Consider the following 60948-nt stretch of genomic DNA (forward strand, 5'->3'; position numbering starts at 1 on the left):
AGCCTAGCACAGATTTCTAAATCACTGTTTTAGTTTTATAATTGAAATCTAAGGTTGCCTTTTGTCTTTTTGCATAATAATTCATCCAGAGGTGCGAAAAATGTGAAACCACATTGAGTAAATTAGTGGTGAAGCCTAGTTCATAAGAAAATTTAAGGTTCTTGGAACCCACCTACTTTTTTAAGGAAGATAAGTGAGAAGAAGTTATGGTATATGGTTGCCCTTCATTAAAAATTTTGAAAAAATCACCAAAGGCTATGTTGCTTCTTTGTAACACTTTGTTAAAATTTCATCAACAAACCCTATGAATAACTCAAGTTAAAAATGATTAAGTACCTATCACCTTGGGATGATCAAATATTTTTAATTATGTTTGTACTGATCCAATGCACCCCAAATTTTTACAGTAACCTAATGATGTTATGTCTAATCTACTGTTAAATTACCAAGGTTATACCTCCCTACTTGAAGACTGAAATAAAATTTGTACGATGGACCTAATTAAATGGACGAAAGAAATCATAAGTAAGGGTAATGGTCTTTTTCGGAAGAGGTACCAAAAACATTCAGAAATAGGATAACTTTCTTATCTAAAGTTTAATAAAGTTAAGTCGTATATATGTACACAATCACCATCAAATCAACCTCAGGTTTTATACCACAACACACTTTACCTTATGCAGATAAAGAAGGTTTAAGAACCTTGTTTAGGTGAATGTGGTCATAATGTAAATTACACTTCAGTGCTAATTCATGTTTTGCATCCTGTGTGAGAAAGCATGGAAGTTTGAACTTGATGCAATTGCATTTTGTGTAGAGCTGAAGCTTGCTGACAGAACGTACGAGCTTCACCCGATGCCAGAAGAACGAGCCGTAGCTGATCTGCATCAAGTCGGAGTCGAGCCCGTGCAAGAGCAAGCCGAGGACCAGCTAACTAACTCCCAATGTGAAGGCAAGCCCCGGAGCATGAATTCCTCTTTTTAAATACATGTAATATGATTGATTACTTTGGTTGCGCATTTACGTCTCTAGGAATTGATTGAAACCGTAGATGCATGACTTAGTACCCTTTGATCTGAACACTAGTATGATAAGCTAAGTAGTTGCAATGCTTAATAGGACTCGGTAAAAGTCGAGTGATTGCCTGTCACACGCGAGTTATAGGAGTTGATTGCTTTCCTTTTGTTACAACTATAAGGATGATGGACGGGGCAGGGCTCTGTGAACTATTTTTGGTGGTCGGTGGATTGCCCCGTTTGTCTACATGAAATTGGACTAAGGTCGAGATGTGATAGTGTTCGTGATCAAGTGTTTGAAAGTACTAATCTCATACCTAGTATGGGATGGGAAAGCTTAGTACCTGATTGAACCGGGACGTGAGCAGATCGCCCCACTGTCTCTGGAATGAAGTTTCCTTACGGCCCCATGTGGTGACAAGTGCGGTCATAGAACGGTAGAGGTCTGGTCTATGGAGCCTTGTACCGAGGGAAGTGGGCCCGACACGGGTCTGGGAATTGATGGGGACGACTGACAAATGAAGCGACCCTTCGCGGTGCGCGGATGTCATGGGATTAGGTTTGCCATGCATGGTTAAGAAATTTTGAATCGATTCGTCTGCCTCTCATAGTTTGGGACTACTTGATCGCTATGCTACACTGAGTAAGAATGAAATATGATGATGATCTAATATTGTTACTTGCATTAATTGCTTGGAAACTATGCTTGATGTTGATACCCCTGAGCTCGCTGCAAGTGGCACTTGGCCTACCCAACTTCCTCCAAGTTGGACGGTTGAGTGGGATCCCTCCTCAGACGGTGAGGACAGGGATCATTGATGTCATGATCGGCTTCTTCATGATATCATATAACGATGTCTAGCTTCCATTTATTTGTTTCTATTATTTGAAAACTCTGCAAACCTTGTTTGAATTTCGAACTTGATGATGTAATAATTTGATACACTTGTTTAATTGAGATGGACTGTTGTAATCTCTGTAACCACTCACCTTCGTGCGAGTCTTGCTTTCTCGATCCTGAGTTAAGTGGTTTACCGGATGAAATCCGACGGACGACCAAGTTGACTTGTTTAAAGTACATGATTGTGTGTTAAGCGACTTATGTGTGCCTTAGCTATGTTAGTTTCGGCAGTTCCGCCACAATTTGGTTGAAGAATTTCTAGCCATGGACATTTGGCCCCTTTCCCATGGGTGGACGCCGAAGGAAATCAGGATGGAGACTGTAACGTAGTACCACAAGCTGGTTCCTTTTCCTCTCTTTGGTTTGAGCTTGCCAGAAGGGGTGAATGCTAGTCTTTTTGTTGATGAGGTTGAGAGACATACTGTTGATATCCTTGGGCCTTATCATGAGAATGAACATCTGTAGGCTCGCAAGATTGTTACACACGGTGTCCGAGTGAACCGTGTATTTTCTGAGATGGGAATAGAAGTAGAGCCTCGAGTCAAGCCTCGTAAACCCTCGAAGCAGCTACGTGAGGCTGGTGCTACTGGTCCTCTGGAAATTGGCAGCAATGTAGGGAAAGGGAAAACGAAAAAGAAAGCTGAAGACTCATCTGCCATGGCCGTTGTTGAAGTTGGGAAGAAATCCAAGACCATTAGTTCTGAGGCCCTTAAAAGGAAAAGTCTTCTTAGTCAAAGTGCTTTTGATGATCAAGCGTTAGGTTCATCCAGCAAAAGGCTCGAGGCAACACAGGATTCGAAACCCTTGACTCGAAAGCTCGAGTTTAAAGCTATTGATTCCAACATTGAGTTCGCAGCTGTGGGGGCTTTGGCAGGTTTGAAACTTAAGAAGGCTGCCATGAAGTTTGGATTGTGAATTTTGAGTGCCTTAGATGATGATGACGATGATGGTGGTTTTGTGGATGAGGATTCATCTTTGATTTCCCTTTGCGAGGTTTGCTTGATGACAAAACTTTTGATTCTTCTACTCAAAAAGAGTTCACCCCAAGGCTGCCATTCCTGCCAACAAGGCTATTCCTGACTCTTCAGTTATGCCTGGTGCTATGGAGGCCGCGGAGTAGCCGTTGCCTACTCAATCAGGTAAAAATGTCATCGAATTACCACCTGAATTAAGCTTCGTGAATGTTAGCGGCGTTTCCACTAAATTTTTTATGGAATTGCAAAATATTGTTGGCGCAACTGGAGAGCCATATACTGAACCCTTGTTGCTTCTGAGGGTGGACCCTCTGCCCGAGGGTTCTGCCCTGCCTCAGTCTGTGCTGGACTACGATAAGGCTTTCAGAACAGATCTTAAGGAGAAATTACTAGCTGTCTATGTGCCCGAGTCAGGTGTGGATGACGATCCTTTCAATCCTCCACTACTATGGGGATCGAGGGACTCACTTCGGGTTGTATGTGTCTTGGCGGAAGCAGCTTTGAAGGAGACGTCTAAGATCAATGTTTCTTGCGAGGTTCATGAGGAGGGTGAACTTGCTAAAGATGAAGGGAAAATCCTCAAGCTCCTACGAGGGTTAAGGCTTCTGTTCAAACTGACACCCGGGGCAGTTATTTCGATCCCGAGGGTTAGTATTTTGTGGGATTTCTCTCTCCCTCTCTTTTTCATGAGACCTTTGCTTAGGATTTTTGCTTTTATTTTGCAGAATATGAAAAGTTTTTGCGCTATTATGACCCTGATCATTTGGCAAGGATCACAAGTACCATCGGCTATAAGGTGTGACTTTTGTTGTTGTTCTTAGCGTTTTTCCTTGAGCCTTTGAAATTTTTTCCTTGATATACTTTTTGCTTTTTTTGCTTTTTCTAAGCTGTATTTGCTGGCAAGGTTGCTATTGACAAGCTTCAAGATAAAGAGAAAGTTATGCTTGAGCGGAGTGCTAGAATTCTTGAGCTCGAGACTGAAATGTCGTGGTTGAGGAAAGAGAATTCCGCGTTGGATAGTCTTTGTACCTCACTTAAGGAAGAAAATGCTGAGCTTAATAAGAATAAAAACCTTCTTGTGAAGACATGCAGTGATCTTGCTCAAAAGGTGGAAACCTTGGAAAAGAACTCACAAGACAACCTTGAGGTTCTTGAGAAGCTGTGCAGTACCATTGAGAGAGATGCGGACGACCATTAGTTGTCTAAGGAAAAACAACAAGAAGCTTGCAAAGTCTTGTACTGAAAAGGATTCAATGATTCACAAATTGGGGAAGAACAACGAGGATCAAAAAGGTTTTATTGATAGGGCGGAACAAGTGTTGAAGGCCTGTTTTTCACATATTTATGATGGGTACAAGCTTGCTGTGGCGGAACCGCCCAAATTAACCTGGCTAAAATGCATTGAAGTCGCCTGACATGTGATTATGCACTTTAAGCAAGCCAACTTGGTCGACCGTCGGATTTCCTCCGATAAACCACGTAAACAGGATCGAGAAGCATCGCTCACACGAAGGTGAGTAGCACAGAGATTACAACATTCCATCATGACAACATAGTTCAACAATTTATTACATCAGAGTTTTTGGAAATTCAAACCAAAATTTTGCATGGTTCGAGGTCAAATTAAAACTAGCGGAAGCTAAACGTCAATACAAGACATCATGACGGAGCCGATCATGACATCAAAAATTCCTTCCTTCGCCATCCGAGGAAGGATCCCACTCGACGGTCCAGCCTGGAGGAAGCTGGGTCGGCCAAGTGGTACCAACACCCAAGCTACTGACATTAGCTGAAAAAGATTAGCCACAACAAGGCTGAGCAACTAATACTCAGCAAGACTGATCCATCGGAAAGACACGACCGAGACCTAGACATGCAAGGCTTTCTGGCTCTGGGGTTTTCTTGCCAAAAGCGTCTAAAGTCAGACCTTACTTCCAACATTTTAGCTCATGTTCTATGTTCTTTATCCATTCTAGATTAGCAACTTATACTAAATAAACATGGTTTCCAAGCAATTACTGAACAAGCATCAAGATTTAAAAAATTATCATCATGTTCCATCTTTACTCAGTGCAGAATAGCGATCAAGTAGTCCCAATCTGTGAGAGGCAGACGAATCGATTCGAATTTGTTAACCATGCATGGCAAACCTAATCTCACGACATCCGCGCACCACGAAGGGTCGCTTCATTTGTCAGCCGTCCCCATCGATCCCTTAGGCACGTGTCAGGGCCAACTTCCTTTGGCATGCAATGCTCCACAGTCCTGGACTATTGCTGCACTGTGACCGCACTTGCACCCACATGATGCACCATGGGAACGACGTTCCAAGGACAGCCGGAAGGTATGCCACGCCCCAGTTCAATCAGGTACTAGGCTTCCCCATCCCATACTATGTATGAGATTAGTACTTTCAATCACTTGATCACGAACGCCGACACGTTTCGACCTTAGTTCATTTTCATTTAGACAGACGGGGCAATCCACCAAGTATCAAACACAAGCCTGACCCCGTCCGTCGTCCTTATAGTTGCGACAAATCTGAAACATTCAACTCCTATAACTCGCGAGTAACAGGAGATCACTCAACTTTTACCGAAACCTATTAAGCAAGGCAACTACTCGGCCTTAGCAACTAGTATCCAAAAACAAGGTACTAAGTTATGCATCTAAGGTTCCATTACAACTCCTCGAAACGTAAATGCGCAATCAAGTAATCAATAAGTGGCAGGAAAGTAAAACAGGGAGTTCATGCACCGGGGCTTGCCTTCAGAAAAAGCTTGCGGGTCCTCGGGGTCTTGCGCTGGTTTGGGCTCTCCTTCGAAGGGATGCAGCTGTTCCTCGGCGGGGTCTTCTTCCGGTGCTGGATGAAGCTCGTACGTACCGTCGGCGAGATTTAACTCTACACGGAAATGCAATGCAGGGGTTAAACATTTTAAAAGGTTATTTCAACACACTCATGTTTTAACACGGACACTTAAAGCAAGCTACGGAGAAGAAACCGTACCGAGGTCCTCAGACTCAACACAGAGGAATCCCCGAAAATATTTCACCGATACCCTCGGGTCAAAGAAAAAGAATTACAACCGAGCCCTCGAGCGAGGTGGAGAAAGGGTCGATGAAACTTGGCGGGGTCGAGCGAGACGGAAAGGACAGGGGTCGGGCGAGACGGAGAAAGACAGGGGTCGGGCGAAACGAAAAAAAGACAGGGGTCGGGCGAGACGGAAAAAGACAGGGGTCGGGCGAAACGAAAAAAAGACAGGGGTCGGGTGAACTGAACGGAGAGGGGTCGGACGAATCGAAAAGGGCAGGGGTCGGACGAACCGAACGGAGAGGGGTCGGACGAACCGAAAAAGGGTAGGGGTCGGGCGAGACAGAAAGATAGGGAGGTTAAGTAGCTTACCTCCAGGTCTACCGGCGAAGCCTTGGGGCCGAGCAGGAGCAGGCTGGAGCGGGAAGGTTGTACGCACGAAGGCTTGGGCGGCGGCGAGACTTCGACGGTGGTCCAGCGGCGGCGGTGCTACTGGTGGACACAAGCAAGCTCTAGTACCGCGCGGAGGAGCGGGCGGCTGGTGTGTTGGAAGAAACGGCTTGCGGGTAGCGGCGAAGTCGCCGGAGTGTGGGGGTGGCGCAAGGGGGTGAGCTCCACGGAAGCTCAGCGGCGGCGCGGGGAGAAAGCGGTGGCTCAGAGGAGAAAGCAGGGCGCAGAGGAGAAAGCGGTGGCAAAGGGGTGGCATTGCCGGTGAGGGGGTTCCCTTTTATAGGGCTGGGGTGGCGCGGAGCGTCGAGGCGGGGCTCCGGTGGGGAAAGGATAAGGCCAGGAGCGGCGAGTGCTCAGGCGAGGTGGCCATTGGCCGACGACGCCATTGGGCAGAGGAGGCGGAGCTCCGGGTGGTCTTCGGCGACGATTAGCCTTGGGCGGCGCGCGTCTGGGGCTTCCGGTCTGTCGGGCGGGCGAGGCGGAAAGGCTACCGTGGGGGTTGGGCGAGCGGGCGGAGGCGCGGGACGTTGGGGGCATCTCAGCTTTCTTGGCGAACGGGCAGAACCGGGTTGGCGGAGCAGAGCCGTGGCAGGCGGAAGGCGACCTGCGCGCGGCCGGCGATTGGCTAGCCCTGCGCTCGCTTCGTCCTATCGCGGGCGCGGGTTGGCGCCGTGGCTCTCGTCCTGTCGCTGTCGCGCTGGGGATAGGGCGCCGACGAGCTGCCGGTGGCCGGCGGCCACGCGGCGCGCAAGCGAACATGCTCGGGCGCGCGGGCATCGAGGTTCCTTTCAGGCAGCAAGCCCGACCAGCTTTGGAGCGATCCTTCTCCGAATCTTTCAACACAACTCCCGAAACTCCCTTAAACAAACTTGTTCAACTCTGATCGTTCTTCAAACTTTGTTTAAGGTGTCGGTTTAGATTGTGAAAGGATTCAAAGATATTTCACGCCAAAGTTAGCCAAAAATCTGGAATTCCAGACTTCGGATTTTCAAGGCACCAGGGGTGAGTTGACTTGTTTACCTCACTTTGACCGGGATTTTGAACAAGCTCGGGTCCAATTTGGATCTGGGTCGGTGTAACAAAGTTGGAACACTCTTGAGGTACTACAACTCCTATTAAGGCTCTGACTCGAGTTTAGATAGGAAAACGGGAGATGAAAGCTTGCAAAGATGGAGGAAAACTCGAATTCCAGGACTTAAGAGATTTTCAAGGTCCTGTAGGAGAGCCGGCTTGGGTTGTTGTTTTTGACTCCCTTCCACTCCGAATTAGTCAAGGTGCCTTTAACAAAAGTTGTTGGAATTAAAAAGTTTTACAACTCTTATTTGGGCAAAAACTTAAGTTTGTATGAAGAATTTCAAGCTTTAAAACAAACTCCAAAAGAGCTGCTTAGGTTTATAAAGGTCATTTCACTTCTTAACTTAGGGATTTGATTTGTCACTGGTTTAGAGTTAAAAGCACTTAATTTAGGTAGAGTTGTTACACTTGCACCAGCAGAGTTTGAGGCGGAGCCTCTTCCTTTCCCTGCTGATAAGGGTGCCAAGGAAATATTTGATTGGATTGATCAAGAATTTGAGTCCTTGCCCTTAGTTATTGCTGGAGCTAGCGACTATGCCCGTGAATATCTTGTGTAGGTTCATACTTTTCTTTTTTGCTTTATTTTATGTCTTGCTTGGTTAATTTCTTATTGTATTGTTTTGAGCAAACCAAGGAAGAGGAGTTAAGGGAGAAGGACGAGGCTAGAGGTTCGGAGCAACAAGAGGTGGAGGCTCAAGCTAAATTTAATTGAAGACTAGTCTTTTGATGTATAGTTTAGTGTCAGGAACTAAAATATTTGTTGGTTGTAACTTAACCTGCGCAGGTCCTAGGTGATGGGCCTGCGCAGGACATATTTCCTCTTCGATTTCATCGTGGAAACGTTGTTGCCAATGGTCATGCTTGGTGCCTCTCTCGTTCTTTCCATCCCAAAGCTAGTTTTCAAGATTTCTGGTGTTTTTGCTATGATGCTTTTTGTGCAAAGCTTTAAAGATCAAGTATGTTTGTTTAGCAAGATGTTTAATGAGTAAAATTTAGATTAGCCTCGAGGGGGTCATTGATCTGTTGCTTTAACGTAATTCTCACACAAACGGATGAAAACTTTTTCTGCGAAAAACATCACCCCCCCCTTTGATCAATGATAGGGTCATCCTCGGATCTTTTTCTTTTTGATGTAATTTTTATCAAAGTTTCTGTATTCAAGTATTCTAATAATAAGTCGACAAAAACTTGTTCCAAGTTTTGCGGACTTAAAAAATTGGATCAAAAGTCAGGTCAAAATCGCAACTCTTGGTTGCTTCGACCATAAAGTTGGAGCCCTGTGAGGTTAGATAAAATTTTGTATAAACGCTGAGCATGTAAAGCTGATGCCGCAACTTGTTGTTGCTTTTGGCTAGGTTTTGTGTCGAAATGAAACTCTTTTTTCACACAGAAATGCGATGTTTCACTTGCGCAGAAATGCAAGGTTCGAGGTATTCAAAAAGGAATATTGGTGTTGCAACTTGTTGTTGCTTCTACCCAATGTTTGCGTAGAAACACAAGTTTTTAATCATACGGAAATGCAAGGTTTCGCCACAACTGTTGCTTTTGGCTTTAGCTTGCACAGAAATGCAAGTCTCGATTCCACAAAAACGCAACATAATGCCCCTTTGAGGCTTGACAAACACAAGGTAAGGGGGAATTGTACTTCATTAGAATGTAAAGGTCTACATGGATCCGCCTTGTTAAAAACCTTGCCTCTAGTGTGGATCCCCCCTAGCAAGGAAAAGAGTACGATCTATTTGCACAAAAGTAAATGCGAGAAAGTAAATTTTCTAACCTCACCCTGTTTATAGATTTAATGGCGGAGGGTTCTTACAAGTTTGGCAACTATGGGTAGTATTTGCGCAAGTTATCCACATTCCAAGAATGCAGTAACTCTGCTCCAAGCTGATCTATGAGGTAAAAGGATCCTGGCATGTTGCTTCGAGTGACAATGTAAGGCCCTTCCTAAGTTTCTTGTAACTTCCCGAGGTTCTCCCAATTCTTTCTCTTTTTTATGACAAGATCTCCTATCTTGATTTCTTTTTTCACTACTTTCATGTCCCTCCATTTTCTTGTTTCTTGTTGGTACTTGTCAAGGTTTTCTTCTGCTTGCAGTATGTCCAGTTCTATCATACCTTTGCCGATCTTCTCGTTGTCTGAGGAAGCCTCAATCTTAAGTACTCTTAAGCTTTTATTCTTGATTTCTTTTGGTGTCATGGCCTTGGAGCCGTATAGCAGCCGGAAACATGAGAAGCATGTCGTCCTTGATGTTGTGGTGTTATGAGACCATATGACTTTAGGCAGTTCATACAAACATTTCTTGATGCTCAAAAAGATTATCCTGTTCGCTCTTTTGACAGCCCCATTAGACTGTGGTTGATACACTTATGCGAATTTTACTTTGGTTCCCATGGTTGCACAAAATTCTCTAGTCATTACAATCAAATTGTTTTCCATTATCAACTGCTAACTCTCTAGGAACTCCGAACCTGCAGACAATGTTCTACCAAAAGAATTTTTGTACGGAGCCTGAGGTTATGTTTGCCAGTGGCTTAGTTTCGATCCATTTGATAAAGTAGTCAACTGCTACTACTGCGAACTTGCAGTTGCATTGAGGAGTTGCTAGTGGTCCTACTAAGTTCATTCCCCACCTTTGTAAGGGCCAGGTTGGTGGTATTAATTACAAAGGCAATGAGGGTGACCTCTGCTGATTGGTTGTTTTCTGACAAGCCTTGCAAGTTTTTACCAAGTTTCTGGCATCAAAAATAGCAGTTGGTCAAAATAAACCCTATCTTACGACTTTGCCTACTAGAGCTCTGGTTCCAATGTGTGAACCACAAAACCCATTGTGGATCTATGCTAACAATTCTTTCCCATTTTTCGAGGTTATACACCCTAGCCAAGGAGCTGATATCCCTTATTTGTACAATTCGCCGTCGACTATGGCATAGCCCTTAGCCCTTTGCTTCATTCTATTTAATTCAACCTTGTCATGTGGCTTGAAGTGTCCTCTTAGGTAGGCCATAATTGGAGCCCTCCAATCATATGTTGTGATTGCATTTACTACCCTCGGGGCTTGCTCTTTGGTTGATGGAGAGTGTATGACTTCATAGAATACATCAGGTGGCATGGGTTGATTTTGTGCAACTGCTTTTCCTAACTTGTCTGCCTCATCGTTTTCTGCTCTTGGGATGTATTGAATAGTGTATCCTTTGAAATACTTTTCCATGGATCTTACTGTTGCTAAGTATTTCACTAGCTCTAGCTCTCTCGCCTCACTTCCTTTCTCGATGTGCTCTTGAATCACTTTGGAATCTGATTTCACTATAAATACTTGTTGACTCAACGCCCTCATTTTTCTTAGCCCCAAAAGCAGTGCTTCATACTCTGTGGTGTTGGTGGTGGACCTTGCTTTGCCTTTGAAATCAAGCCTCACTGCATATCTGATTTTAACGCCCGAGCGTGAAGTGACAATTGTTGTCCCTCCTACTCCCTTCTCACATCAAGCTCCATCGCAATGTATAACCCATGGAACTTCGATCTCATCAGTTTCACTATTGCATGGTGATGTCCAGTCGACTATGAAATTGGCTAAGACTTGTGATTTGATTGCACTTCTTCTCTCGAAGTCTACCACATACTCAAACAATTCTGATGCCCATTTTGTGATTCTCCCTGAGGCTTCTCTATTTGTGAATAGACCATGTAGAGGCTGGCTAGTGACCACCACTATTCTGTGGCCCTCAGTAATGCCTTAGCTTGCGCGCTGCCATTATTACAGCATAAGTGATTGTTTCTAGCTTTGAGTAGAACAGTTTTGACCCTGATAATGCTTCTAAGGCGAAGTATACAGGAGTTTGTCTTGGTTTACCCTCGATTTCCTTTTCTTGCACTAAGGCAGCACTGACTGCAGAGCTCGATGCTGACAAATATAACAACAAAGGAGACTTTGGTTTGGGTGGGCACAATTTCATCATGTTTGTTAGGTAGTTTTGAAGTTCTGCGAAAGCTTTGCTTTGCTGTTCTCCCCATTCGAACTTTTTGGAGCTTCGCAACACTTGGAAAAAGGGTAGGCTTCTCTCAGTTGCTCTGGGATTGAATCTGTTGAGGGCTGCTATTCTTCCTATCAATTTTTGCACATCTTTTACTGAAGCAGGTTCTTCCATGTCAACTAGAGCTTGGATTTTGTCTGGATTGGCCTCGATGCCCTTGGTTCAGACCAAGCATCCTAGCACCTTGCCTTGTTGAATTCCGAATACACATTTTTCTGGATTCAGCTACAAGTTTGCTGCTCTCAGGTTAACAAATGTTTCTGCGAGGTCATGAATATGATCTTTTCGTTTGTCACTTTTTACCATGAAAGCTAGGATGTTTCTTCAAATTTGTGTGCTAAGGACTATTGCTATCATTCTTGAGAAAGTTGACCCCACATTCTTGAGCCCCTTAGGCATTCTCACGAAGCAGTATGTTCCGAATGGAGTGATGAAACTCGTCTTTTCCTCCATTGGGACTTCGTGATAGCCTGAGAACATATCTAGTAGTGATAGCATTTCACTGTTTATAGCATCATCTACCACCTTGTCAACCCTTTCTAATAGGAAGTCATCTTTTGGGCATACCTTGTTGAGGTTGGTGAAATCTATGCATATTCTTCATTTGTCATTTTTCTTCTTGACTAGAACTGTGTTTGCTAGCCATTTAGGATACATTACCGCGTGTATCACATTGGCATCAACTAGCCTTTGAACCTCTGCTTTGACGACTTGTATTTTGTCTTCTAATATTTTTGGAAGCTTTTGTTTTTTGTTCTCATGCCTTTGTTTATTTCTAACTTGTGTTCTATTACATCTCTATCTACTCCTTGCAGGTCACGTGTAGACCATGAGAAGACATCTTTGTTTTGTTCAAGAATTCTATTAGCTGCTTTTCTTCATAAAGCTCGAGGTTAGCACCGATGATTACAGCTCTATCGAGGACATGCTCGTCTAGCAGCACTGTTTTTGTTTGGCCATCTGCACTCATTTTCACTTTTTCTTTATCTCTTTTAGGTTTGACGTATGGCTTTTTCTTCTCCAAGGGCTCAACCTTGCTGGAGCTTGCCAAGTGGTGTACATTTTTCTGCCCCAGAGTGTTACCCTTTTCAATGTCTCGGACCAACTGTTGGTCACCAAATACTGTGATGAGTCCTTTGAGAGCCGGGATCTTCATACACAAGAATAATTGCCTTATTGCAACGTCGAATTTGTTGATGAAACCCCTTCCAAGGATTGCAAAGTAAGGATAATACATTTTCATGACATCAAATGTAATGTGCTCTGTTCTGGCATTGTCTAGTGTTCCGAACCATACTGGCAGGATGATTTTTCCCAAGGCTCTTACTGGCTTCCCCCCAAAACCAAGCAAGGGTACTTCTGCTGGTTGTAACAGGCGAGGGTCAATTTTCATCTCTCTGAATGTGTTTGAAAAGATGATGTCTGCTGAGCTTCAATTATCAACTAGCACTTTCCCAATTGTCCAGCATGCGATGATGGCCTCGATTATCATCGCATCGTTATACGAGGCTTTCTATAGTTTGAAATCTTCCTTAGTGAAGGATATTGGCATGTGTGCCCATTGTGGCTTAGCCGGAGGTCCATCGGGGATGATTGAGTGGACTTCCCTAAAGTAATTTTGCCTATGTTTTTTGTTTTTGAATTCTAGCGACAAACCGCCTAATATTGGCATGATCATGCCATGGGTGGGCAAGACGTTGGAATCGGATTTTGGATTTTCAAACTCTTGCGAGGATCTCCCTGATATTGGCATTATTATGCCGTAGGTGGGTAGAGCTTTGGGATTGCTGTTTTGACCATTATTAGGTTCGGCTTTGGGTATTTGATTGGAAAGATTTGGTGTAGGTAGTGGTATTTCTTGTAGAGGCTGAGACGGTGTGAAACTTGCAGTTTGCGAGACTTGCTAACTTTGAGATTAAAACTGTGGATCATGGTGGGTTGGTTATTGAAGGACGGGTTGGTGAATGAACTCACGAGGGTAGGTGTATGGGTGGTATTGGGGCCTCGGAGGTCCTCTGCCTCGGCTCCTTCCCCTGCCTGAGTGGCCTCCTCTTTGCCACTGCCATAATTTGTTTGCTGTTGTTGCTGGGGTTGTCCATTCTGATTTTGACTTTGTTGTTGTGAGGGTTGAGCGCCTTCGATCGGTGGCACATGTTGAGCTGGATATAGCTGTTGATGTTGTGCAAAATTGTATTTTGGGGTTGGCCAATTCTGATCTTTCAAGGTTTGCCTTTGGCGATTTCTCTCCATTACTCTTTTCCTGTAGTCTTCATCTGACCAGCAGTATTTTTCCAACACAGCGAACAAAACTTTCATGGTTTTAGGTTTTTCTCTTGATAGGTGCGAAGCTGTCGGGCCTGATGTTAGCCCTTTGATGCAAGCTGCTATGGCTACACTTTCGTCCACATCTGGAGTTTGTGACTTCAATTCTTTGAATATTTTGACATAATTGGCTAGAGGTTCTTTATCTCTCTGGATACAGTGGAACAAGTCACCCGAGTCTGTTGTTGCATGATGGAAGCCTTGGAAGTTTTGTATCAGCTTTGTTTTGAGATCAATCTAGTTGTATACTGACTGCGGTGGGAGTAGTGAGTACCAGTTCAGCGCGGCACCCTCACACGCAATGATTAGGGACTTGGCTAAGACAACATCGTCTCCTCCAGCTGATGCTACTGCAACTTCGTAGCTCATAGGAACTGTCGAGGGTCATTTTGCCCATTGAACTTTAGCAGTGAGACTATCTTGTAGGTTGGAGGCTAGAGAGCTGTTTGCAGACCTATAAATAATGGAGAGCTTTGGTCAATTGCTACATTGGTGCCTATCACCACTAGCACGTTGTGTCCAGTGAGGTTAGGATGTGTTTGCGGGATGTTTGCGGTGTTCATGACATATTGCTGTCTCGAGGCTGGTGGTTGTGTTTTCAGTTGTGGTGGCGTGTTTTGTAAGTAATCCAACTCTTCTTGCAATTCTCCCGATTGTTATTTTGCTTGATTTAGCTTTGCTAATTTTTGTGCTACTAGACATTGGGCTTCTAGTTCTTGTGCAAATCTTTCTTTTTCTTGTTTTAGAGTTTCGAGTTGCCTTAGCATTATGGCCAACTCCTTTTCTGCTACACCTAGGTCGTTTCTTGTGCTTGACTCGGGTTGTGCTTGGTTTGCTGCTTCTGCCTCGGCTCTTTTTTTCCCACTTCTTATCCATAAGTTAGCCTCAACTCTCTTTAACTTCTCTATGATATATGTGTCATCTTAATCAACAGGGACAAGTTTTTTCTCTTGAGCCGCAGGGTTCTCTCTTTCACCCTAGGCGACTCCCTAGGGTGTCTTCTTTTTCTTCGCTTGTAGCATTGTGGGTTGTTTTGTGACTATGACCACGGTGGGCGCCACTGTTGGTGTCAAACAAGTTCAGCACCAAACAGATTTAGGGTTACAAATGATACATAGCCTTCCTTTCCATTGAAAAAGTGATTCATGACCTACTTTACATTCTGAAAATGTCCTCACTCAGCCACTAGGATATGCCGTACATAAAGGTCATTAAAGAACACGTGTACAAATTAAACTTTTTCATGTGTCATGCTTCTCACGCCTTCCGCCCGTTAACCTCGGGATTCATCCTCGTTCTGAGCCGATCGCTTAGCCTCGAGGTTTCATCCACGTCCCAAGTCGAACGCCTAGCCTTGAGGCGCCTGCTTCGTTGAGCCTTGATGAAAAGTCGTAACCTCGAGCAGTTCTCCTCTAAGCTTCTTCCCTTAGTAAAGAATAAGGAGGTGGAAGCCCTGTGTTCGAAATCAATTCTGAATACTCGAGGGTCAATCCATTGGAAGTTAGTCATTATTATTAGCATCGTCCCTTCCGGTGGGCTAGACAATGTGAGGGTTCAAGACTTATTCCCCAAGAGCACTTCTGTAGAATTTGCGAGGTTAAAAGATTTTGTTCTTCTTGTTATCGGCATGCAACTTGCGAGGTTAAAGGTTTCGCATGTTGCAATCCGCGCTCGAGGTACTTAGGGTCTTGTTTAGTTGCCAATTTGGGAGTGGCAAAATTAGCATTTTGCCGTAAATGCGACACTGTAGCGTTTCGTTTGTATTTGTGAATTATTGTCCAAATATTGACTAATTAGGCTCAAAAGATTCATCTCGCAAAGTACAACAAAACTGTGCAATTAGTTTTTAATTTCATCTACATTTAGTACTCCATTGATGTACCGCAAGTTTGATGTGATGGGGAATCTTCTTTTTCATAGTGTCAAAGTTAGGAGTTGGAGGTGAAGTAAACAAGGACTAGGTTTTGGTGATCCTCAACGTACTGAAAACTGAAAAGACATGGCCAGTTGCCAAACGAAAAGAAGCACCGGTCTGAAGAAAGAGAGACACCTGGGCCCGGGGCACCACAGCATCTCGATCTTTTCCAAGTCCTCTCTAATCGCCATCAGCTGATAAAAATGGTGTGCGTATCGATGTGACTACCGCTAAACTGACTGCTGTCCATGCATGCGTGGAAGCTTCAGGAACACACTCCCATGCGTCCCGTAACCCGCACGTCTAAGGGTAGTTACTTGCACTGTTTCCAAATATATCACATCATTCCATAAGGTGTATTCTTATGAATAAAATAGGGAGTCCTAATGCACAGTTTCATTTCACAATTTCATAGGATGCCCATGACGTTTAATTGTGAGGCATGTGATTGGATATGATTAGATGAGATGAAACTCTATAGCCCCCAATACAAATTTCAATAGGTTTCATAGTCTTGGAAACCGTGTATACACAGTTTCATCCTGATGAAACTTCTTCCCTCTCTCACTTCATAACTACCATGCCATATCATCACATATGCTGATGTGTCACCGTATTTAATGGGCATGAAACCTCTATGAAACTCCCACTGGGATTAGCCTAATTTACCACACCTGGTTAAACGTGAAAATCCGTGTGGTTTAATAAGCGCATAAATTCCCTGACCACACTTGACTGGTATAGTCACGTGGGCCTCGTGAGACCCGGTCTCGGGTTACAGCCAAGAAGTAGTCAACTTATTCGTGCCAAGAAAAGTGATTAAAAACGTACACCAGCAGCTGAGCTGATAACAGTATGGATAGGTGCATGCATGGAGGCAGTGTGGCTATCGAAAAGGCCGTTGCTGCCTATAAATTCAGCCCAACCAACCAATGCTCCCGGCATCGCATCCGAGTGACTGAAGTGAGCATTTTTGGCTTCAAGATCACACGCAACAGAGACGCGGAGAGGAAGCGAGAAGAGAGGGAGTTGAGGGTGTGTTGGACTGCTCCACTTCAATTTTTTCAGCTTCCAAACCATCTTACCAAGCACCTCCAACTCCAACAATCCCAATTCTGAAAAAAAGATGGATCTAGAGGGCAACTTTAAAGTTTTTATGGAGCACCTTAAAAGGTGCTTCGAAAACACAGGTTTCATATATCCTTATAGAGTTGAGTGAAAATTACCACTGCGTGTCTTTCTCTCTATTCTTTCTCGCAACACAGGTTTCAAAGGTACCGATTCGTGAGGTAAAAAAAAGAACGCCTCGCTATTCTTTCTCTCAACGCTTGCGTGTCTCTCGCCGCCGGCCATGGCCCCTCCTGGGCCACGGCACTGTCGCCGCCTGGCTGCGGTCTCCCCTCGGTGCATTGCCGCTGCTGGCCGAGCCGCCATCGCTCCGCTCGTCAGTTCGGCCCGTCAGGGCCGCACCTCCGACGCGCGCTAGGGCCGTGCTATTGGTCACCCTGGTAATGGAAACCTCGGCAGCCTGCATCTCACCCCGTTTTTGGAACGAGTAATGTAAGAACTAATCTGTCAAGTCCATCCTCGGTATTAGGAATTAGAAAACTAGGATCCGCATCACCAATTCACCAAAGACATACGAATTTGAGCGACAAGCAGGTTTATCTCATTCGAGGAGAGACGTTTCGCAGTGTGCTCATCATTTTGATTTGAATCACCAATTCACCGAAGACATACGAATTTGAGCGACAAGCAGGTTTATTTCATTCGAGGAGAGACGTTTCGCAGCGTGCTCATCATTTTGATTTGATTCCCGTATAGTATCTGTTTCAATTTGGGTACAGTAGCTCGCGAAAAAAGAAAACACCAAGCCAACTAAGAGCAATAGAGTCTATTTTACAAATTTCTACAATTTCTGAATCTGGAGTTTACACCATTAGCCAAACAGATTCATAGATCCTTATTTTATTAGAGTTGGTGGAGTGAAGCTTAAAAAGAAGTGGAATGTAGAGTAGAGTGGAATTTTTTTTTTTAAGCGAAGCAGTTCCAAACACGCTCCTACTATCGGCACTACATCAGCAGCGGCGGCGGGTACAGAACGAAGAAGCGGCCGCCGCTGAGGAGGGGCCAGCTCAAGCGGCGGATCGTGAGGACCATCAGCAAGCTCGTGGTGCCGAGCAGCGCCGACGACGGAGGCCGGCCGAGCCAAGCGGCGGCGGTGGACCGCAGGTTCATAAGAGAACCGAGCGACAACTGAGCCTCCGCAACACACGCTGCTTGGACGAGCGCGCTGTGTATAACATGCATGTGTATAGCTACGTAGTAATACCGTATAGGATTTTTGTTTTTTTTCCCTTTTCGTGTGTTCAGCTTCCCATGGAAACGCATCCCTCCGACTGAACGGTTTCTGTACGATAATTTCGATTGATGTATCTTCGCGTTCAGAAATCAGAACCTGCTACATCTCCAGCAGCTGATGCCTGACGCCGGCCAGCAGTCGATCGAGCATCCCAGCCTCCAGGGGCTCCACGACTCCTCTGCCCCGCAACCGCTGTCTGCTGGAGCACGCGCGCGCTTGGGAACGGACGACGGACAGCAGGGTGGCGTGCGCCGCGCTCGCGAAGCCGACGCAGCCGCGCCGTGCAACGAGATGGCAAACCGCAAACAAACAGGCAAGGGCGGCCCGACGTTTCGTTGTGCTGGGCCAGAAAGTTCGCGCAACTACTGACTGATTGGGCCACGAGCGGTAGCCATTCTGGCCCGCTCGTCCGCAATTTGGTCTTCCGGGCCCATGCTTTCAGCCAAAATATTCTCTTCTGCTGGTCGGTCAAACGTCTGTCGCCGACAAGTCTTTCTGCTGGCCGTCGTTGAACATTTACGAAGCCCGAACGGGTGCATGCGCATGGCTGAGACCTAGTTGCTAAAATTGGAAACCGGCACTGTAGCACACTGTAGCGTTTCGTTTGTATTTGTGAATTATTGTCCAAACATTGACTAATTAGGCTCAAAAGATCCAACTCGCAAAGTACAACAAAACTGTGCAATTAATTTTTAATTTCATCTACATTTATTACTCCATGCATGTACCGCAAGTTTGATGTGATGAGAAATCTTCTTTTTGCATAGTGTCAAAGTTAGGAGTTGGGAGTGAAGTAAACTAAGGCTGAATGGCTTTGCAGTGACCGTAGCAGCAAATAAAATGGCGTCTGGATCACCGGCGGGACCAGAGATGGCCTCTGGGTGCCACGAGCCCACAACCTCGTGCGCCTGCTGTCTGCGTCAACGTACTCCCTGTCCCGTTTTAATTGTTGCTCGAGAATTGGAAATGTGAGGGCAGCGTGTGAGGGCAGCCGGCAGCGTGGTTCTCGAGCGACGATTAAAACGGGACTGAGAGAGTACACAGATTCTCCTCTATCCAGAGTTCCTGACACGCACCCCTCTACCAGTTTAACAAGTTAGTTCAAAAAACAAGTCATTTTAAGATGGTTCTAGATCAAACTTTTTAAGTTTATTTTTCAATAAAACTTTTTAAATTTGATAAAGATTATAAAAAACTACAAATATTATGGTATGAAATAACTGTCATTAGATTTATTATGAGATATATTTTTATAATATACCTATTTGATGTCATAAAACTTGATACTTTTCTTTATTAAATTGGTCAAAGAAAGTTTGACTTAACACGAACCTAAAATGACTTATTTTTTAGCCAGAGGCAGTATGTCGCAAAAAAAAACCAAACTAGCAATAGCGGAGTACGATGCGACTATGCGAGTATAGCAGCAGCCTCCATACACTGTCCGACATAAAAGCCCCTAGATGGCTGAATCCCGGCCAGATCAGTGACTTGGTCAGGTACCGTAAGCACAACCAAATCAATGAGCTGAAGCAGTCGTCAACCCAACAGCAGCCTAGTTAGGGATGTCAATGGATCAGGGGTCGGGTGCGGGTGGAGCAAAACTCACCCATAACGAAACCTGTCATATCTATCTACACCCATAATGCTAACGGGTGAATTTTTGCATCCACATCTGTACCCGCTGGACACCTGTTGTGTGTTGGGCACCCCTAGGTCTGTTCAAAGAAATAGAAATTTGCAAAATATACACACATGAACATCCTATGTTAAACGATTTAATACGAATTTGAGACAAATACAATTTGAGAAACACACCAAAGTAGAGAACCAATCATCTCAACAAAAAGTTAGTCTAGCAATGGCACAAAGCTAAAATTTTATCTAACATTACATGATACATCAAAAATTCAACGCATTCATAGCCCATGATATGACAACAATTGAACATAAAAAGGTACAAAAATATTAGTACTAGTTCAATATTTTGACAATAATTAGGGATCAAGACCTTAATAGAAGGGTACCTGTTGGGCACCCATAGGTGAAATCTTGCACTCGTCCCAACCCATCTCAACACGGGTCAGGTCGGATTTGGACCCATGGGTGAAATTTTACACCCACGTCCGCACCTGTTAGGTGCCAAACCCGTGGGTACCCGCACCATGGATCCAAACTGCCATCCCTCAGCCTAGTGGTGCCGGCCAATGTTGGGGCATCGAGGCAGAGGCAAGAGGAGGGAATCATGCAGCAACTAGGAGGCGAGTAGAGATACTAAGCAGCAAGTGGTGTGGTTCAAAAAATTTCGAAGCACAACCTTTTTTAGTTGCGAAGTGATTACTTTAGCTGAAATCCTACCGGATCTTTATTAGCTGAATATGCGTATGTTAGAAATAAATTACTACTATGAAATATCGCCTTTGATACCATATTGCGGGCTTGTTTGCTGCAGTGTTTTCGATCAGAGCTCAAAATCTCCTTTCCTCGAGCGGATAACATCGACCTTATCCTACCTGTCGGATAGAAAAGCGAAAGCGCTGGTATCTGAATCTTTCGCCACTTTGTTTGGCATCTGTATCCTGCAAATGTCGCAACCTATGCAGCTCCGCGCACTACTCCGACAGGTAAAGGATTCAGCAAATTAAAGCACCGCACGTCCGCGCCAATAATTGAAGACAAAATACAAGCAGAGCTTCTATTCGTTGTGGTTGTGGCAGCTTACAGTGTGCCACTGAACAAGCAGGTCGAGGATGAGCCACTGACAGCACGGCACGCAAGGCATGGGTGATGGATCACCCCACCCCAGAAAACGAATCAGCTGTGGGAGCTTCTCATGGCCTGCAAGTTGCAACCACCATGAGTGAGCTTCGATTCGTGCTCGCCTGACTGGTCGCTGTGCTGAAGTATGCCCAATAGCCAAGAGTGGATCAGCCCAAATGGCCCGTACGGATGGCCCATTAGCTGGTCTATAAATACTAATCACCGGCCAAGGGAATAATGAACCCTAATTACCCCAGCCACGTGATTCCTGGCCGGCGCACCTTTTCATCTTGCGGGTGGGGCGAGTGCTTGCCGTCACCTGCGACACGCTGGCCGGCCGGTGCGCTCACGCTTGCATGTATAGGATAAAGGTGCGTAGCATTCCACCGTTTCCTAACACGCTGGTTCTATGGATGCTTCCAAGGTGCTCAGCTCACTGTGGCCGATGCGCGCCTCATGTCGTTGCAGTGCCCACGTGTGCTTTGGAATAGATTCCCTGATCACTTAGTCCCTTGATCGCGTTCGCACCAGGGAATAGCCATCTACCTATCCCGCGACCTAGTGCTAGTCAATTTGTTCCAACACTTTTTTTTTCTGAAAAAGAAAGGGATATGCACGCACGCACACACACATATGAGCCCATGGCACCTTACTGAAAGACCAGCATTCCCAAATACCGAAGGGCTTCGCCTATAAATACTTCCTGTGCTTCCTCGTCCCTTTGGCAAGGGCACTCAGCCTCTCAACACAAGCGCAAACACAAACACAAACACAAACACAACCAAGAAGTCAGTAGTAATGGAGTACTGCTACCAGTACAACAGCGTCAGCAGCAGCAACTTGGCGAAGGAGAAGAGGCCGGCGCCGAAGAGGGGGCACGTCAAGATGCAGATCGTGAGGACCATCAGCAACATCGTGGCGCCGAGCAGCGGTAACAACAGCTTCAGAAGGGAACGAAGCTACAACTGAATACCCCTGTCTCTGTCGTCTGTAGATGTACATATATATGCATATGGCGTGCCCCTTGTATCTGAACTTTTCTCTTTGAGGGGTTTAATTGAGGGGTTTTAGCTGGACAGAGTAGACTGCCGCTCATCAGAGCTGAGTGCCTGTTTGCTCGGAAAAGAAGTTTCTATGACGACAAGATTACAATAACATGAACTGTGTGCAGCATGTATAGTTGTTTTTTTTTTGTAACGCAAACTGGTCATGTATAAAATCAACTCAGTTTTCAATTCTCTTTGCTATATGTTCATCTATTGAAAGTGATGGCAATTCTATTGCACCTTGTGTACGTTGTTGCCCTCTCGGGAGCACTTTGATGAGTACTAAAGCATTCAAGGAGACCCATAGACCATTCTCGAGGAAGAAGAGAGACTCTTCTTTCGTTGGGTATCTTTGACCATTGAAAACTCAATAATCAAGCCCGTGGCTGGCGCGGCCTTGCCGGTGAACCGGGGCTCCTGCTTGTTTGAGATGGTCTCAAAGAGTTTCGATCCTTCTGCAAGTGCATCGTCTTTTTGGTGGGGAGAAAAGGCGCAGCTTTATGCACCCGGAACTTTTTCCACATCCACTATCCGCATGCATATCCGTTTAACATTATTGCAAAGGCAGAAACATTCCACAGCGAGGGAGTTGCAGCTATGTACACGTACGCGAGTGAGCGATTTCTTTTGGTGCATGAGTGTGATGCATGGGAATGGGATTAGATGATAGGCTTCCTTTTCCACACCTCACTGCACTACAAGTCTACAAGCTGCGGTGAAGAAGTATTGTCGAGACACGTCGTGCCTCGTGACTGCAACGGTGAAAATTATGCAGCAAAGTGACTTCTTTTTTTCTGCTTCTTTCTACCTACTTCTACCTTTTTTCCAATTACACTGCACGCATGGGACTCATGACTGCAACGGTGAAAATTAAAGCAGCAAAGTGAATATTGTAGCACCGTGCATGACAACGATGTTGATATTTCGAGAACAAGCAAGCATGACCACAGTATAAACGGAACAAGTAGTAGTGCGTGCTTTCGCCAACAGTGCGATAGAAAGCTGCATGCATAACGATTTTTGGTCTCCCTTTGAGCTTGCTAGCTAGTACTAGCTAGCTAGGGTTTTCACAGGGACAGCAAGGGCTGATGCAAATCTTTGCGCGTCTTTTCCGGGTTTGGTGTCATATGCTTTATGTGTGTTTTGGGACAAATGTGACGGGTGACTCCTTTTCCAGTTTGCCACTTTGCTCGATCGAAAATGTTTGTAGCATTTGATACAGTTAGCAGTGTAGCCAAGATATCGTAGGATAGAAGTAGGGATGACAACGGTCAAAAATAAAATCGGTAATGCTTCATGAAGAAAGTCCAATGCGGAAAATAAAAATCGGAAGCCGCAGTTCACGGAACCAAGTCAAACTCTCCTACATCCTTATCCTCTGGTACTCCTTTCTTCTTCCACCACACAAGCTCTCTCTCTCTCTCTCTCTCTCTCTCTCTCTCTCTCTCTCTCTCTCGCACGCAAGCGTCCAACCACGTGAGCTCACGCTTAAACCCGGACGTCCGCACATGGCACGCAGCGGCAGCGAGCTCACTGGATGCCTCCGCAACCATGCCCTCCGCGCGATGGGCCCAGGGGCGCCTACCCCACGGGTTATCCACCACGAGCACCCGCGTCACGATGTCCCAAGCGCCTCGGCGAGCAACCTGCCGGCGCGGTTGCAGCAGTCGAGCGCCTCCCGACGGCCACCTCCTCCGCCCTCTCTCTCTCTCTCCCCAATGACCGATTGGGGCGACCTCCGTGCGAGCAAAATCATCGACAAAATCATCGATGACGAGTGCAGAGGCGCACGAGTTTGAGCATTGGTAGGTATGCATGTTGCATGTGTTTCTTGGAATTGTTTCAACCATAATTTTCTCATGTTGCATGCGCTTTTCCGATATTGCAACATATTTGAACATGTTGTTTTCGATGTTTCAATAATTGATTGTCAATGTGACACCTAGTAATTTGAGATGTTGCAACATTTTTCATCTATTTTTGGTTTGATTTGGCCCTTTTTTGGTGAAGAGATGATCTTGCACCTAATCAGGGTAGCCTCTTCAATCCGTTTAGCTTGCTGGCACGCTATCCTCCACCGACGCGCTGTTCTCCTATAGATCCGCTGCTTGGATAGGTTGAGACGGATGCAACCTTAGCGGTAATGTTGCGTGCAACAATAGCAAATGTTGCAGCGGTAGTTTTTTCTTTTTTTTTGTAGCGTCCGACACTAGCATCCGGATCGAACGTCCGGGCTCTAGCAGCTCCGAAATAAAATCATGATGTAGAAAACGAAAGCGGGACGATCAACAAAAATAGTAAAAATGGTATTAAAATTAGTTGATATGATAACTTTTATATTTTGCTAAAAGTAAAAAATAATTAAAAACGAAATTATAATGTAGAAAACAAAAGCTGTCGGTTCAGCAGCACCTATCCCGACTATTTTCATCCTAGATAGGACGACACAAATAAAGTACGAAAAATATCATCGGGAACAACACGCTTTGTGTGTCTCTTGCAGCCCGGCCCAAACTTGCGCACCCAGGCCTGCGGGCTGGGGATCATCCACCCCTTTGAAATCTTTCGGCGGCCTTCGACCATCGTTCACCCTAGGCGAGTAGGCGGTATGCTCGAGCAGCGAAGCGGCACCCAGCAGCCACGCCTCATCGACGCCGTCCAGGTCGCCGATCGCCGGAACGGCCGGCGCCCTCCCTTGCGCTCCCACGATCGCAAGCAAGCCAGGCAATAACGAGCCAACAGCGCTTGACATTAGCCATCTCGGTATGTACCTTCCCTTTTCTTCCTCCCAAATTCCGCTCTCTCCCAGTTATCGGTACTGATTCTTTCAGGGGAAGCGAGTTAAGATTCAATTGGATGATTCCTTTTTTTTCAATTTTATTGATACAATGGTATATTTTAGCAGCTTGGAATCTAACTCTGTACTACTTGCTACAGTACACGTAATGCGTTAAAGTGGTGCGCCCGGCAGCAACAGATTTGGAGTTCCACACAAGTTTTGTTCCTTTTTTTTTGGCTGAGTGATTTCTTGTTGCAGCTCAAAGATTTGTAGTTACTTATTTTTAGGGGAAAGTCCTTGAAAGAGTGCGCTTAAGCTGGTTCATAGTTCACGTCGAATTGGGTAACAAATAGTTACACGTGGAAAACACGGCTTTAGTCCCTGTTGGATAGGGTCATAGATCTCGAAAATCCAACCGGGACTAAATTTTTGAGACAAAGGGGATCCTTTAGTCTCGAGTTATTCACCCGGGACTAAAAATCCCCTTTAGTCCCGGTTGGTACCAAAAAGGTTAAAAAGTTAAAAAAAAAAGTGGGCCGGCAGCCTCCGCCCGCCTCCGCACACCTCAGCTCCGCCTCCGCCCACTGCTGCTCCGCCTCCACCTGCCCGCCCGCACCCCGCTGCGCCTACTGCTGCTCGGCCGCCCGCTTGCCCTACCCTCGCCCCGCTGCCGCTCCTCACTGCTAGTGAGGGGCGAGCAGAGGGAGAAGGGGAGGGGCAGCGCGAGGATAAGGGAGGAAGGAGAGGGAGGCGCGGTGGAGGGAGAGAGGAGGGGAGGGAGGTGTGGTGGAGGGAGAGAGCTCACGCGGTGGAGGGAGAGAGGAGGCGCTACAAGAGAATAAGGGAGAGAGCATGGGTGAGGAGAAGATAAGGTGGAGAGAGAGGGAGCCGTGTGGGATGGGAGCCTTCTGTCCTGGTTGGTGTTTCCAACCGAGACTAAAGGCCCCCTTTAATCCCGGTTGGAATTACCAACTGGGACTAAACTAAATCTTTAATCCCGGTTGGTAATTCCAACTAGGACTAAAGGGGGGCCTTTAGTCCCGGTTGGTGTTTCCAACCGGGACAAAATGTCCTCTCGTCCCACTAGCCGTTACAATCAGGACTAAAGGTGGGGGATTTAGTCCCGGTTGGTGTTCACAACCGGGACTAAAGTCCCTCCTGTTGGCGCCCTTCGGTGCCTTATTTTTTATCTGGGACTAAAGGCACTTTAGTCCCGGGTCCAAAGTCAATCGAGACAAAAGTACCTGGATCGAAGGTCAATTCTCTACTAGTGAGTATGATCCACGTCGCGTGCTTGACCACGTGTATAGACTGCAAGGCGTGCTGAATATCAAGTGTCAAGGCTGCCTGAGCACCACATGCACTGGTTACAAGTGTCTCTAAACAAAGCAACACATGTCTTTATTTAATAGTCTTCTCTGAATTTGAAGCAGTACTTTCCCTTTTTCTATGCTTACGGCTGTGAGAGCCTTTGATGTTCCCACACGCAGTTATTGAATGTACATATCTGTTACATTGTTTTTACATTAGCAAGTGTAAATTCTTGACGAAAAGTTGGTGAAAATAAAGCTCAAGAAATCGTAAGTCTCACTTCCTGGTACTGATCTTCAAACCTAGCTATCAGGCGTTCGATTTTAAATTTATTTATATGCCTTTCAACATGTGTAAATTTAAATCATATTACGCGCTACTCTTATATGTAGCAATGCTCTGAAGTTTGAGTCAACCAGTACATGTAAGAGTTCCTTAATTGTTGTCTTCATGTCATGCACAGCTTTAATTTGTTTTGTATTAAGGTACATGGAGAAAATATTTTATTCATAATTTTATCTATAATTTAATTGTAGCTGTCAAATACTTTTGTCAACTTTGGGTTCTTTTAAAAAAATAATGAAAGAAATTTCATTTTAAATCATGAATATAAAAATAAATCTCATTTGAATTGTTATTGTATTTCAAACCTATAGACCATAAAAACAGTACATATGCCTAGTTTTTACTTGATGTTGAAGTTTATGTAGGAAAAATTGAAAACTTTTGGACAGTTTGAATAGCAATGAAGTTAGTAGTAGAAGATTATGATTCTAAGGACACCAGGAACAATGGTGGTTCTGGACGTTGGCTTTATTTGGCAGGAACTTCCCCTAATTTCCTAGATTTTATAAATGATTAAATAGCTTATAGAAAGATTGATTATATGCATTAATGTGTACTTTCCCTTTACCTTCTATGTTTAATAGAAGGAAAAACATTGAAGAAAATAACTTTTTATGATTCAACGACATCTAGGATCCACCAGATCGACCTCTTAGAAGTAAAACGGAGTACCTTAAAATTTTCTTTTTGTTTTTTTCAGCCAGCACCGATGCAAACAATCCATAATCCAGTGGCAGCAGAACCTGTTCTCCACGGTGCTGAATCTGCTGATAGTAAAGACGAAGATGGATCAACTTCAGTTAAGTGTGATCCATGGAATCCTGAACTTCCTCCTCCTGCTGCTGCCATATATGAAGCAGATGACTTGAATGTCCAACTGAAAATGATTTTTGAGGTACGATTACAAGCCACGCATGCGCTATTTGACTCCTTCATTTCCTAGAATCCCTTTTATTTGCATCGGTTTCTAACTGACACTTTATTCATCAGTATGAAGCTCAAAATGACAAGATACTCTCTGAGTCCAGATCTAGAAGCATAATTACCCCAAAGCGCACTCCTAAGGTTCCTAGCTCATTTCGTTTAGTATACTTTCAGTTATGCTGCATTTTTTCTGTAAATATCTTGTGACAGTACAATTCATTAGCTTAATATGTATTCAGCATGATTTTATTTGCTCTGACCTATCAGCTCGATAACTGACTGACTGTTACCGTTTCCGAAACATGAATGTATAAATCTAGTCTGTGCGTCTTGACTTCTGTGTGATATCACCCTGCTTGTCAACCATCTTGAAGAAGGATAGTGTCCGGAGCTTCCTCAATCTCTTCGCCGGAAATTGGCGACGCTTGGTATGGGGCCGGGTCATCACCCCGCACACCTTCAACTTCATTGTGAGACACGATGCCTTGCACTGTGCCAAGGTTGCCGTGGAAGGCAAGGCGCCAAAGCTCGGCGTGGGAACCGGGCCAACCCTAATTACATGAACAGCTTTGAGTCTTTCCCCCTTCACCAAGCAGCTATGATGTTTTCTCTTGACATGATCAACTTGCTTATAGACTACGGGGCATCAGCCAATGTACACATTGAGGGGAATAAAGTCATTGAGGGTCTTCTTCCACTTCATGTTGCCGTTGAGGATGCTTGCATGCATAAGTATCTTGAGGTAATGCTCCTTGCAGCCCAAAAACAGTTGTGTAACCTGAATGGGTTTGATATTATCAAGTTGCGCATTTTTGATTCCACAGTTTCCCTAGAACTACAAGGATCCGGATTGGAGAGGGGTAAGAATCGCAAGGCACATAAGCTGTTGAAGGAGAAGAAGTACCTTTTCCGCAATGTGTCTGTACTTGTTTTTATAATTCTGCGAGCTAGTGAAGCTCTTTGCTTTCCCTCATCTCTTCCTTGTGCCAAATATTATAGTATACACTAAAAATGGAAGTAATTCATGAATCACGAGGCTCAGTTGTTGTAGGTGCCCCATCACGAGGTACTAGAATATGTTTCATCAGTTCTCAAGGATTATGGTTTCTCCCCTACTGGAAAAGGCATTGATGTTGGATATCTTTACTGGTTTGTCTATCTATCTGCATTCTCTTTCATTCATTGCCATTCCATATACACATTTACACAATGATCTTATACTTTTCCCCCAATTGTTCTTGAAGCCACCCTTATGATTGCGGTGAGTCAGAGGATACAATACAAAGGATGTGGTTTCTATTTGTGCTTTCTCCATTTTTTTTTTTTGCCAAATCTAACAAATAATAACACATGTTCTATGACGGAGAACAGGGAACCTGGATACAACCCAAACAGCTATGGAATCATCTAACCTGAAGGTATAGTATCTCCAATCCAAGGCCTGTGTCTTTTCTATTTTTTGGGGAATATTATAACCTGTTTAATTTCAATATTTTTTCTTCCATTTACTTGTGGGGGTAGAAAGGTTTGTTTAGTTCATCTGGCTAACTTTAGACCAAATACCATGCCCTGCATATGCCATGTTTTTGTTGGGAAGTGAAATTAACTATGGCCCCAAGTACCATCCTTATTTTCTCGTTTATTTTGCATATGTTAAGAACTTTAGTCGTTACCAGTTATCTACTGCGAAATATAATTCTAGAATTGTTTACTACAGCCTTTTCAAAGTTCTTTGGTGGCTTGATATGGCATGTTTATCATTTAGTTATAGAAAATTTCATGTGCAGGAGTACTTTATAGAACACATATGCACAAATTCAAGTAGTTTCTTGAATCTTATCGTGATTCATATACATATACTATTGCAATTGACTTTGTGGAATTTTCTCTGTTAGCTGGGAAATATATCAATGAGGGATTGAAAATCAACGCTTAGTACTGTAATAATGTAATTAATATATATATCTCGATCTAGTACCAGCTGTCGTTCTTGGATTTCTGACACTGAGATGTTTGGTTGATCCAACAACTAACCAGGCTGTGGGAAAGCAAGCACCCCAAAGACAAGATTACAGGATGTTCATTCCCTACTGGAGATCAATGTTGCAATCTCGTTTGCCCGTTAGGATGATTCTGGCTCATGCATTGAAGTCACAGCACAAGCCAGGCACTCGACGGTTTCATACCGCTGCTGGTAGTTCAGGAAACATGTCAAAGGATGGGAGATCTCTGTTTCTGAACTGCAGCCTTCGATTGATGGGAAGGGCTCCACAGCTGCGAATTCATCAGTCGAGGAGGATGTATACCACTGCTGCGCTTTTTTTTTAAGAAGAACTCATCCTGCTTTTATAGAAAGCCATAAAGGTTTGTTACAGAGCGTTTGCTGGGGATACCAGCTTACAAGAGAGAACTTCAGAAAAGCCTAGCAACATACTAAGCTGAATAATCTGCAGACATATGCTAAAAGATTACACCATCGGAGTCTATCGTAGAAGGTAACAGCAGCTCAAATGAAGTCCTCCATCGGGTCTTGATTGCGTTCCTCTGCTAGGAATCCTTTCACCCAGGTCACCACTTGGTTGTTTAGCCATTCCAGGCAGCCTTTGTCAGACTCCTGCAGCAATATTTTCCACCTCTGCAAGTAAGATGAGATAGCAAAAATGACATCATAGGGTGAATTTGAGAATTTGCGTTCAATTCTCAGCTTGTTTCGTTGATTCTATAACACCCACAAGATTATTGCAAACGAAAAAAAACATATCATAATTAGCTCCTCCCAAAACTAGCCACCACCTTAGAAACTCCTGCAGGCCGCATGGAGTGTTCTCCCAGCTGAGGGCTTCCTTGAAACACACTCAAACAAATTTAGCTAAGATGCATTGAAAGAAAATATGATCAGAAGTTTCTAGCATCCCACATAATGGGCATCTGGCATCTCCTTTCCATCCTTTTCTCTTCAACGCCACACTCGACGGTAATCTGCTATGGAACAGAGACCATAGGAACACCCTTAGTTTCATCGGCAGTTTGCTTTTCCACAGTCTGATCGCACATCTGTCCTGCACACCCCTAAAAGTTAGAAATCTGTACATAGACTTGGTTGTGTACTGTCCCTTGTTCTCAAGACTCCAGACCACCTTGTCCCTTTGGCCATTCAGGTAAATAGGGTCAAGCTAGCGAATCCCATTCTCGAACTTCGTTGGGACCAAACGGTCACCTGAAGTCCTCGCCAGCTAAAAAAAACACTTGCTGACCAGGACCTCTTGGTCCATATAGCCCGAGGAATTCTAGTTTAAGGGGAACATTATCTACCTAAGTATCTATCTAAAACCTCACAGATTCCCCATTGTTAACTTGGAAGGTAGCTCCAAAGAAGAACTTATCGTTGACTTTATGTAGCCCTTTCCAGAACTGAGACCCCCTGCCCCCTTGCTATGGATAAAAGTAGTGTTTCTAAGGTATTTCGCTTTTAGGAAGGAGCAACACATGTCCCCCTCCTTTGAATTGTATATTCTTCAGACCTATTTGAGGAGCAACGCTTCATTTAGGATTCTAGTGTTCATTATGCCCAGCCCACCATAGTCCTTAGGGATGCACAAATTTTCTCATTTAACCATGTGGTATTTGAATTTATCCTCAGCCCCCCTCCAGAAAAAAATCTTGATCTGATTGTGTCCATCTGTTGGTGCGTCCCCTCATGGAGCATGAACATTCCCATAAGATAGATAGGCATGCTACTAAGGGAGGAGTTTGTGAGAATGAGTCTCCCACCAGATGTCAGGTTCTTCCCCTTCCAAGGTTGTAGCTTATTTCTCATTTTGCCCACCATTCCCCCAAAGGCCTGCAGACCTACATTCTTATCACTCATAGGAATGCTTAGGTAAGACATTGGATCCCCCCCCCCCACACACACACTATGCAATTTAGTGTATCTGCAATTCTGGACTGTTCCTCTTCCGAGACACCGAAGGTCAGAACCTCGCTCTTGTGGTAGTTGATTTTAAAGTACAACAGGAATTTCATGTTGATTATAGTCTTGTCATCGCAATCCATCATAATGGCCGTATCATCTGCGTACTGAATATGAGTGAGCCTCCTGGGAACTAGGTTGGGAACCACCACTCTAATGTGACCTTTCTATTTAGCTTTGTTCAGGATGTGGTCTAAGACATCTACAGCTAGGTTAAAAAGCAAAGGTGACAGCGGGTCCCCCTGCCGCAACCTCCTGTGTGTCTTAAAGTATGGCACATTTTCGTCATTGGTGTTAACACATACTTTCCTACCTGGATTGTGCTTATGATCCATTGGATGACGAGAGGATCAAAGCCTTTCCTCTTTAGAACCTGTTCTACAAAAACCCAACTTACGCTATCATAAGCCTTCTCGAAGTCGATCATCATTATCACCCCCTTTTGTTTCTTCTGTCTCAGCTCATGCATGGTCTCAAGTAAGAGGACCGTACTGTCTAAGATGTATCTCCCATTGATGAATGCTGACTGGCACTTTCCTACCACCTTGTCTGCTAGTTTGGATAACCTTGACATTATCAGTCGTGTGAAGATTTTGAAGCTGACATTGAGGAGACAAATGGGCTTGTACTACTTGACATTGTTAGCATTCCCTCCTTTCAGCACCAACGTGATAACCCCGTAATTCAGTCTTGTCATGTCTAATTCCCCCCTTAGAAGTCATTTATCATTTCCATTAGTTCCCCTTTGGTTAGATTCTAGAAATTTTTGTAGAATGACACCCCAAAACATATGGTCTAGGAGCTGAGTCTTCCTTCATTTCAAATACCACCTTGTTCACTTCTTCTTAAGAAAAAGGCTTGGTTAGGGCCTCATTATCCTGTTGATCCAGCCTTCCTTCCGTCACCCAGGCTTCTTCACTCAAGGTTACCCTTCCTTCTTCTCTTCTCCCAAAGAGCCCCTTGTAGTAGTCATAAATGATTTTTCTAAATTTGTTGTTGGTCCATGACGTTCTCCCCATTATGTTCTAGAGACAGGATAGTTTTTTTTTCTCCTCCTCCCATTTGCAGTAAGATCGAAGAAGGTTGTGTTGTTATCTCCTTCTAGGATCCATTTCTCTCCCCCTCTCTTCTGCCAGTACTGCTCCTCTTCTGTCATAATATCTTCCAGCTCCACCTCCAATCGGACCCTTTCCTCCAGTTGTCCAACGGTTGCCACCCTAGAGTCATTATTGTCAATCTGTTTTATTCTTCCTAGAAGTTCCTCCTTCCTCCTTCTGTATGCACCCCTCGTATTAGCCCCCCATCCTTTGAGAAATTGCCGAAGGGGAGAGATCTGTCCATGCCAGATATCAAGTGAGTAGGCTTCATCTGGGCATCTTTCCCTTCCTGCCAGCCACTTTTCTTCCACTAGTGATTTGAAATCGTTCTGTTTCACCCATTGTTTGTCATAGAAGAATTGTTTGCATTTACGCCCTAGGTCTTGCTTCTCCCCCTTATTAAGCAAGAGCGGGCAGTGATCTGAACCCACTCAGGTTAGACTTGTTAGAGATGAAAGCGGAAAGTTTTGTTCCCAATCAGTTGTCATCAGAACTCGATCTATGTTACTCATCACTGGGTTGGTCTGTTGTTCGTCCATGTGAATCTCGCCTCCTTATATTCCAGATAAGTATCTTCATTTGTAACTAATTCTTTTGAGCTCTCTGCTCAGCCTATCGCCCTCCTAGTAGTTTTAGTGACTTTCTTGTTTACAGAGAAACCTGATGTACCACTGCTGCGCTTTCACTGCTGAAAATGTAGAAGCGCGCATAAGTAGAAAGGTATGCCGGGTATGTTCTTTCTTATTCTCGATCTTGTGACTCTTAGCAAAACGTCCTTGTATTTATCATGTTTCGGTTTTGCAGGTACTTGCAACTTTCAGTGGTGATCTGGCATGCATGGTTTATCAGCGTTGGATGGGCTTTTGAGCTTTTTGGTCGGGCTGTAGTGAGTTAAGTGACAGCACGCAAGGACGATGCAAATCCGTATGCATTTTTCAATTGTATACGCGTCTGATAGGTGTTCTTTTGATGGATATTTAGAAATTAAAGGAGTGTACTGCTACACATCCACTGATTGCTACCGTGGCTGTCTGACCAAAGAACATCACGCCCACCACAACTCACAACTGTGTCGTGCGTTGTTGCCGCGAGCGCACCTCTGAGTTGTCAGTTGTTGCTGCTGCTTTGTTGTGTTTTTGTTTTTCTCCTCCTAATAAAAATTTGACAACTTTCTTTCGGAAAAGAAACTGTGTCGTGCGTGCACTACCGATCATGCATACTTGGTAAAATTGGAAGGCCAGCATCGTGATAGCACACAGCTGAAAACATCACGTGTTTGTGCCAGGAAGGGCTAAAATCAAAATCTTCATTTATTTCTATAGTAGAAAATCGTGTACACTAGTAATGTTAATCAAGCGTATCTTTGGTTGGGGGTAGTTTTCCATGTTCTCGTGCTGGTTTGTGGGTAAATTGGCTTCCAAGGACATCGCGTAACAATAGAGAAGAGGTTTGTTAACAATCCATCTGAAGTCCCAGCAGCAGCATGGCGTGGTGCTCTTCCTTCGGCAGAACCGCAGGAGCTCGAAGCTCCGGCAGCCTGGTGCTTGGGGTGCTCCCATCACCGGAGCACTTGGATCCGTTGGATGCAAAGATCATGGTACATGTGTAACATGACTTGGACTGCCCTCAATTTCGCTCAATTTCCGAAAAGTGCAAGAGCGAAGATGCAAAGCTCCTCCATGATCTTGATCTTGCATCCGACGGATGCAAGTGCTCCGGTGAATGGGAGCCTTTCGGTATCGTTTTCGCCGCTGCCCTCTCTCCACCGCTTTGGCCTGCTATTTATAGACCGAGCGGCAGGGCAGGGCAGTTCATCTACGGTGATCTCGCGCTCTCTCATTTGAATTTTGTATTCGTTCGGCGCTGGCGCCGCGTCAGAAACGCGGTGGAGTTCATGGGCGATGCCCACTAGTAGAGAATTGGCTTTCGATGTGCCCACTTTGTCCCGGTTTAAAATTGGCCCGGGATAAAAAGAGGTGCGCCACGGTAGGCAAAAATGGCAGGAAGAGTTAGTCCCGGTTGGTAATTGCAACCGAGACTAAAGGCCCCCTTTAGTCCTGGTTGCAACGGCTAGTTCCGGAGCGTCGGTGGCGGCACCCTTTTGTCCCGGTTGGAGGCTCCAACCGGGACAAAAAGTTTAGTCCCGGTTGCAGCTTCCAACTGGGACTAAACTTTCAACCGGGACAAAAGGTGTTCTTTTTGTTTCGGTTGGAGTTTTTAACCGGGATAAAAAACTCATCCCTATTATATTACAAGACAGAGGCCTTTCTTCCTCCTCCAGCCCGAGCCAGTCCACCACACAGACAAAGAGCTGAGCTTCACCTACTCTCCGGTGGTGCCGAAGCAAGGGAGGTGCTGCCCGAAGTTTTTTCCCTCATTTTCGCGGGAATTTCACTCAGCCAACACAAGTGTTGTGAAGGTTTGCTACTTCATCCTCTTGTTATGCTTTGATTTATGCTTTGGAGATGGAAATTAAGTTTATTTGCTAGAATGTGATGAAGGAAAAAATGGAGAGGTATTTTGAGCTAGAATGTGAGGGACTCATTGATGTGTCATATATAGTATGTATTATTGAAGTTGTTTAAGAATGATGCTACCTTGTCTAGACGGTTTATCTTATCAAATTCAATAAGGTTTTTCAAATCCATACTTGTTGAACTTGCATATCGTGTTCGTCTCTGCGAGGATGTTCTCCGCCGAGCAGCAACGTATGTCAAGAAGGAGGTTCGATTCTACGAGAAAGAGTGGATACGGACATCGTGACCGTGTCCCCTTTTCCATAGCATCTAACCTCTTTCATGACGAAGTGCAGTGCTACACAAACTCAACTCACCATGGGAAGGGCCTTACATCGTGTCCAAAGTCACAGGACCAGGATCATACAGGGACTGCGCGTCGCTGCCTAGCGCAGAGCTCCACCGACCGAACCACGGCACTGCGCGTCACTGCCTAGTGCAGATCTTCACTGACAGAACCAGCGATGGCCAGCGGCTCTGCCGCTTCCACCCCTAGGGGTGAAGGTACCCCATCTCTCTCTCTCGGTTAACACTGGAACTCCATGAACTCAATGTTTACCCGTAATCCCGACTAATTCTGCATCTAGAGATCCTAGGTTTAATGCTAAGAAGAAGAGCTAAGAGACGACGTAGGTGCCGTGCTTCGCGTGCGCGTGCTGTGCGTGCGTGAGCTGGGGCTCACAGGGCTTGGCGCACAGGGGCAGTGTGGACGGGTGGAGCTGTTGTGCGGGGGTGACAAGGCGGGCGGAGCAGCGGCGGTCATCGACGCTGGCGCGACCGTACGCCGACGGCGCGGAAAGGAAGCGGCGGGCGGCGCGGAAGAGATGGGGAAGACGGCGTTGGTGCTGCTGACGCACAGGCCCGGGCGACCAGATGAGGCGGGCGGAGGAGAAGGCCGTTGAACCGTCGCGGGCCGGCCCAAGGGGAAAAAGAAAGGTCATCGGCCTGAGCGGGAAGGAGAAGGAAGAAATGGGCCGGCTCTGATTCGGCCTAGGTAGAGTTTAGGAATTTGAAAAAGATTTCTCTTTTGTTTATTTCGTGGAATTCAAACTAGATTTTGAATCCAAAGCAAACTTGCCCCACAATTTCTGAGAAATTCACCAAAAATGATTTAGTGTCTCGGAACTCTTGTGTAGAAGTTTGAAGATTTATTGACTAGTATTTTAGCACAATATTTTCTTGCTTTATTTAAGTCATTTCATTTTTTTAAATGCATCTTTTGCAAGAGAAAACCAAGAACTCAAACCAAAATTTTTATTCAATTTGTTTAGGTCAATTTTTGATATATTTTTTTGTAATACCATTTTCTTTCATGACCTTTTAAATATGCTCAAGGAGGGTTATTAATGCATAAAACATGAGAAGAACCAAATAAAAGCCAAGGCAAGTTTTATTTATTTATTTATCTTGATTTTATTTCTGTTTGAATTTTGGGCTGTTACAGTAGGTATCATCACCCGATATCCTGATTCTATGGTTTAATCTAACAAAGGGTCAATCACAGAAGTTAATGATACACAAAATAGTACAAATTTTGTAAAGCAAAACTCCGATCCATACCAATCTGCAAGTTTATTTTAGGATAAACATTTAAGGATGGTCAAGTATTATTTGTCGCATTTTGTAAGTAATTAGATAACACAGGATATGAATCATCACCAAGGAGAAAAAAATGATATGCAGGTAGAATAGATCCAATAATCAAAGAGTGGCCGCTGCTATAGAATGAAACAAACAAATAGCTAGAAAATACACCTTAAATAGCACCTGCTCTATCCGATGCCCCAGAATCGATATGAATTGCGCGTGAGGCACGTTTCCGTTCGCACAATGTGCTTGACATGATCCCAGCAACTAACGTACCCCTAAACCCTAGCTTGTTCGGTTAATCCAATATCCATGGTGATTGAAAGGGATCATATAGCAGATTAAATCCCAGACCCATGGGGTGTGGAATTAACCCCTCCCAACCCCTTCCAATTTCCATGGAGAAGGGATTAACCAAACACAATAGCAAACCCAAATTGCAACCGAATGCTACGGCAAACCCTAATCGCAACAAATCGCCAATGCAATTCGTCCCTAAACGAATCATCAGACAAATTGCGCCAACAGATTGCAACAGAATCTCGAACACGGAAACCCCAAGTTGCAAACCCAATTCATCACCACACGAAAAAATTAGAGAGACCATTGAACACAGAAACCTGGTAAACTCACCATGCCACTAGAAAGCTTGGCCCCTCCAGCAGCATTGCCAGCAGTGCCTGGATCCCTGCCGCCAGTGGAGCCCCTCACCCTCTCGACCGACTTCTCGATGAACTTTGCATTAGGGCCTTTCATCCCCTTGATGATGGTCGGGTTGAGCACGGCCGCATGGGGGTTAGGGATGGAATTGGGGAGGTTGGAAGGGTAGGAGGAGGAGGAGGAGGCTGGAGGAGAAACGCGTCGCGAAACTGCAACGACAATGCAAGGGGGATGGGGTTGGGGTCAAGGCCTCAAGGGGATGGGAACTTGGGGCAAGTGGAAGGGGATAGAGAGTCCGAGAGGGAAATTTTTATCTGACTGCAACTGTTTGAGCATTGAAATAATGTAGACCCTGTATGTCTAGACACCACGGGTGCATTGAAATAATGTAGATCTGTATGTCTAGACACCACGGGTTAGTAACTTCTGTACGCCATAGAATTTGCGTACTCGAGGGCCGACAGCGCCTGGATATGGTCTACAATAATTCATTTTATAGCACATTACTCAAAGCTTACACCCTCTCTCACATTGATAAAGCATAGAGTCAGGTTCGTCGGTGATAATTCCAGCATCGGCACGTCCGCACGAAGCAAAAGCATCTTGCCGCACTGTTTGCCTATCACCTTGCGTCCTTGCCTGCCCTTCGGTTCTGGTTGTATAGGTAAAGCAGCGTCACTTGTTGCCTGGGAGTGTTCTATATCGCTGTAGAACAATTCATTTGCTGCATTAGCACTAGCTTGCGATCCAAGAGGTTAGTTAAACCGCTACTGGCCGGTACTCCTACGTGGAAAGTAATAACACCACGGATCGACCGTATCAGTCGATCGGGTCTCCCTGGAGCTAGCGCCGCAGTCGCCGTCCGTGCGCCGCACGGGTGCCTCCGTCCTGTCCGCTCGCAACATGAACCGAATACTTGGCGCGCGCCAAGGACGCGGCTGCCGCCGCTTGCGTGCCCACACGCATCCCTTCGCGCGCACCAGTGCGCCACTTTAATTTGGAGATGACGTGCGGCAGTGGCTCGCACGGCTAGCGCTGACATCATCCTGGTGAGGTCACGCGAACGACGCAAGCACGCACGTACGCTGCGCCAGATGCTCGAGACGGTTCCTGGTCGATCCAGAAGCTAATCCTATCCAACGCACCCAGACCTGCACGTATCTTACTTAGATAATCCTTAGCCAAGAAGGAATGCAGGTGTGTGTACGCCACCGTTCTCGGGCTGCCGGCAGCATGTGCTCGTTTGTCCTAAATTTCTATTTATTTTAACTTTTTCTAAATATATATTATGTCATGCTATGTATCTAGAAAAAGTTAAAACAAATAGTAATTTGGAATGAAGGGAGTATTAGATAGAGAGCGAGAGCGACCGCTGAGCGGAACGGGCATGTCTCGTGCTTATCCCCAACTCGATTCGATCGATCGATACCTGCGCGAGTACATTACAAGAATGGAAGATGGTGTGCAAATGCACTTTCCACGCTCCCATCGCTTTTACGCCCTCTTGCTGCTCCTAAGTCCTAACTTGACAATTTGTCAAGAGCACGTACAAAGAGAGTCCTCAAGCCATGGTCAACATAAACATCCTACATGTACGTGTGTATGTGTGTATGTATATATATATATATAAAAATAAATGAGGAAAAAGAGCCTTGCTGTCGTCTCGTGAGACGATGGCCCCAGCCCGTGCTCTGAAATCATACCGCCGCCTGTTCTCCCATTGTATGCGTCGTCGACAACTAGTTCCTGATCGAGTACGGCGCACGCGTGATGCTCCGTCCCAGACTTCCAGTTCTCTCTTCTATCTTCCCAAACTTCTTCGATCCCTCAAAACTTCCGTTCATGGCAGCCATGGTCACCCACCTCCACTTCCTTACCTCCCGGACCAAGCAAAATGGGGTCTTGTTTAGTTGCCAAAATTGGGAGTGCCAAAATTACCGTGCTGGCACTGTAGCACACTGTAGCGTTTCGTTTGTATTTGTGAATTATTGTCCAAACATTAACTAATTAGGCTCAAAAGATTCGTCTCGCAAGTACAACAATACTGTGCAATTAGTTTTTAATTTCGTCTACATTTAGTACTCCATGTATGTACCGCAAGTTTGATGTGATGGGGAATCTTCTTTTTGCATAGTGTCAAAGTTAGGAGTTGGGAGTGAACTAAACGGCTGGATTACGCTTCTTCTGTTCTCTCTCCCTGTGCAGACAGGTTGTTTAAACTGTTGAACATGTTTGCAGGAGCAGGACTAGCAGCAGCATCAGCCATCAATGCCGTCGTCTCTGCTAGTACGAGCAATGCTGCACTACCACTGGCTTCTATCCAAGACAGGCGGTCACTGCCGAGCTGGCACTGAGCCACTAGCAGATCACGCTAGACCAACGTCGAAAGTACCGCCGGGCCCACCGACCGACCACGTTGACTATTGGGGTATGCAGCTGGGCCACCCTGGGGCCACAAGATGTTGTACGCTTGTACGTATGTCCCTACTTGCCATTCACACGTGTTTCGCTCAGAAAAACCGCAGCCTCTCTTCTCTCTCCCTAGCTAGGTGGTGGGGCCCTTACGTGCCCTTTGGGCCCCATAGGTGGGTGTACCACCGGCCCCACCTCTCTGCACTTTTTCTTTGCTCTGCTCTGCTCGCGAAGCCCACTAGCCCAGCTGAGCCGACACCGAGCCTATTTAAGACCGGCGGCCACCTCGCCGGACATCCGAATCCGCAAACTCCCAACTGTCCCAAGCATCCTCATCCCCCTGATCCTATCCTCTCGCCCCGCCAAGCCAACCGGTGCCCGCCACGGGAGCCGCATCGCCGATGGCAACCGAGATCATCCAGGCGCCGGCTCCGGCCATGCCCGCCGTGGCGGGGCGCACCGCCGCCGCCGCAGGCGGTGCCGGCGGCAACGGCAGGGCGGGACTGCCGCCGCCGAGGAGGGGCCAGATTATGGTGAAGATCCTCAAGGACGTCGTGGCCGCGCTCACCGCCATCGCCGCGGGCCTCGTCAAGAACACCCGCGGCGGCGCCGGCGGAGCCGTTGTCGGAGGCCTCCCCACCTCCGACGACGCCGACGAGAAGTGAAACTGGCGATCCAGAAGCTGAAGAAGGACTGCTTGCGTGTTCTCTCTTCCTCCGTCCGACGCGCTCGCTACTCTGCTGCTATCATGCGCTCATTTTAGTGCGCGCAGTAGAGGCCCCGGGTGCCAAAAATTACTACGAAGCTCTCGTGATTTATCTTTTCTGCACTTGTGTGCCTGTCGATCAGGGATAGATCAGTTGCCATATTAGAGGTCGCACTGATTCATCCGTGGTCTGGTTTCGTTGGTTTGTGGTTCTTGTCCTTCCCATGGTTTTTGGTTTGGGTTGGGTTTCAGTGGCTGCTTTCAGGAGGTTACCAAGGTTTTTTAAGAAAGAACCTCCTGTTGCTGCTGCTGTTCAGTCTTAAGTTTCTGTTGTGTGATCACCGGTCAGTAAGTTCGTGTTGTTTGCTGGTGTTTGATTGTGTAAGGTAGGTGTAGGAGGGATCAGCGAGTATTATGGTCTGGTCCTTTCTTCTCGTGCTACTGTTGCCACCCCTGTCGTGATGTAACTTTGTTTTGCTATCTTGTCGAATAAATCGAGCTTCTTGTGTGAAATACTGTCTGTGATTTGGAATTCTTGGCTCAAGTGTCCCCCCAAAATTCTGCAGGTTCACATCTCCATTCGCATGATTGTAGTACCCCGCATCTGCAACACGTAGGTGGCTGCTTTCCTGCTGCTGTTTAGAAGTTCGTGGGATGGATCGGCAAGTATTATGGTCTGATCCTTTCCCCCTTGTTTGCTACTGTACGGCCTCTGTTGTAGTTGTTGTGTACTTGTGTGATGTAGCTTTGTTCTCCTCATGCCAAACAAATTTAAAACGAGCTTCATGTGTGAAACAAGTACCGTCTGTGATTCGGAGTTTCTGGCTAACGTTTTTCCTCCGAACATTGTGTAGGTAAGCACGTTACTTCAGTTTTCAGGAAATGGAATGATTTTCACCAAACCGTGGCTGACTGCGGGTGCCCTTGTTTAATTTCCCGCGTCGCCGCGGTGGTCGGATTCTAGCTCCTCTGCGCCGGCGTCCCAGCCGCCGCCACCGCCAGCGCCGTCGCCGTCGCCGTGAACAAGGAGGCGGCCGCGCGGCATCCTCCACGTTCAACGCTAGCCACCCGTTGCGAAGGGAAGCGTTGGAAACGGTCACAGATGATTCCGTCCCACCAACGGACCAGCGAGTCGTCCCGCTGACCTGCAACCCGGTCTGGTCTGCACCGCTGGAACCGGAGAAAGGGCAGCTGCTTGGTGACGAAGGCCGCGTAGCATGCTCGCTTGGCCCAAATGGAGCACATGCCGCGCATCACCCAACCAAGCGATCCCCTTTGTGGCGAAAACGCACGGCACTCTGACAGAAAGAAAGCGTACCACACCAGCGGGCCTCGACCATTCCAGAGCGAAACGCAACGGCGCACTTCGCCTGACCGCTCCACGCCACGCGAAGCCAAAACAAAAGCTTGAGAAGCACACGCTACTGGCATCGCCTCTGTACGTGCCCCCGATCCCGTCTCCGTTTCACCGATCGGACTTCGCCTCCTGCAAGTTGCGGCTCGAAGTCACCACGCGCTTCCCCGTGCCCGGTGGCCGATGGCGCCCATTTTAGTCGCGGCCGAGGTGGCGAAAACGAACGCCACCTCCACCAACGGATCGCCGGTCCAAGTTGGATGCGCGCGCCTCTCTCGACAGGGTTTTCCACAGGTTCAGAGACCCGGATCGTCAACAAGGCAAACAATGCATCATCGTCAAACATGCAAATTGAGTGCCAATGCCACCAAAGTCCACCAATTCACCTGTAGTTTTCCTTCCCCCGCGAAGCTCAGGCCGTGCTTGCTCTGCGCCTTGTAGCGTCTCCGGAGTCGTGGCGCTAGTGGTTGTAGCCATGAACTTGCGCGCGGGGCACCAGCATCAAACGGCTTTGGCAATTGGATGCGATCTGCAGCGAAGAGCATCAGAAATTAGCAAAGCACTCAAGAAAGACAGCTGCGAAAGCAATGGAACACACGACCCTTTTTTTTGTGTAAAAACCTAATGGAAGGAAACACAACCTTGTCACTGTCGAAAGTCAAAACCGCAAGGCACGACTGCACAAGATCAAGGTCCACAACTGCTGCCGATGATCATTCACTTGTAACATCAGACGGAATATTCGGCCGAAATTGCTGACAGTTACATGGACCGTACATAATGGGCCCCGGAGGTCGCCTTCCGGCGATGGTGGGCTGGGCCGACAGTGGTGGGCTGTTAGCATTCGCGCCCGTCGAGTTATTTGTTGGCCGGTCGGGTCGTCGTCGCTGCGCTGCCCTGCCCTGAAGGCGAGCGAGCTGCGGCTCTGCGCTGCTGGCCTGCTGCTGCTACGACAAGTCCGCTGTCCGCCCAACCAAGTGATTCACTCGTCACGCCCATCTCATTCCGACGCAGCGCCGTTGCGCACGCAGCCACGCAGGCGCAGGCCGCTCGCCCTCCCGGTCCCGGCCTCGCCTTTGCGTCCCCTCGCCTCCACCTCACCACCACTCGCCGCCGCCGCCGCGGCTCCGCCGTCCCGGCCTCCGCGCCGCAGGTCTCTCCCCCCCCCCCACGGCCCCACCTACCCTCTGCCCCCGCTTGCCTGACACCTGCGCCCTACCCGCCCGCCCCCTCCTCCGCCGCCGGCGATCGCGGGCGGCCGCCGCAACCGGTGAGTCACGGAACTCCTCTCTGGATCACTTGGGGCCCCGCCAGATCCGATCCGGCCCGCGGGTGGCTGCCGGCATCGATCCCGGGTTAGGGGCCGCCGCGCTAGATCTTACTGCTGAGGGGGTGGTTGCGGTTCGCTTGGATCAGTGGTTGGGATCGGCGGTTTGGTGGGTTGCGATCTCGGGGCGCTGCTGCCGAGGGAAAGGTGGCTGCTTTGGCGCGTTGCTAGGGTCTTGGAGATGTAACTGCCAGTTCGTCCCTTGTGATGCAGTGTGGGTTGCATGAGTGGTAGAAAGGTAGGATAAGGATTTGGGGCTCCTTGTCTTGCGTGTTGTATTGGGGAACATTGGTGCTGTTCACGGATTGTTAGTGAAGTTGCTCAAAGTTTACAGTTTAGATGATATTGTCATCTTTTAGGGTGTGATTTTCTTAGCTGAGTAGCTGGAAACCTATTTTTGTACTTTTTTCTGAAAATGGGAGCGTTGCCTTGATTCCCAGCATGGCAGGGCATTTCAGTTTTTTTTAATGATTTGATGTTTCAATGTTAGTTTGCATGCTAATGTTTGGAATTTTCCGCAGGCAGAGGCTGTGTAGCGGCGCTGCTATCTTGCTTACCGTGCTGCTGGTTATGCTATCTACTTATGACTTCAGTTTCCCGAGATTCTTGCTGCATCTTGCCCCTTGTCGGTGAGATTCTGTAGTAACTGCTCCCCTGACTGCAAAATAAGAAACTATGCGACTTTCATCTTCTCTTCAAGATCTGCCGACCTTCACTAGAATTGATGCTTTAGAAAGGGGCTCTAGCATTGGCAGTGATCTGAGCTCAGGGCGTGCAAAAACTGTACGCACACTTCAAAGGGATGGTCCTGTGGCAAGCTTTTCAAAAGAAAGAACACCCCCATCATCACCGACAAATCGAAAGAAATGCATGAGAGCAGCTGGTTGCGCTATTGCACTGATAGTGCTGGCGTTCTTTGCATATGCTTCTTGGAGATATTTCCATGTATTCCTCTCTGAAGGAAACTCTGAATACTATGTGGTTCTTGATTGTGGCAGCACAGGTACAAGGGTGTATGTCTATGAATGGCACATCAATCATAATGATGCAAATGGATTTCCTATTGTTTTGAAACCTTTAGGGAATGCTCCTAAGAAGAAATCTGGTAAATTAACTCGACTATACCAGCGAATGGAGACTGAACCTGGATTGAGCAAGCTTGTTCACAATGAAGCTGGATTGAAGAAGGCACTAGAGCCCCTCCTTCAAATGGCTGAGAAGCAGATCCCTAGAAGAGCACACAAGCACACTCCACTTTTTCTATATGCTACAGCTGGTGTCCGCAAGCTACCTAGTGCAGACTCAGAGTGGCTCCTGGATAAGGCCTGGGATGTTCTGAAAAATTCATCATTTTTATGTAGTAGGGACAGAGTTAAGATCATCACAGGCATGGATGAAGCTTATTATGGGTGGATAGCTCTTAATCATCACATGAACATGCTTGGCACCTCAGCATCTAAAATGACATATGGTTCGCTTGATTTAGGTGGATCATCATTACAAGTTACATTTGAGACTGATAAAACAGTGCAGGATGAGACAAGCATTAGTCTGAGGATTGGTTCTGTTGATCACCATCTTAGTGCTTATTCTCTTACTGGTTATGGATTAAATGATGCATTTGACAAGTCCGTGGCACATCTAGTGAAAAAGTTGGGAGGAGTGGCTAACAATGGCAAAGTTCAAGTCAAACACCCTTGTCTACAGACTGGATACAAAGAAGATTATGTCTGTTCTTACTGCCACCCACTAAAACAAGATGGAAGTCCTAGTGTTGGTGAGAAGACAACTGGCAAAGAGAAGCAGGGAGTACCTGTCGAACTGGTTGGAGCACCTCAGTGGAATGAATGCAGTGCTCTTGCAAAAGTAACAGTTAATCTTTCAGAGTGGTCCAGTGCAAGTCCAGGACTTGATTGTAACCTTCATCCTTGTGCTCTTGCTTCTAACTTTCCCCAACCACATGGGAAGTTTTTTGCTATGTCTGGCTTCTTTGTTGTTTTTAAATTTTTTAATTTGACTGCCGATGCCACTCTGGTTGATGTTCTAAAAAGAGGTCAGGAATTTTGTGAAAAACCATGGAAAGTTGCAAAGAGTAGTGTTCCTCCACAGCCATTTATAGACCAGTACTGCTTCAGGGCTCCTTATATTGCATCACTACTGAGAGAGGGATTGCAGATTAAAGATAATCAGGTGATAATCGGCTCTGGCAGTATTACTTGGACTCTTGGGGTTGCTTTGTGGGAGGCAGGTCAAGCATTGTCTACACGAATCGATATTCAAGGATACCGAATACTGCACCGTGAGATAAACCCGAATATTCTCATAGTGTTGTTTCTGGTTTCAATTGTGTTGGTCATATGTGCCATATTATGCGTCAGCAATTCAATCCCAAGATCATTCCGCAAGTCTTATCTGCCACTTTATAGGCACAATTCTGCTGGGAGTTCTGTTCTTGGTATGGGGTCGCCTTTCAGATTTCAATTATGGAGTCCCATCAATTCAGGTATATATATATATATGTATGCAAGTGCTTTTTTTCTTTATTTACATGCCATCATGGTTTTCCCACTCTGTAGAAAGCCACTCTACCATTTAAAGATCAGAGTGGTACTTGAATTGTTTTGCACTGCATCATACCGTTTTTTTTTTCTAGACAAAAGGGTGTTTACCTGTTTTGTTAGAAAGAGAAACCAACAGTGTTTCCATCACTGGTGGAGCTTGGACCCAATATTAGAACCAATATTAGAAGGGGCCAACACTGAATCCTATGTGAAGTAAGAAAGTTGAGGTGCCCTGTTGGAAGCCTGATCAGTAAACTTTCCTAATAAACTACTAGATTTACTAGTTCTATACAAATGTTTTGGGGAGTCAAGCCTCCATTGGCAACAATGAAACTCTGCCTCTAGTTGCCATCTTGTTAGTTTTATTGCAGTACATTAATCTTCAAGAAATAGCATTGCCTAGAACTCTTGCTTGATGCAACTCACTCATGTTTTTACTTCGATTGACTTGTAATAAAATGGCATCCAGACAGATTTTGTAATGTTAGCTCATGTATGTTTTATATCACCTTAAATCCTTAATCCTGTAACCCCATTTTCTATATATAATGGTACGAAAGAATGGACACATTTTTTCATCACATATATTCAAGAGCATGTTTCAATTTTTGTTTGAATCTCACTCTTCTTTACTGTAGACTACTTAGATGATCAAACTTTTAAATGTGCTCTACTTTGTCTGACACTTCACAGGCGATGGAAGAACAAAGACACCCCTGAGCCCTACTGTAGCTGGGTCAGATCCCCATCCGTTCGGTATGAGCCATGGATTAGGAGGCAGTAGTGTTCAGCTTATGGAGTCCTCTAGGCAATCCTTGGGCGTCTATCACAGCTATTCTGTTGGGAGCTTAGGTCAGATGCAGTTCTCCAGTGGAGTGAGGAACCCTAGCCGAGGTCAGACTACACTTCAAAGCCGGCGGTCACAATCAAGAGAAGATCTCAGTTCTTCATTAGCTGATATTCATGTTCCAAAGGTGTAGCATTTGCATCACAGAATGACATGACTAGAATGAGATCCTATATGCCATAACAAACTCTGTAAATAATAGCTCCAGAGTTCAGACTGCTTGATTTCTTCTCTAATCAGAAGTCAATTTTGTCGGTACACTGACACTTAAGTGAGGTTTAGGATTCATATAAATGTTAAACTTATGACTTGGTGTCTATCCTGGACATGATACATCCATTCATCCCATTGTATGTGCTAGAGAACATAGCATAAAGGTGAAGTTTTTAGTAGTGTACCAGAAGATATGTTTATGCCGTTCACAGGAATGGTTGGCCGTGGGCTGGAACCTGCAAGTCTGTAGATCAATTCTTCTGCAATCAGGCGGGCAATACTTCCTTCAAATGTGTTTTTAATATGAAACATAATAAAGATGCATGTGGCTTCATGTATTGTTGTTGTACCCTCTTGTAATCTTATTGTGAGCCTTATCTCCTGGACACCATTTAGTGTGGCACCTTGTGATATCAAATTGAAATTTGGATTAGTACTACCGGATTATTCCAGGTGCCTTCAGTGCAGACACGTATTCATTTGTAAACCTTATTTAACATTCCTTGCACGGAAAAGAGAAGGTCATCTTTTCCACAGATGGTGTTTTTATTTGTATTTGATTTGCCCGCTGGAAACTGGAGTTTAGAGCTTGTATCAGGAGATGAGTGCTGCCCCCAGCTCATGGCTGCATAGATGGGACCATAGATGGCACATGGGAGGTCGGAGCCCGGAGCCCGGAGGCATGCTATGTGATTTTCAATAGGCTGCAAACACTCTCTAAATTTCGTGGAGATTGAGAGCACAGTCCTGCGTAAGTAAAAGTAACTTTCTGTAGTAGTTTTTGAAACTTTCTATCTGATTTTCACATGATTTGTATTTTTTACTTTTATCCCATTTCTGCGGGATTTTAACCTATGACTCCTAAGGCCACTCCAAGATGACTGTAAAGGCATTTTTGGATGTATTCAGAAATTTCTTATCGCACTGGTCTCCATTCGTTTTTTTAAAAAAGAAATTCTTCCCCTTCGTCTTTGACAACTTAACATCCGAATTCTGCCTGTATCATGAACATCAGAACGTATAATCAAGCAGCACGTCTCTGACATGTAGGTTCATCGGTCAGGCTAAGAAGCGAAATCAGTCGCGCACCTTCGTGTGCTTGCTCACACATCGACCGTACGATATGACCGATGCACCCGCAACACGAATCACGACGTCGATCACGCAAACCCTAACGGCCAACCCTACTATATAAACCTTCCTCTCCTCCCCACTCCCGCAGCCGCCGCCGCCCACGAATTCGAAGCCCGTCGCTTGCGCCTCATCCCCGCCGCGTCGCCGCCGGTCTCCTACCTCCGCCACCATGGGGTACGTTCGATGTCTCTTTTACCCTTCGTCCTGATTTCCTGCACCTGTGCTCGTGTTGCGCTGGGCATTCGTTCATGGAGGCGCTCCTTTGCCGCAGCCCGCAGGAAGCCCTCTGTTCGATGCGTAGATGTTATGTTGTGGATGTTATTTAGGCTGCTTTGTGTTGGATTAGGGAATGAAATCGCGTTAGATGTGAGAAGCAAAACTGAGCTTATTGACGGTCCAGTGCTGATCAGATTATACACCGTCAGTGCTAAACATACTCATAAGCGACATCAATCCGTTGCCGCCGTGTAACCATGTGCTCCTGGATTCAAATGCTTGGGTCCGGGAGGTTATGCGTGGTGGCATACAAAGTTTGTTTTTCCCTCTAATGTGCTGTTCTAAGAACCTCCTCAATCAGTTGGTTCTGATTCTTTTTTGGGTATATGTCTATGCGGCTGGTTATTTATGATGTTTTTAGTGAGGTCAATGTTTGTGTTAGATAGATCTTTATATTTGTTTGATTTTTGTGTAGAATCTGCTTACAATTCTAGGTGAAATCGTACCAGTATTCAAAATTGATACAATTCAGGATCAAAGTTTACTTTTAGTAATTTGAATTGCTTACATATATGTACTTTTGTTCCTCTTTGTACTGGTTGATGTTCATTTGTATCTATATGCTCACGCCATTAGCTCATGACATATTTCACAACTTCACATATGCTTATGCAATTTACAATTGTGTTCTGTGAGATGAAGAACTTGTGATTTATATAAAGTTGATGTAACAATTATGATTCACATCACAGAAAGACACGTGGTATGGGAGCTGGGCGCAAGCTCAAGACCCACCGCAGGAACCAGAGGTGGGCAGACAAGGCATACAAGAAGAGTCATTTGGGGAATGAGTGGAAGAAACCCTTTGCTGGATCATCTCACGCCAAGGGCATTGTTCTGGAGAAGATGTATGTTTGATAGTTCAATCATATGTGCCTGTCTTATTTCTACCGTTTGTGCTTGCGCTAAGGTCTTATACTTCTATTGTGTAGTGGTATTGAGGCCAAGCAGCCGAACTCTGCCATCCGTAAGTGTGCCCGTGTTCAGCTGGTGAAGAACGGGAAGAAGATTGCTGCCTTTGTGCCGAATGATGGTTGCCTGAACTATATTGAGGAGAATGTACGTGTTCCCCAATCAACGCTCCTTGTGATGCCAGTGTTCCTTGTGATGATTGCCAACTGTGTAATGAAGCTAACCAACTACTTTCTTGCTGTAGGATGAGGTGCTGATTGCTGGATTTGGTCGTAAGGGACATGCCGTCGGAGATATTCCCGGTGTCAGGTTCAAGGTTGTGAAGGTATCTGGTGTGTCGCTGCTCGCGCTCTTCAAGGAGAAGAAGGAGAAGCCAAGGTCTTAGATTGCTTGTGATAGGCAAGAATGAAGTTGTGCTAGCAATAGAGCTGTTCATTCTGAGCTGTATCTTTGGGCAGCATTACTATTTTGTTTCCATTTTGAAGATATTAATATTGCATCGCCTGTGCTCTGAAGCTGAGAAATCTGTCTCTCCGAGCTGCCTCTTTTGGTATTGCACATTGCCTGTTTGTTTTATCCGTCTTTTGCCTTTGACAAGTCTCTTGTTTCTAAGTCGAGGTAATGCTTTTTTGAGGATTGATTCATAGTACTCTGTTCGTAATTTGATGCTGTGGAGATAGACTTAGCCTGATTGGTTCCCTGCACGCAGGTGAACCAGGCTCGCTAGATGCAGGTAGTGCTAGTTTGGTTGCCGGCTCCGGCCACCGAGAGCCGGAAACGTGAGAATCGCTCGGAGCAACTTGTATCCATAAATTCTCACTCGGAGCAACTTGTATCCATACCTGTATCCATACGTTCGTGCAACCAATCAGGATGCGTTGTATGCAACTGGCCTGGCTCACGGGGCAGGCTGGAGCCATCCAATCACACCCTTATATGGTCACAAATGACGCCCTGGTCACAGTTTGTGCTTCGAACGACCAGATGTTATTTTTTCTAAAATGGTTTCATATTGTCAGCGGGTAGATTTTCAGCTGATACGACTCTTAGCTTGATTAGTGGTGACTGCAAACTCTTAGCCAACTTGATGGCAGTTAAAAGCTCAAAGTTGTGGGCAAGACGTGCGTAATCGACTTGTACACGACCGTTTCGTCGATGTCTCGTAAGAGTGACGAAATTATTCATCCAATGTGAAAAGTCAGCTTACAAAGCCATTCATCCTGTGACACGAGATGTTCCAGAAGTAGCAACTCAGAGCACAAAAATCGTCAGCAATAACGATGTTCCAGCATGCTGGATCACTAGAGAATTGGATAGTGTAACGCGGGCAAAAATATATCATCTGTAACTCTGGATGTTAAATTAGCAAACTACAAAAATCTATGCACAACTGTAATGGCCACAGCTACTGCTCTGGGATAAACATTGTAGCGAAACCATGGCATATACACCAAGCTATCAAAGTTAGCGGCCATCCTGCGACTCGTCTACCTTATTCACATGTACATCACAGCACGCAGGCAGCAAAGGCACGGCCATGAGGATACAGATAGCCTCCATCTCCATGCCATACATCTGTCAAGGGATGAAACAAAAATTGAGCCGAAAGGTACCTGGCAATCCTGTAGGAATGATGAAGGCATTCCAGAGTGACTGGAATTATCCTAAAGTTGGTGTGGGCATGCCTGAGATTGGATAGTAACTACAGACAACGTCAGCACAATTCCTATTTTCATTCAAAGAAACTCACCATTTTGACCTTGTTGGCTGGCACTGTGAATATGACGCAGTCACCAGCTGTTTGACAAAAAAGAAGCTATGTCGGATTCCCAGTGACAAAGATTATCAAGAAACTCACCATCAAGAATTTAACATGTGATTCAGACACCAAGAGCAACATTAGGACTTTTTGGTCTTAGCCAGTTCTATAAGACTCTTACCTGATACATCCCTCCTTTTAGCAGAAGGTAACCGAGACTGTTCAAATTATCAACAAGAGCATCTAAGTCTGGAACTCGCAAGCTGATCTTATCAGCTAAGTTGTAAATCTCCTGGGAATAGGAAGAATGATACAACATGAGGGCAGCCTCAGGAATCAGAACAATGTTTTTGTGCAATTATTCTGAAGTAGACTATGGTCCTATTTACTGCATGAACCAAAAAATGCTCAAAATGCCGTGAAGGCGATTTTTCTCCCAAACAGAGCAGATTTTGAACAGTAATTAAACTTAAAAAGAGATCTAAGTGGCTTGATTGCCACATCACTTACAGTTCTTGAAAAGCAATCTTTTCGTTGCAACTCAGATTCCTTGTTTAACGCATTCAGAAACGTCCTTGCCTCCTTTTGTTGGCTCATCCCACCGCTCCGAGCAAAATCGACAAAACCATGTTCATCAACATATTTGTCATAGAGAGATTCCTTCATGATATCTACAACATCCTGCCACATGATAAATTAAGCATTAAAATAATATGCCACAGGATGCTGTTTATAATTGTGTTTTCCTGTCAGACATGCGGTTTTTTTCTCGAACCCGCAGGAGAGCTGCGTATCTTTGTATTAAGAGAGAATAGATGCTCCAATTACAAAAATCATCACCACACCTTGGACCAGAGTGAGGGATGAGGGTTTTTTTAGACAAAACTCTTACATAGATGAAACACAGCTAAGACCTGACCAAGATAAACCACTTCCAACTCAGACATGCGTTTGGCTGGAAATGAGCTACACTTCAGGCATAGGCATCAAGAATCATAAAACCCCATATCTCATAGCTAGTGGAGCATAACCCAGTTTAAGTGTAATAGACAAAGCAATTCAATGAGCTGAACGGATCAAAGGGCCTAGGGTTTTGTGAAATCTTATGACCCTGAGATCTTGGGCCATTGCAACTAGTTGAGAAACATATCAATTTCTGCAATTATGACCATAAACCATGCAGTCCATGAGATTTTCTCTTTTAAGATGCATTCTACTGACACTGCAAGAAAGGTTAATAACAAAAACAGCAGTAGAAAAACTGAGGATTGCTTATTTTACCTGAGCATCTTCTCTGGTCACTTCTTCTCTTAGATCCACGCGAGCACGAGCTTCAGCTAATCTGACTAGGCTTTCCAACTGCCTGGCTGTGATGGGTGTACCGTCAGCAGAAGTGCTGCGGTTTCTCAATCCCAAATAAAATTTTTTCAAAATTTCAGCTGCTGCCTTTGACATTCTTAAGAAGAGAGAAAAGTGAGTGGGCAAGGTATCAAAAAATGGATTACGCCTTGCATTGCACTTGCACTAAAAGTCAAATTGTACAAGATACCTAGGGAATACATGTTCTCTTGAATAAGCTATATACTTGCGAAGAAATTGCCCAGCTAATGGAGCGAAATCCTTATCTTTCTCTGGGTGTAGTCTCAGTCTTGAAGCCACTGAATTCCCAACAACTCCAAACCCTGGATCACCATTATGTGACACTATGCAAAGTTGCAAAACGTGAATGATGGCTTACACCTAAGTTATACAAACGAAGAGGAAGAACCACAAAACAGTGTGTAAATAATAACCTGTTCTGATCCTCTTGTTGGATTTGAAATTATCACCTTCGTTGGTATGAAGCTGCTTGCATGAAATTTTGGACATCTTAGTAATTCAATTAGAAGTATGTTCGGTAAGACAAAATCGTCCTTACAAACAATAGATTCATTGCATGATATGAGCATGCAAGTTATCCATACTATATACTTGGGAGATGTGAATGAGAAAACATGTCTGACAGCCACTTACAGCTATTATATGATCTGACACTCTTTTATCTAGTAACTCGTCTGGCTTGTCAAGTAGAATAAAAACCAAGTCAAAACGAGACAGGAGGGCAGCACTCATCTTTAGATTCTCATTCACTGTTTTTGCTCGGCTGCAGCAAACGGTATATTTAGATGGCAAAAATTGCATACAATAGCCATGAATATTTAGGCTTAAATCCTCAGCAAACCCAAAAAAAACACGAAAGGGATAAATACTGGACATAAATGTCAGTCACAAACTACCACCATTTCATCAAAACAAACGTCAACTACCAACCAAAGTGAAGTGAAATGGGACGAAATACACCAGAAAATATGCACAGATGAATGGTGTTACTTCCAGTTTAGTCCTCTTCAGTTGCAGACTTGCAGTATAGGACTAAAGTTAAAAGTTCAATCAAGTAACATTTCGTTCAATAAAAATATAAAATCATCACCACATACCACTCTAGAGCACCTAAACTACTAGAGTAATTCCACATACCTCCATCTTTAACAGTTGATGCTATCAGTATTGTGTTTCTTTTTTCTTTCGAAGAAAAGGAGGTGAATGGAGATGAGTGGCCAAGAATAATTGTCATTTTCAGCCTTAACACTAGATGCTATCAGCATTTCTTTTCCAAAAAAAAAGGATGAATGGGGATGACTGATCAGGAATAACAAGTTTTTCAGTAAGTAGGATAGAAAATATTAACGCACTCATAATGACCACCAACAGGATTTGCAGCTGCCAACACAGAGGTACGAGCTGATAAACTGGCTACAAGGCCAGCCTTTGCAACAGAAACACATTGCTGCTCCATGGCTTCAAGTAAAGCCTGAGAACTAAAACAAAATTAGAAACATGATTATATAGGCTTGGGAACTTCCTCGTTGATGAACATTTCATGGAAAAGCTTCATAAGGTGAAAAATAACAGAACTACCTGATGTTCTGCAGACATTTTATCAAACTCATCAATACAGCATATTCCACGATCAGCAAGGACCATTGCACCTATAAGTCAAGGACTCAACTTTATTTTAATCTCATCACAATTCACAAATTCTAACACCACAAAGAAAAGGCACACCAGAACAAAGAGCAGTTAGAACAGCAATTGATATGACAAGGAAAAACATAAAATGGCATCGCTAACGCTAGTACATGATTTTGAACAGGAAGCTTTAAAATTGTCATGAAGGAATAAATGTTTTATTGTTACCAGCCTCAAATGCATAATCATTTGTCATAGAATCTTTAACCACAGCAACAGTTAGGCCAGCCTTTGTCGTAGTATTCCCACATACATATATTCCTCGTGGGGAAACAGCTGCTGCAGCTTGAAGGAGTTGGCTCTTGCCTAGGCCTGGATCACCTGTAATTCATTAAGCAAGAGCATAATCTCATCAATGGAAACACTAAAGAAATCTGATGGGAGTTATGGTAAACAATAAGAAATTACCAACTACAACAACATGAATGTCTCCTCTAACAGGGACCTTGTCTTGATCCATTGAGTTCTTCTGCACACCGCCGAAAAGAGCAAGTGTGATACCAGCTGAAAATCAGGGTACATCAATTAAATTATGTCGAGTAATCATATGCAATTAAAAGAGATGAAATAAGCAGATCTGCCATTTGGGAGTGAAAATACTAAAAGAAGTGCCTTGACCATCGTCCAAAGACATCCAAAAGCAATTGCAGCTGGTAATGGCTTTGTCATCCAGAAATGGCATACTGCTCCATAACAAATTGAGCAAATAGCTGAAAACTAGTTTTCTTATAGACAAAAATTGAAGGGAATAATAGATTTCACAAAACAACATCTTTCAAATATTAGGACAGCAAGAGCAAATTAAATAGATCTTAACAACATTAAATAACTGAGAAATATCTTGTAATTCTGATATAATACAGAATAAAGATGAAAAACAGAATAATAGGGTAGAAAATACCTTTTACAAGTTCATGCCCATAGATGGAGGGACAAAAGGATTGAAGTATTTGGCGAAATACATCAGCACCATGTTCTTTTTTATAATTGACAGCAAAATCACGATCCCTTTCAGTATTGCTCTGAAAATCACAAATTCCTCTAGCCCGAATTTCTTCGTCTGAAACAGCACAGGTCTTCAGGTTTCTCACTGAAACTGCTTCTAGGTACAGGTAGTATAAACCCTGGTTCTTGCTTCTGGACTTCCCTGAAGATATTAATTATAGATTCATAAAATATTCAATTAAAGTGTGTGTGCTCTAAATTATTACAAAAGTGAAAGTTTCAACAATTTTTTTATCAAACACACAGGAGAGCTGTGTATCTTTGTATTAAGAGAGAATGAATAGTCCAATTACAAAAACACCATCTCACCTTGGAGCAGAGTGAGGGATGTGGGAATTGAGCAGAAATATAAACCTTACAAAAACACGAAATAAAAGGCCTGACCGAGCTAACCAACCCAACCTCTAGACCCAATCCTACCAAGGTGAGACTCATCCTTGAAGGCCTGTAGAGCTCCCTGGACACTAGGAACAGATCCATCGAAAACACAAGCATTGCGGTGTTTCAACAATTTGTTTATACCAAACAAGTTTCTACAGTCCTTAGTGAAGGATCATGCAAGATTGCAGAATATAAGGATACACAAACTACACATAAAGAGTCTTAAATTCATGAAACTCGCAGAAAGCATGGAACCCAAATAGAAAATGTTTGAGCAATATACAAAAGTAGAGATGTCCTGCCACATGGCCCACACATCAGATATTAAACAGATAGCCAAAACTGATAAGAACAGATGATGGATGCAGCGAAAGAAACTTTTCGCCAGGTTTTTTCATGGAGATCTTCATCATCAAAGTATGGCATGTTTGGAAGCAGAGAAATGGACTAATCGTTCAGAATCAGAGGCCAAGTATTGGAGAATGGAAAAGAAACTTCATTAATGAATTTACTTTGCAACTACATGGTGTAAAAATAAATGATAGAGTAATAGTTATGTTTTGGCTAGAATCTCTCCCTTGACTTCCATCTGGGGATCTCCTGTATATAGCCCATCCTGTACTGTCTTTTTGCATCTATATAAGTACTACACACAGAAAGAGAGAGGAGTAATATCTATCATGTTAATACTTCTAATGAATTACTTTTCCCCCACAGTCCGTAACGCACTAGAGCTAGACACTCAATCCAAATTAATCACCAGGAGAAAAAGCAAAAAGTCGCCAACACATACTATGGCATAGATAATCCAAACAGCTAAACAATTTTTGACAAATAGACTGATGGTTTGCAGCAAATGAAATAGCGTATCAATGCAAACTAAGAAAATAGCACTGTTATAGCCATTTTAAGTGTACCTCCTCCAACATCCATATTGTTCAGTACTTTGACGATTCCAGTTACCGTTACTATCTCTCCAGGGATGCAACAATCAACGAGGTCTTCTGTAAGCTCACACTCAATTGTTCGTGGCACTCGGCCTTCTTCATGGTTGTCAGCACTAACAAGCTCCTGTATCCTGGACGGGAACATAAGAAAAGCAAAGCTTTTAGCACTATATGCGGAGGATAGTGCAAATGAGTTTACTCATCACCTGCCTTATTTTCTGGAAATCCATCAACTTTGCACTAGATCTATCTGGAGTGAAGGTTCTGCTCCTGCATCCCTGAATGGTACAGGACATTGGAGGTGAAAACTTCCCATCACAGAACACTCGTGGGTTTTCTTTACCACACTTCATGCAACGGAATTCCAGCTCCAGGACAAGAGGTTTTACAGTGCTGACTTTTACAACAGTGCCGCGCACGGTGACAAGTTTCTCTACCAATGGGGAAAAAATCTACAAATCAGCACTTCAATTATATGCGCACTAGCATATTTTCACAAGAATAAAGGCAGGAAGAAATTTACTGATAAAGGCTGCTTTTAGTTTCTTCAAAGCAATAGTCGCCCCCGTATTGTAAAGCCTAATATTGACCTTGTTGATCTTTCCTGAACATAAAGCCTGAAAATATCAAGAACAATCATAAATTGAACAGAAGTGCCATATGGTCTGCCGGTCCACAACCATATTAATAAATTTTAGCATGAATAGGCATGAACCAGATGAGCTGCAGCTCCCATGCAAAGCAAGACTTCTTTTGGAGATTCCTCGAGTTCATCTTTAATAAACACGCATGACTCCTGAAGCTGCTTGAAATCAATCGGAAGAGATAAAATGTCACTGCCATCATCTTCGACCTGTGCATATAGAAACAACCGCATGAGACAAGTGGGTAACTTCCTGCATTTGCAGTTGGCACATTTTCACTATGATTATCCAAGAAACTATACAGCACCTAATAAAATGATGGTGAAGAGTTCTGAAACACATGGTTCACATATGGCAATACCTTGATCGCCTCAAGTACAATTATAAAAAAAGCACATGGTGAGCTAAAGCAGACAGATATTAACTGTGCCACGAATCATATGCCAAAGAAATAGTATTCCCTTTTGACTTCAAGCATGGTCTACATTTAACCATGCAATAAGCTGCAGCAGAGCCTCTGATGCTTTCAGACTTTAAGAAATAGAAAATTGCAGAGGAATACTTGCTCTGTTATACTTTAACAAAAACATTTTCAGAGTCGAGTTTGAAACTAATATATTTTCTACAGCAACATCACAAAATTTAAATGGCGTGGAAGCATTGATTACCAAGAAAACATTGTCTCTCTTGTTAATAATTTGCAACTTAGCATGCCTGCTTTGTAAACTCAGACGACGCTATTTCGTTGCTTTGATTAATAATGAAATTAGGACATAGCCCTCAATGGAAAAAACCAAGAAAACAGTGTCTCTCTTGTTATGTACTCTACAAATTACGACGTGACAGGGAAAGTTGGGTAGTTGGAGGAGCTACTGATGAAGCTTGAAAGTTTTTCATTATCAGAAGAGTGAGGTGACCTAGTTTGTAGAGAAATCAGGGAAATATACCACAAGATATTCATAGAGCTTTGATGTTTTGAGGAGTAGTTAACCAGCAAGTGGCAATGTTTGGAAGAGCAAGATCCCACTCAAGGTGAAATTCCTTTGGATGGCTTGCGACGACAGCATTCAGCTGTCACTACAATTGAAGAGAAGGAAGTGGAAAGGAGGAGAGCAATGCAAACCCTGTGGACAGGGGGAAACAATTGATCGCATTCTTTTTCTTTGCCCCGTAGCTTTTTTTTATGTCTCGGTTTTCTTAAAGGATATCTTTATGTATCTAGGATGTGATAATTTCTAAGTGAAAAATCAAGGAAACTGATCCTGTTTTGTTGTGCAGGGACTTTTTGGGTGCTGTGGAAGATGAGGAATGACATGGTTTTCAACAAAAAGTTGGTGAACCAGTGGCCATAATTTAAAGATGGTGGCCCAAATCAAACACTGGAAGGTGATGCGCTGATGCTGCAGGAGAAAAGGACCAAGAAAGAGGAGGAGGTTGTCAGGACAATTGCTCAGGGGCTCAAGCAAATCTGACAGTTTCTACAGCAGTTTTTGGGGGTAGTTTCTGTTGTCCTGGATCAGTCATACAACTAGCTATAAGGTGGCTCAGGCTGCCAAAAATCTGGGTGTGGTTGGAGTAATCATTGAGAAGAGTTGAGACCTTGGGGGAGATCAAGTTGGAGCTAGTTTTACTTTGGATATGCTTAGTTCTGTTCTTGATGTAGTTGTTTCTGTTTTGGTTCTCTGAGCTCGATAACTGTAAACTGGCAACCCCGGCGAATCCTTGAACATTTAAGTTTTCTATAAAGATGGGCCAGAAATGGTATCTATGTAAAAAATTTAGATGTCAGAGCACACCCTCACATACTTGAACGTTATAAACATAATGACCAGTATATTTTTACAGTGTTACAGATCATTAGTTTTTACTGTCCAGCTACACAGTCATAGATTCCACTTCAATGCATAATCGTAAACCATATCACGCCTTGTGCCTTGTGCATTGACATTAGGGGTTGCATATCACTATGGTATTAATAAACCAAGACGAGGAAACAGAGTGAACTTCAGATAACTTCTGCTCCATTTTTGTTCATTTCCCCCTTTTTAAGTCACTAAAAAGTTAAATTAAACGGAAACTAAGCATTTATCCTGCAAGCTTCTGAACAGACAAGTGAATGTAGTTGCCACATTGATAAAATTTCGCCAGCGAGAGAATCCGCCAAATCCTCGGCATTTCGCCAGTAGCATCATGTGAACCAAAATTTTAAAATCCTAGCGAGATTGCCACCAACGACACACACGCGAAACAGGAGATGGAGCGCTAAACTTAACATGAGATCGAATCGGCCTCGCGTACTTACCCGTGACTGAAGGCCCTTCACCACCGTGGAGAAGGAGGATTCAAACAGCGCGGCGGCAATGCGGACCTTGCGGTCGGACTCCGAGAACCCTGCCTCCTCGGGGAAGTACCTCTTCCAGACATCCGCGAGCCGCTTCTCGACGGGGGTGACGTCAATAGTGGACCCTTTGGGTTGGTGGCCCTTCATTGTGTCGGCGTACATGTCGCCGGAGGCCTCGGAGCCTCGCGTCCCCGGCAAGTCGTCGCGGCGGCGAGGCGAGGCGAGGCTTGAGAGGCGGGCCGAGCCGCCGAGCAATTTTTTCTTTCGCGGGTTTTTGCGCGGTGGCCGCGGGGGCAGCGGGGAACAGCGCCGGAGACCCACCAGAGACACCACATACGAGGGTTTCTGCCGGGGCGCATCGATATCTCTCACGGACAGGTGGGCCCCAAGCCTGAGTCCGGCTTGAGCACACGCACGACGGAGCGAAACCCTACATGGACCACATCCAGTTCGCTCGCTCCCATTCGGGCGGTCGGGCGGGGGGTTGCCAAGCCCAGTTCGCAGCGTTTACTTCTTTCCCGGATAAAATGGGCTTAACTCCAAGAGTTTCCTAAAAAATTCTTCACCAAAACGAGGTATTGGGGGCTATGCTAAAAAATTTTCCCCCAAAAAACATATCATTCCAAGCAGAACGCTAAAAACTAAACCGCTAATATTTCAAATGAAGCCACGTCATCATATTGCGCGATCATTTTTTTTTCCAGCAGGCTGGGACCCCTCGCTCGTCGCCAGACTTCTTTTTTCCCTGACGTCGCCGGACTTCTTTTTTCCAGGCCCTCGTCACGGCACGCCGCCGGACTTCTTTTTGGTTATTACTGAATAGCACGTTTCTTTTCCATTTTAGGAGCTGAATAACACGTTTGCAGGGGATTTCAGGTTCTCTATTATTACTGAAGATGATCAGGCTGTAATATATGCTTCTTGTACTTGATTTCGAGCAGATGCTGCAACCTGCAGCCGCTGGCTCAACATAGAACAAAACATCACTAATAATATTGACTGAGCAAACATTAAAATCGACACAAGACGCTTCAAATCCACGTTAATACCATATGGAAATACTACTCTTTAGAAGATTCAAATACTAATTAAGTTTCGAACATCACACAGTACCATATGGAAATACTACTCTTTAGAAGAATCAAATTCTAATTAAGTACTCGACTCATGATCTCAGCCCGCAAGCACAACAGTAAGATCCATGGTCATAATCCTCTCTTCGTACCTTCTTTTCTGCAACTGGACCTCCTGCCTCCTAACCTCAAGAAGTAGTTTTTCATTTGCAACTCGATCTTGTTCAAGAGCAAAAGCTTTGTTGAACCTCTCCTCTTTTTTTAGCTCTTTCTCCCCATCAGTTTCTTTCTTCTGTGCCCACATATTTTCTAAGGTTGTTGTCACACTTTTTTTCTTCTCTTGCAGCAGTGCTGCTTTTGCCTTCTTCTTACCAATCGGCCTTGTCAATGCATTATCCTCTAGACCTTGAACCTCACCTTGTCCTATTTCACTTGGTGAACTTGCATTCGGGCAACAGTTGAGCTTGTCTTCTGCTTCTTGTTAGATGTTTTACCAACAGCCAATTCATCAATTTTAGAAAGCTATTTTGGTTGTGTTCTCAGCTTATTCCAGCAATGCATGAACTGGAATGCTTTCTGATGTTCGTCTTCAGACTTGTACAAAGCACATGCCTCTGCAACCTACATGCACCACCATACAAGAAATATTCATATACGATATATAAAAATAAAATAGTCGAAACAAATCGTGGTATTGCATAGTGAGTAAGTACCTTGTCTTTCATTGTACTACCACTCTGACACCTTAACTCAATTCGTGCTAGACATCCACAAAACGTGTTCACACATTTTTGTATGGTCTCCCACCGGTGCATGAGAGAATTTATGGTACGCTTTGAGGTGCACGTCTTGTGTTCATGGAAGTAATCACAGATACGAGACCAATACTTGGCACCTTTTTGATCTTTGCCTA

The 60948-nt window shown here is 44.8% G+C and overlaps 4 protein-coding genes and 1 long non-coding RNA gene across 7 annotated transcripts; 4 read left to right on the forward strand and 1 right to left on the reverse strand.

Moving 5' to 3' along the window:
• The first annotated feature begins 26691 nt into the window (after nucleotides 1-26691).
• On the forward strand, nucleotides 26692-29720 carry LOC111256834. The gene is made up of 4 exons (XR_002677133.1): nucleotides 26692-27215; nucleotides 27311-27986; nucleotides 28069-28662; nucleotides 29282-29720. It is a non-coding gene; the product is annotated as an uncharacterized LOC111256834 (long non-coding RNA).
• A 10023-nt stretch (nucleotides 29721-39743) lies between these two features.
• Nucleotides 39744-40705, forward strand: LOC101767691. The gene has a single exon (XM_004961746.3). It carries the CDS (start codon nucleotides 39888-39890, stop codon nucleotides 40149-40151), a length of 264 nt encoding a protein of 87 aa, XP_004961803.1. The 5' UTR covers nucleotides 39744-39887; the 3' UTR covers nucleotides 40152-40705.
• Nucleotides 40706-42506: 1801 nt separating this feature from the next.
• Nucleotides 42507-46941, forward strand: LOC101768096 (probable apyrase 7). Its single transcript, XM_004961747.4, has 3 exons — nucleotides 42507-42816; nucleotides 43395-45376; nucleotides 46128-46941. The coding sequence occupies exons 2-3, from the start codon at nucleotides 43549-43551 to the stop codon at nucleotides 46412-46414; spliced, it is 2115 nt and encodes a 704-aa protein (XP_004961804.1). The 5' UTR covers nucleotides 42507-42816; nucleotides 43395-43548; the 3' UTR covers nucleotides 46415-46941.
• A 722-nt stretch (nucleotides 46942-47663) lies between these two features.
• Nucleotides 47664-49392, forward strand: LOC101768765 (40S ribosomal protein S23). The gene is made up of 4 exons (XM_004961749.3): nucleotides 47664-47802; nucleotides 48597-48752; nucleotides 48837-48963; nucleotides 49061-49392. Exons 1-4 carry the CDS (start codon nucleotides 47798-47800, stop codon nucleotides 49199-49201), a joined length of 429 nt encoding a protein of 142 aa, XP_004961806.1. The 5' UTR covers nucleotides 47664-47797; the 3' UTR covers nucleotides 49202-49392.
• A 668-nt stretch (nucleotides 49393-50060) lies between these two features.
• Nucleotides 50061-59313, reverse strand: LOC101769172 (probable DNA helicase MCM8). Of its 3 annotated transcripts, none has more exons than XM_022825569.1 (18): nucleotides 58924-59313; nucleotides 56693-56830; nucleotides 56501-56594; nucleotides 56184-56410; nucleotides 55948-56101; nucleotides 54546-54791; nucleotides 54053-54148; nucleotides 53813-53965; nucleotides 53534-53604; nucleotides 53308-53426; nucleotides 52589-52718; nucleotides 52369-52420; nucleotides 52125-52278; nucleotides 51857-52031; nucleotides 51086-51256; nucleotides 50757-50867; nucleotides 50567-50613; nucleotides 50061-50391 (listed from the first exon to the last, which is right to left on the reverse strand). In XM_022825569.1, coding segments are annotated over exons 1-18 (2340 nt in total). In that variant the 5' UTR covers nucleotides 59125-59313; the 3' UTR covers nucleotides 50061-50390. The 3 variants fall into 3 exon arrangements, with proteins under 3 accessions (XP_022681304.1, XP_022681305.1, XP_004961808.1); XM_022825570.1 differs by having other exon boundaries at nucleotides 52125-52257; nucleotides 55948-56108; nucleotides 56188-56410; nucleotides 58924-59312; XM_004961751.3 differs by having other exon boundaries at nucleotides 55948-56108; nucleotides 56188-56410; nucleotides 58924-59310.
• Nucleotides 59314-60948: the final 1635 nt, after the last annotated feature.

Source organism: Setaria italica, chromosome III (genome assembly GCF_000263155.2).
Source record: "Setaria italica strain Yugu1 chromosome III, Setaria_italica_v2.0, whole genome shotgun sequence".
NCBI classification, from domain to species: domain Eukaryota; kingdom Viridiplantae; phylum Streptophyta; class Magnoliopsida; order Poales; family Poaceae; genus Setaria; species Setaria italica.

Excerpts from the sequence above, each read along its gene's own strand:
- LOC101768765 (XM_004961749.3), top strand. Across the intron at positions 48,753-48,836 it reads GGCATTGTTCTGGAGAAGAT|TGGTATTGAGGCCAAGCAGC; the intron begins GTATGTTTGATA and ends TCTATTGTGTAG. Across the intron at positions 48,964-49,060 it reads TGAACTATATTGAGGAGAAT|GATGAGGTGCTGATTGCTGG; the intron begins GTACGTGTTCCC and ends TTCTTGCTGTAG.
- LOC101768096 (XM_004961747.4), top strand. The coding sequence starts at position 43,549 with ATGCGACTTTCATCTTCTCTTCAAGATCTGCCGACCTTCACTAGAATT. Across the intron at positions 45,377-46,127 it reads ATGGAGTCCCATCAATTCAG|GCGATGGAAGAACAAAGACA; the intron begins GTATATATATAT and ends GACACTTCACAG.
- LOC101767691 (XM_004961746.3), top strand. The coding sequence starts at position 39,888 with ATGGCAACCGAGATCATCCAGGCGCCGGCTCCGGCCATGCCCGCCGTG.
- LOC101769172 (XM_004961751.3), bottom strand. The coding sequence starts at position 59,124 with ATGTACGCCGACACAATGAAGGGCCACCAACCCAAAGGGTCCACTATT. Across the intron at positions 56,595-56,692 it reads TGGGAGCTGCAGCTCATCTG|GCTTTATGTTCAGGAAAGAT; the intron begins GTTCATGCCTAT and ends TGATATTTTCAG. Across the intron at positions 56,109-56,187 it reads ATGGATTTCCAGAAAATAAG|GATACAGGAGCTTGTTAGTG; the intron begins GCAGGTGATGAG and ends GTTCCCGTCCAG.